This window comes from Gopherus flavomarginatus, chromosome 2 (assembly GCF_025201925.1).
Source record: "Gopherus flavomarginatus isolate rGopFla2 chromosome 2, rGopFla2.mat.asm, whole genome shotgun sequence".
Lineage (NCBI taxonomy): Eukaryota > Metazoa > Chordata > Testudines > Testudinidae > Gopherus > Gopherus flavomarginatus.
Window position 1 is genome coordinate 251,884,338 of NC_066618.1, and position 72,089 is coordinate 251,956,426.

General features: G+C 42.0%; 1 protein-coding gene and 1 long non-coding RNA gene across 2 annotated transcripts; one reads left to right on the plus strand and one right to left on the minus strand.

Moving 5' to 3' along the window:
• The first annotated feature begins 19,410 nt into the window (after positions 1-19,410).
• Positions 19,411-36,612, plus strand: ATP6V0D2 (ATPase H+ transporting V0 subunit d2). Its single transcript, XM_050941157.1, has 8 exons — positions 19,411-19,666; positions 26,029-26,200; positions 27,704-27,882; positions 29,183-29,262; positions 29,571-29,648; positions 33,430-33,606; positions 35,568-35,645; positions 36,185-36,612. Exons 1-8 carry the CDS (start codon positions 19,537-19,539, stop codon positions 36,344-36,346), a joined length of 1,056 nt encoding a protein of 351 aa, XP_050797114.1. The 5' UTR covers positions 19,411-19,536; the 3' UTR covers positions 36,347-36,612.
• Positions 26,816-32,881, minus strand: LOC127045447 (uncharacterized). Its single transcript, XR_007772719.1, has 3 exons — positions 32,573-32,881; positions 27,473-27,595; positions 26,816-26,891 (listed from the first exon to the last, which is right to left on the minus strand). It is a non-coding gene; the product is annotated as an uncharacterized LOC127045447 (long non-coding RNA).
• Positions 36,613-72,089: the final 35,477 nt, after the last annotated feature.

A 72,089-nucleotide genomic window follows, 5' to 3' on the forward strand; every position in this document is an offset into this window, starting at 1 on the left:
AGCATTCATCCAGACCTTACTTACACATAGAGGTTCTAAGACTCAGTTCCCTATTTAACTACTAGATAATAACTAGCACATATAGTAGGCAGTACTTTTAAAACACCCTGAGTACCCATCAAATGTTCTTTTGAGACAGCAGTCTTATACTCAGTGCTGAAACACCAACAAATTATTTACCTATTATCACAAATGTGCATGCCATTTCAGCAGATGCAATGTGGCAAATGAATAACAAGACCCTGCCCCAAAATGCTGACAGACTCAGCACCAGGCAGATACAATACCAAATAAAACACAGTATCTGAAAGTGATATTGCCTATAGTATAAAACTCTGTCCTGCAAGTGGCAACATACCTGTCATGCTGGCCTTCACACTGTAATTTGTACAAATTGGTGGGTAAAGTTGACTGTCTGAAGGGTTTCCTGATCTACTTAAATAAAGCGAGATTGACCAGAGATGCCTAAAAAATCAATTAACAATGAATTATAACTTTCAAACCGCTGCCACTTCCTGTTTCTGTTTTTCTGTCCCATCTCCCAACCAAATTACATCAGCTAACAATAGTCATATATTTCTCACTTCCTGATTCTCCTTTTCTGCCCTCTTTCCTTCTGCATACTATCTTCCATGTAGGAACAATAATGGTTAGCCAATAGTAACAATGGACACAACGCGCAGTGGACCATGTGCTACCTTCTGCTATAAGGTGTAGAGCACAGTAGCAAACTGTGACAAAATGGGTAAAATGTAGCTCTCCTCACCCTCTTGGCAGCTTTGGTGCATAGGTGCTCATAGAAGCCCTTCTCCAGCATTAAGCTTCACAGCTTTGGTGGGAAAAGGTCAGTAAGAAAGCTGGGGAGAGGTAACTCTCTGTGGTAGACTCTCCAATATGGAAATATGCCCAGAAGTTACTGCTGTTGACAACACTGTGCAGCTTCAAAGCCTTTATATGGGGACTACACGGCAGCCATGGAAAAGACTATGCATCAATTGTAAGCACCTAGAGGACAATTAAGTGGGTTATAAGGAATAGCCAGAATGGACTTGCCAAGAACAAATAACGTCAAACCAACCTAATTTCCTTCTTTGACAGGGTTTCTGGCTTACTGGATAGGGGCAAAGAAGTAGTCATGATATATCTTGATTTTAATAAGGCTCTTGACCCAGTTCCACATGACAGTCCGATAAGCAAACTAGAGAAATGTGATCTAGATGAAATTACTATAAACGGGCACATAGCTGGTTGAAAGGCCGTACTAAAAGAGTAGTTACCAAGGGTTCATTGTCAAATTGGGTGGGAGTACTTAGTGGGGTTCTGCAGGGAACAGTCCTGGGTCTGATACTATTCAATGTTTTTATCAATAAATAGCATAATGGAATGGGGAGTACACATATAAAATCTGAGGATGACACTAAGCTGGGAGGGGTTGCAAGCACTTTGGAGAACAGAAGTAGAATTTAAAAAGTTCTTGACCAATTACAGAATTGGTCTGAAATCAACAAAATGAAATTAAACAACAAGTACTACACTTAGGAAGAAAAAAAATAAAATGCACAATTACAAAACAGGAATAGCTGGCTAGGTGATGCTGAGACCTGGGTCACTGTCCTCTGTAGATGACCCATGATTCATACAGCTCTCAAGTCCTCTGAAGGTGTAGGGAGGTTGAACTGCTGCATCTTCAGGGATGATTGTAAAATCAACAGCAGAGTGTTTGTCACAGAAAGGGGGAATGGCAGTTACAAGCTGAGATAAGTAGGAGATTAAACCTGGGACTGGGAACTCCTGGGTGGTGTAAATTGTCATAGCTGCACTGAAGTCAATGGAGCCATAACAATTTAGACCAGCTGACCATCTACTCCCTGCTCTCTAATCCCAGCTCTACCAGTGATTCACTGTGTGATCGTGGCTAAATTATTTAGCTCTTTACCACTTACTATCTCTGGATGTCAAATGGGAATGCTAATAATCAATTGCCTCAAAGTGGTGTTGTGAAAGCTAATTAGTTAATGCCTGTACAGCATTTTGCAAAAGTAAAGAGTCATATAAGCACTTTATAAACCTCAGCCCTTCAGACAGCAGTGAGATGAATGCTAACTATATAGTTTACAGGCAAACTGGTCTCACTGTACAGCACATCTGTCATCTAACCATAAGGATCACAGCAAAGGAATAATTCAATTTTTCAGCTTGAGTTAATACATAACAATGTGCCAAGCTTACCTCAAAGGAGGACTCAGTAGGCAAGTTACAACAAGCAATACTGCCAAGATTGTGGAAACAGATGGTTCATTCAAAAAGTCTTACATCAGACAAAAAATAATTTTACCTGAACAGTCAAAACCAATTAAAGCAACAAAAACTAAAACATTTTAAAGTAATATTGTTTTCTATATTATACAGCAGTGCATTGTTCAGAATGTGGCCAGGAATCATGACTGAAATTATCTGAAGAGAGTGAAGGAGACAGACTAATCTGAAATCCATTATTTTAAAACCTTTGGAAACAGAAAGATGGCTTTTCAGAATGTTATTTTTATTCTGTCTAGAACTGTAATTGCCATACTGGATCAGACTCATGACCCATCTAACCAGTATCTTCTCTCTAACAGTGGCCAGTGTCATACGCATCAGAGGAAGATAAAAATTCTATAACAGATCATTATGGAATAATCTGCCCATAAGGAAAGTGTGTTCCTAAACCCAGGCAGTTGATGGTTGGCTTGTATTCTGAAACCTGATGTTTCATCAGCCATAATGTATATATATAGCCTATCTAATGTATCTAATTTCCCTGTTATTTTATTCTATGAATAGCACACAGACATAAAATTCCTGATGCTATTGCTTATACTGCTGGACTACAGAAATCTTTAGAATCAACCCAGTTCTCTCAGTTAGAAAGAACAAGGGAGACACAAGCACCATCTTCTAAAAGCCATATGGTCATCGTATTTTCCTTTGTTCTCTTATCTAGGACTACTGTACATGCTACTCTCAACCAACAAAAAAATAACAATCCAGAGTGTGACATGACTGACAGATCTGACAACTCCTAGACATCTGCCTTGAAGAGTCTATTCCTACAATTGAATGATTTGAGGTATAGAACTCAAAGTAACTGACTGCAGTTCATAGTCCCCACTGCTGGCATATGGCATACCAGAATTGTGTCTCAAAACAATAATGAACAAAGTACATCCATAGTCAAACATATCCATCCAGTAGCTGTTATGTGTTGTGAGATGAGTCCAAAGCTAAGGATCTTCAGCCCCTTAAATATGCATGCACCTCACTGCAGTTTTCTACTATGACGTGCGTTATTACACTTAGGATTATTTAAAAATATATAAACACAAAAGTATATCTTTTCACGTGACCTTATTAAGCATATAATAAAAAAATCAATTTTAAAAGAACTTTAATGTTGCAAAGTCAAGCACTCCAAAGTTAGGAAATGCCAGAATTAAGGTTATCTGTGCAAGCTTAATTTGGCCTCCTGTGCATATGCATTAGGATTCAATCTTTAGTTACATGATCACATATTATTTTTCCCCCCATAGAACTCCTGCTCATTCAGGACACAGTGACATAGAATAGCCTAGAGGTAGAGATCTTATAGAAATGTTCTTTTAACATAGCTTTGTGTGCTGAATTGTTGTTGTTGTTGTTGTTGTTCTTTAAATGCAGGAAAACAGAATTTCTGATTTTTCAATCAAGTGGCAATATATTGACATCCACATGGGTCATAAGCAGGATGCTTTATATTCACCACACAAACTTCTGCCACTTGAGCAAATGGAGTAACTGACAGGAGTAGTACATTGTTATCCTCTATTTGCATCAGCATTACAGGGCAATGAGACACATTATTTGTCAGTGGGTTTCACAGATATTTGCTGACAGTTGAGGAATCTTGAGACTAAGTGTCAAGGTTTTTCCCCCACTTTGAACTTTAGAGTTCAAGAAGTGGGGACCTGCATGATCACTTTTAAGCTTAATTCCTAGCTTAGATCTGGTATGCTGCCACCAGCCAGAAGTCTGTGTCTGGCACACTTTCTGTTCCCCCAAAACCTTCCCCGGCGAACCCAAGACCCAAACCCCTTGGGTCTTAAAACAAGGAGAGATAAACCATCCCCCTCCTTTCCCCCCAACAATCCCTGGTGAGTTTAGACTCAATCCCTTGGATTCCAAAACAAGGAAAAAAATCAATCAGGTTCTTAAAAAGAAAGCTTTTAATTAAAGAAAGAAAAGGTAAAAATTATCTCTGTAAAATCAGGATGGAAAATGCTTTACAGGGTACTCAGATTCATATAGACCAGAGGGTTTCCTCCCCGGCTTAGCCTTGGGTTCAAAGTTACAGCAAACAGAGGTAAAATCCTTCCAGCAAAAAGACCCATTTACAAGTTAAGAAAACAAACATAAGACTAATCCGCCTTGCCTAGCTATTACTTACTATTTTGAAACATGAAAGACTGATTCAGAAAGATTGGGAAAGCCTGGGTGTACGTCTGGTCCCTCTTAGCCCCAAGAGTGAACAACCACCAAACAAACAGCACAAACAAAGACTTCCCTCCACCAAGATTTGAAAGTATCTTGTCCCCCTATTGGTCCTCTGGTCAGGTGTCAGCCAGGTTTACTGAGCTTCTTAACCCTTTACAGGTAAAAGAGACATTAACCTTTAACTATCTGTTTATGACACCAAGGAATCTTGAATTTCATTCTATGATCTGGAGGGGAGTGTGCTCCAGTGTAAACTATCTATTTCACAGTACTTTGTAAAATTAGTAGCAATTATCTGCAAGCTTTTCATAGCGGTGCCTTCCTTCATAGTCCTATGTGTATTAAAGCCCTCCAGAGAGCACCAGTTTGTGAGTGGTACATATAAGTACTGTAGGCCATATCCTTATTTGGTGTAAATTAGTATGGCTCCATTAACTTCAGTGGAGTTATACTGATTTGCAACAGCTGAGGATCTGGAGCAATATATTTAAAAGCAGTTTTCACTGTGGCCAACTTACTGGAGTCTTTTGGTCAGTAAATTATCTGCAATATAGTTAAGAGAAATTTTCTTATCTAAATGTTTGTCCACTACTGTACCAAGCATATTGAAAAGGCTTTATTTACCGTACCAGCTTAAAATGTCAATATGTTCTTTGCTTTTGATTATATTATGAAAAACTACAATAGGAGCTGGTAAAGAACTGCTACAATTTGTTTAAGATAAAAATATAAAATAGATGTAGATCTGTGAATTAGTTAGGGACTGCATGAAAACATACTCTTAGCTTAGTCTTTCATAACTGTTTTGCATAAAAGTAATGAGTTTTGCTGTAAGCATTACTAACATGAATTTGATTTTTTTTTGAAACAGGAACTGCTTCTTGATTATTAATATTTTGTCTAATAGCTATGTATTACTGACAGCATGTTGGGGACTTGCTTATAAGTTTGTGTGTTTTATTGTATATTGCCTTGACAATTTAAGGCACAAGCTAGTCAATTATTTTCTGCTCTCACATCATGAAATTATGATATAAAATAAAACTAAAAAAAAAAAAGAACAGTAATTAGGTGCCTTACAGGTTAATACTTGATTTCCTTGTACAACAACAAATCAATTCTCATGTTGTCCCATCTACTGACCCTCCCCAAAAGACTGTAAAACATTTGTATCCATGTGCTCCATGCCACCTCTGTTATGGCTTCTGTTGTGCCGTCACTACTTCTTTCCATCTCCAAAGCATCATATAACACCTTTTAGTCTCACTAAGCCAGACCTTAGATATTTTGGCATAGTTCCTCACTGCAGCTCCAACTATTTTGCTCCAGTCCCTTTGCACTATTCCACCCTGCAGGAGTGCAAACTTAACAGCTTTGGCCAACTGGAAATTTCCCAGATGGTGTAGAACTGGCATAGAAACCCAAAACTATTCTTTCTCCCAGCCCCATGGGCTAAATGGGATAGCTTTGAGAGGCACAGGTCTACAGAACTTCTCTATACTCTGGCTAGTCTTGGTTGCCAGAATAGCCCCTTGGGGCCGTAGGAAGCCATGTTTATACCATTTAAGCCAAACCAGCTTCTAACTGGCTCAAGAAATAGGGTCCCAGAAAAGGTGATGTAAATCAACTTAGTTCCTCGTCTCTCAGATCCTGCACTGAGCACAAAAAAACTGGCCCTGGAATTCAAGAGGTTTAGATGGTTTTATGGCACCATCATGACAAAAGAGGTGGGGTTGCTCCAAACTATTTATTGTGTTATAATATTATGCCTTCTAGTTCTAATACAGTAGAACCTCAGAGTTACGAACTGTCCAGCCAACCACACACCTCACTTGGAACCGGAAGTATGCAATCAGGCAGCAGCAGAGACCAAAAAAAAAGGGGTGGAGGAGGGAAGAGGGCAAATTCAGTACTGTATTGTGTTAAATGTAAACTACTAAAAAACTAAAAAGAAAGCAGTATTTTTCTTCCACATAGTAAAGTTTCAAAGTTGTATTAAGTCAATGTTCAGTTGTAAACTTTTGAAAGAACAACCTGTGATGGGGCAAGGCCAGATGGCTACAGTAAAGTACTGAGAAACAGGTATGTTAGCCCCAGGTGGAGTAGAGGGCAGGCCTGGGTTCCTCCCCAAACATCCCAACTCCTGATCAGTCACAGGAGGAGCTGACCCAGACTGCAGGTTCCACAAGAGGGGAAGATCACAGAGGTGAGCAAATCTGCCAATAAGCCCAGGACCTACCAAGGTAGAGGAGGAACTTTGTCACAAACCCTAACATTTTGTTCATAGTTATGAACATTTCAGAACTGCAAACAACCTCCATTACTGAGGTGTTCATAATTCTGAGGTTCTACTGTATTACTCTTAAACATTTGTCAGTATCCCCATTGATGTGTATGGCTCTCTACCAAGAAAAAATACAGCATTCCAGTCATGAAATGACCTAGTGTGATTTTTGCTTCTATTTCTATTCAAAGAATAATGTGGTATTCAAAACTTGTACCCTGAGTGGTATTTGCACTCTTACTTGTATTTGAGTTCTCTTATGACTGTGAGCTCTGGCACGTCAATCACCCCTTATTCTGCAGAATTGCTGATACTCATCAACAGTTGGAATTTTAGCATAAGGGATGGGATAAAAGGAAAACAATTAAACTCTGGGTATAGTCTTCCAAAACTACAATGTGAATATTGAAAAACAAATGTCTGCAATTTGCTCAAGGGAGGCCTGCTTCAAGTTTAATTCAGCAGCTGTGAATGGTCTATTCCTGACATAATGGAATCTAGCAACAAAGTATTTATACATTTAGTAAAGCACTTAGGAAAAAAACATGGAAGTGTAGCATCTTTCCTATGAGTAGAGCCCTGAAAATCTGTGGATATTCACTTTATATCCATGGACCATTTTTGTGGATAGCAGATCAGATGCAGATACAAGTTTTTTATTGGCACAGGGCTCTAAATAGAGGATCTCAAAAGTGGGGAAGCAGCTGTCTGAAGCTCAGCCTATGAGGCTGCTTCCCTGTCTTCCATAGTTTATATTCCTCCTTTTCTACCCTATACAGAGAAAGCAGAGGTGATAGATCAAGACAGGCAGCAAAATCCCCCATGCACCTATCGCCACAGTTTAAGCATAAAAGTAACTTAGGAAACCTCTTCTGACTTCATTGCTGTATCATGAAGCAATACTAACTTACTTTGCAGAAGCAGTTGCCTCCCTCTCCAACTGATCTGATATGGCAGAAATTAAACACTGGCTGGGCAACTGAAGCACACCTTCCCCCCTTCTGTACCCTTAACCCCAGCATCCCACTCCAGCACCCCTAACCCTTGCACCCCCCTCCTGTGCCTCTCACCCCTGCACTGTACCCCTTGACCCTAACACTTGCACCCCCCTCCTGTGCCCACGTGGGGAAACTGACCTGGAGTCACAGAGCACCTTGCTCCCCTCTCTCAGCCCCTCTAGGAGGATGACCTGCCAAGTCAAGAGGTCCCAGGGCTTGTCTCCTTTTAAGCATGGCAGCCCTACGATACTATTCCCCTTGAATGCTTCCACAGGGAGAACAGTGGATGCTACAAAGAAACAGGGAATGCTGAGCTAAGTGTGATGACTCTATAAATCACAAGATAAATAGGCAACAGACTTTCTTATTTTATAGTTTAGTTTGTGATTGAGCATTACTGACTTAAGACATTTGTTTTATTATTTTTAATGTAAAAGGCTATTTGTTCTGATGCCTGTTGTATAATAAGATTGATGTTTAAAACAAACAACAATAATCGCATGCACATTTATTAAGCCATATAGCTTTATTATACAATATACATGCACACACTCAGACGTTCCTCATGAAAGGCACTATGAGTTAGCATGCTGCTGCGGATAAAGATGAAAGACGGAGTGCAGACTGTGAGTTGGATACAAGTTGATTCTTTCAGATGTGGATCCATGTTTTTGTATTCACACAGGGCTCTGCTTATGAGGTTTCTTTTTAAACTCACGACAATATCACACAATCATTTCAGTTCAGCACCACTTACACTTTTTTTCAGAAGAAGTCTATAATTACTCGCTTTATACACTACTCACCACTCAGAAAATTGAACACCGTCAATATACATCTGTTTTAATCCTGCTACAATGGAAGCAACTAAGCAAACCAAAATTATACCTAATTAAACGCTTGCTTTCATCCACACCAACATCCTATACAATTTTATTATTTTACTTTTTATAATTTCATTTTTGTGACCAATATAGTCTTGACATAAAAAATATCTGGAACAAAGACTGAAAAGCAATACTGCCATTGCATAAGTCAATAAAGTGACAAGCACACTCCTAAATACTACAGTTAGGCCTGATTTGGCTACTACTGAAGTCAAAGGGAGTAGGATCACATTCTCTATGATCTACAGACACCAAGAATAAATCCAGTTGCAAGCTCAAGCATAAAAATTAAGTAAGTAACAAATGGAATATTTTACAACTTAGAATGATTTTGATCAGGCTGTTTCCTGTATAATTACTAAGTTGTCTCACCAATTCAGTAAGTTGCCAACATGTACAGTAGTATCTTATAGCTCCATCTAGTGAAGAAATCTTAACACATTAGATTTAAAGCCAAAGGTGTAAAAAGTTGATTCATTTTTATGGTATATTAGATTCATATAATTGCAGACATTACATTTATATTTTAACTAAAGTATGAACAAATTAGCAAATATACCCATGGTTTTAATACTTCACTCGCAGATGAGTGAGGTAGATGAGTCACATGTGGACAACAGAACAGTAGCTAGTGAGGCAAAGGTACTTTGAAGGTGCTCCTCAACCCCTGAGTGGTCTCTAAAGCCCCTTTTCATGACTCGGTCTCTTCTCCATATTCATTTTTCCTCTCTCTCTCAATGGCATTTGGCACTGTCAGTCACCCACTGCCACATAGCCTTTATCTATCAGGGAATGAGAGAATCAAAAAGGATGAACAGATAGAGAGTTGGACATTTGGTGCAGCTGGAATGAGCACCCAGAAGTCTGGACTACTTTTGTGATCATTAACCAAAACTATCCAACCATCTTTGGACTGCAAAACGGAACTAGAAATCTCATGACTCTTCTGTGAGGTTTTATTAATTATTATTATTCCTTCCTGTTTCCAGGTCAGGCCAGAAATTCTTTCAGAATAGCTTTTCCTGTGGTATTTTGGCAGATTAATTCTAATTCCAGCTTGACTTAGGAAGTCCAAAGATTGGCAAAAATAAATAATACTGACAGTAAAAAAAGGTTGACCAAACTTCCTGCAAAACAAGTTGAGCAAATTTTTCCCCAAAAAATCAAGTTCTGTTTAAAGAATGAGTGGAAGTTGCAGGTATTGTTTTAGCCCAACTGGTCCACCCATCCTTAGTGCAAGCTCAAGGTAGCCTATGGTACAGCATCTGACCACCATAAAATAGTTTTAATGTCAGAGCAGCAATAGTTTTATAGGGAGTGTGAACATGTTTCTATTTGATTTTCTTCATGGATGCTAGACACCTCAAAAGACAGAAGAATGTTAGAATATGGATTAATATAATAGAAGTTTAATCTATCTTAGAGATAGCAATATCCTTTTATCAAAGGAAGCATTCATTTGGGACATTGACTATAAGATATCTGCCATAAATAGGCAGGGAATCCATCTCTGGATTTTATATGCTGTATCATTGCCTCTCTCATTGCTACTGAAGGTTCTGGTCCTAATTCTCCAACTGACTTGCACCTTGAGTATTTGTTTATATTTGTGCAAAACGCTATCAAATCAGGATGGTAGCATTCTACATTGCTTTTGTAAAGAATAAATGACCTTACAAGGGGCAAGGCAGTGGGAAAAAATCAGGCACTCTGTGTGACAGAATGGACTCCTGTATTCAAACTCCCCACACTATTGTAATAATCTTTGTACAAGATATGCTTTGAGGTACCATTTGAAAACTCATAACTTATCAGTAAGTAATATGGTAAAATGTGTGTAGCAGTATTATGTGTAAAGTGACAAATTTCACCCTGTATGATGTTAAAAATACATGGTCAGACTCGCCTAGCACCAAACTGGTCAAATAGACCTGTGTTGAATAAAGGAGTGTATGTTTATTTTAATTCACATTTAAGCAGAAAGTGGGGAGGGAGAAAAAGGAAGCTCTCCCAGGTGAAAAAAATCCAGCAGAAAATATCCTTCCACATAGACTTTGAAAAGCATTTCCAGCTGAGAACCAGGGGACAAAGGGAGACAAACTATAAAAAGGACGGGAAAACACCCCAAGGGATCTCTCCTTTCTCTCCCTGTCCATATCAATCTTTACAGCTGAGAAGACAAAAGAAGCAGCCAATGGACTCCAGGGAGAGGTCCTGACCTGAGATTTTGGTCAGTAATACTCACATGCTCCCAACAGCAAGAGCTTTACCTTGAATGACGTTTAATCTGTCAAGTTTAGCGTGAGAAAGCATTTTATCTTTATTTTTCTTGCAACCATTTCTGACTGCATTACCTCTGCTTACTCACTTAAAATTTACCTCTGTGTAGTTAATAAACTTGTTTTATAGTTTTAGCTAATCCCATGTGTTTAAACTGAAGTCTCTGGATAACTCCATTTAAGGTGGCAAGTTGTATATTATTCCCTTAAATGAATAATGGCCTTAAATATATTTGACCTGTCCAGGTGAGGGGTATGCAGTACAAGACATACATTTCTGGGGTAAAATCTGAGACTAGGAGTCTGTTGGGGTCACCTTGCAGCATAACCAAGGCTAGTGAAAGCCAGAGTGTGATGGCAGGTGGCTCTTACACAGACACTTCTGGGAGGGACCTGGCAAGCTGTTTGTGAGCAGTCCAGTTTGGGAGCTACAAAAGTAAGGCATTGCTAGGCACTCCAGTTGCAGGGTGGGGATGACAGTCTCCCACTGGTCTGGATTGCATCCTGCTATGTCACAGTGTTACTCCTATTTCTGAATGCTTTCATTCTGGCTCTGAGCACACAATGGGTTTAATAGTTCCTGGGGGAGGGGGATTAAACCAAGTCACCATAAGGTTCTAGCTATATCTCAAGATTGCAAGTCTATTTTTCCCCTTTCCTGGAATCTTTCCATAGGCACAAGAGCCTATCCTGATGATAATGGCACCCGTCAGGAAGGCTAAGGTCAATTTATAACAAGGATGAGAGCGTAGCTAAGTATTAAGTGAAATACCTTACATCAGCCTTTAAGAAATCTAAAAATGTTCAGAGGAGCTAGAAGGTCAGTAGGAAGGCATCAAGAGTTCCCCATGCACTTAATATTTAACCTGAATTAATCTCATGGCATCAGCCAGTCTATCAAAGGTGTGGAGAGCAGGGAGCACACAAATCCTATTTGCATAGTATCTAAAAAGATTACATTTTTGCAATGTAGTCTGTTAAAGGAACTGCCACTTTATATTACTGCAATATCTTTTTTTCCATACTATCTCAGACCTCCAATGGACTTTGTAACTATCTGCTGTCTGGAGCCAGCTATCAGTCTTCTAGACCAGTACATAGGGAGGCTGGGTGTATACTTGTGCCTTTCTATCGGCTAAACAATGTTCAACATTTATCCAGTAAAAACCAAAGATCTCTGAGGGATCTATAATTACAGCAAAATACAGATCAAGTAAGATTATGGCATAATGTTATGCTTGCCTGACTTTTGAAGTAGACAATTGATGGACAGCTAGAAAGAAAGTACGGCTATTTGGCCTATAAGCAACAAAACACTAACCATTCTTATTCATGTTAAATTGTTGTGGGGCTAAGAAAGTAGTAAGCGGAACAATCCCCAGGATAGGCTAGCAAAGTTCTAATACTTAGGGAAAGCAGTGGGTGAGGTTCACTCAATATGAAATTCTTACTACAAATGTATTTTATTCAAAAGCTGTGGCACCTTTCCTCTGCTTCCCAAATGTATCATGGATTACAGCTTCAAGACTGCTTGAAGAAGTTTGAACATGATGACAGGATTATGTGGCTGCTCCACCTTGTTAAAAAGTGTACTGGGTAAGAGAGAATGTAGGATCCATATATATGAGGACATATGGAAAAAGGTCTAGAGATGAAAGTGGGAGAAAGACATAATGTTTTGGGGAGCAAGGGGATAAGCAAGAAGGAGAAAGCAGTACAGAGGTAGCTATACAGGGCCTTAAAGTTCAAGATAAGGAGCTTAAATTGGGAGCAGAAATAAAAAGAATACAGTGAAGGGATCTGAAGGAGGGCTGAACAAAGTCCAAATGGCATGCAAGTTAGATTATTTCTGTGGCCATGAGAAACAGTCAGGGCCTGAACAAAGTTTGGCAATGGAGACGGAGAAATGAGTGGATCCTGGAGATGTTGTTAAACAATCATTAGTAAGATTTTTTTCAACAAAATATGTGTGAAATGAGAAGAAGAATTGACACTGAAGTTGGGAGCCTGAAGGGCAGGAAAGAGTGGCATTCTCAGCTGTGACCAGGAAGAGGAGGATTTGGAAGTAGAGAAGAGTTCAGTCTTTATCATGTTAGTTTGAATCAGCATTGAGACATCCAGGAAGACATCACAGAGGCAGCTGGAAACTGAATGATGTAGAAGAAGACAAGTAGAGAGGTCAGTCTGCAAGTCATCAAGGTAGATTTGCTAGCTGAAGCCATCCTGTGACCAGATGAAGACACATAGTGATAAGATGCAAAAAGAGAGAGGCCAATGCAATGCCTAGAGGACAGTGAAACTGTAAAAAGAAAGGAGTGACCAGGTAGAAAATGCTGTACCAGACAGCAAAACATGCTTCCTCTAATGTAGTAGTAAGCTATTTAAATCATTAGATTAGGAATTGGAAAGCCACAAAATAATCAGGCCATGACACTGCACTGTTATAGGATAATGGTCAACCACCACCTGCAATCACTTCATATTTATGCAGTCAAGATAAAATGATAGTGCATCATCTGCTCAAACCCATTCGTTCCAACAGCTGAGGAAGGGAAATTTGCTTTTTCAGTGGTAAGATCCATTCTTACCTATGATAGAATCCCAGCAATTTTGTTCCTGCTGCCCCCACCCTCATGTGAGAGGAGAACCTCAACAGCATGCTGCAATGCCAATTCGTTTGCTCACTACTACCTGCCCTTCTGAAAGTATTGATCAAAATCCTAAAAAGCAAGAACTGTACAAAATACCATAAAGTTTTTTTTTGTGGTTTTTTGAGCCACCTGCTAAGAATCACTGCTCTAGATTGTCATATGTGCTGAGCATCTGCAGCTCCCAGTAAATTCAAGTGGGGTAGTAAGTGCTCAGCACTTCTGAAAGAGACCACTGACCTGTTGCCAGACATTCTTGCAACCAGAATTCTTCTACCAATATTTCAGTGAATGAGGCATTCCAACCGTTAGTGTTTAAGAGACTCCTAGGGAGGATCACATACTTTCTTCAGATGTTTATAGCAAGATAAATACATCTTAAATTTGGGATATAGCCAAAGCTATGCTTAGCATGTAATTAAAGGACTTTGGTGTAATTGGTTTTCAAAGCCATCACAAGCACGTGTCAGCAGAATATTAGAAACATTGCATTCCAAATTCTCTCTAGATGAGTTAATGTTATGAAATTAAGATGAATATAATGTGGTTTAGTGCATAACTTCCCAACTAAACTGCCCAGCTTGCTTCAAACAAAATCCACTTCACTTTTCTTGGGCTAAGCAGCAGCAAGGTAACACTACCATGAAGAAAAGTCAGAGACCAGAGAGAGGATTATGCTCTTTACATCACAGACAGAGACTGAGTAGATAATGGAGGTGATATTGCCTTATTGGCAGAGCAGGAGGGGTAGTGTCAGCCATAGGTCAGAAAAAATTCCCATACAGAACTGTACTGTACTTTAGAAAAAGCTATGTATCCTACACATTAGAAAACAACTGTATATCATGACATTAGTGAGACTCTGACATGCACAATGTTAGCCACATGTCTAAGTGCTTGCAGGAACAGGGCTTTTGTGAATTTTCATTTCTGGTTTAGCAAAGTACAAGTTAGACAGAATTTTGCCTGAATAAAGAGTGATAAATAGAGCTCTGTAAAAATTGTATCTTTAATTAATTATTTTCATCTAAATAAAATGTTTTGAATTCATATACTTTAAGATCAGTTTAAATGAAAGAGAACCAATTACTCAGTGCTCCTTATCAGCTGATTCTTTGTCATCTGTTATTCAGGCTTTGTAATACTAGCTCTTACAGACATTGTAACGAGAGGAAAATATTTAAAGGAAGACTAATATGCATGTAAAAGGAAAATAGAACTGTTTACTTGAGTAGATATACAGTATCGAACTCATATTTTCATTTTTCACTTTAGTTCAGTTAGTTTTTTAAAAAAAAGAAAAAAAATTGTCTTCCCTTTGTGCATTTATTTCTGGCTGTGGAAGTTGGTAGACTGGAATAAAAGGTAGTTTATTGCAATGTTATGATGACCCCTTGTGGTAAAAACTAAATATGCTGTTTCATAAAGAGTTACTATGACCCTTTTTATGTCAAAGGCTAAATTCTGACCTTAGATCTGCACTATCTTTTCATGTTAATTCTGTTTGGCCTAAACTAACTTACCCTCATAAACATGATCTACATGCTATCTGTATTTGTTTTACCACTAGGAAGCTGTCTGGCTATAAGTTCTTTTGAAAAATCTCAACCTTTACCCCCAACAAAGTTAATAGGTGACAGTGTCATTTTCTCTCATGGAAACTTGTTAATGCTGAATGACTTCTGTGTATAAACATCCAGAGTACACACTCAGACTTTTACATATACTTCCAGTCAGCTACAAAATATAAGAGAAATGTACTGTTCTAGCCACTATTACCCAGAAGTTGCAACAGTAGGTATTGAGCAAGGCCATTTTTTGGGGTGTACGAGACCAACAAGAGGTTTCTATAAAAAGACAAATTAACCAAAATGAGGGAACAATCAAGTCACTGTTTTAGCTGACTGCTGCAGTGTTTTGGCAACTTTCATTTAATTAGAAAAAAGTCTTCGATTTTATAAAGGGCATACTAAAAATGTTTAATTAGCTAAATTGTGATATAAATCCATTCTGAGCCATTGCCAAGGCAGTCTCTTTTTAAAAATTTTCCTTGTACCAAAAATCAGTCAAGTCTTTTGCTGAATGTAATCCATCTACATGTATTGTAGGGTCCAACTCAAGATCCTAGCCCTTATCTTTTAAGGCTATTTCGAGCCAATATGGGCCCATATATCGCTCAAGAGACCACTTCTCTCTACACCACAACAACATCCAAGATCAGTGAGGACACTTTGGCTGATAGTCCCCCCCCAGTAGAACTTGTGAGGATAAGGGGTAGAAGTTTTTCAGTGGAGGATCCTTGATTGTGGAATTTGCTTCAGTCAAACATCCATATGAGCCAAAACCTTTCTACTGTAAGGACATATTGCAAGAGCCATTTCTGCACAGGCTTTCCCCTAATAGAGTTTTGAAAGATCCTCAGCAATATAACTTTGTATGGCCACAAGCTAGATTTGTTCCCTGTTCAAGTACTAATGTGGCTGTGACTGGGGTAGACCAGAGTTTACCTGCTCTGAGGTATTACTTGTTGATATAATGCATACCTTAGAGAGAGATGTAATAAAAATACTTGCTTTTGGTGAAAGCAATGGTAGAATCTCATGTTTGTATTTTTTGTCTAAAAAATAGCAGGTTTAAGTTAAAATGGGGGTGGGGTGGCTGTGTGTGTCTTTTAGCAGTAGGGTGGCATCTCAAGGCAATGATTATGTGGATACCAAGAGTACAAGTTCTTTTTTCCTTAACTTATTATGTTCTACGCTGTGAATCCCTTAATCATAGTTACAAGATAGACAGACTCATCTATTTCAAAAAGTGCTACACTTGGAAATAACTAGTCAACAGCAGGAGTAAGGAGTTCACAGCGTGGCCCTATAGAAGCACCAGAAGTGTTAGCATTTTACACTGCAGGAATGAGGATGCCTCGAGGAATTTATTAAAAGGCCAAATCCTGCTCATTTACTCACACCGATAGATCCCTTGGATATAAACCAGTAAGTGTTGTCACATAAGTGACCCTTCAACACTGATAATACGATAATATATTTGCACAGCACTATCACATACATAAGCATACATAATAGAAAGCCAAGCCTTCATGAAGTTTGAGAGTTTTTTATTTTGTTTTCTGGGGTTAGTATTGAAAGATTTGCCAAGTGATTTCCCACTCCTTTAGACATATAATGATGTTCAACCTAAAGGAAATTTAGGACAGAGTGAAAAAAGACTGACCAAAAGTTACATGCTGTTTCCAGAGACACTAAAGTGATTTGCATCTGTACAGACATTGCCTACAATGAAAGGCAGCCTGTCCTGTAGTAAGTATTAGAAACTCATTGTATTTGCCTAGGTGAAGAGTTATGTTTAGACAGCCACGCAATACCTGTAAGTGATTAGCTACAGTGGTAAGAGTACTACAGAACATCCTGCAATAGATAGGTAGCATCTGAGTTACCCTGCATATCACATTGCACCTACAAGCAGCTTTTCTATGACAGCTCTCCTACAAAAGGTCAAATTTAAAGTGCTGTAAGGATGATACCAGGAAGGAGAAGTATGTTCTCTCAGTGACATATCCACTTTTCTCAATTTGCCTGTGGGTGGCTGTTTTTTTAATATGCATAAGACAGAATAGAATCCATCTCACTGTTCCATAGTTGGATGAGCTCTGCTAACAAACATGACTCAAAACACATTTTGGAGTTTCAAGAAACAATCTCCAGTTTCCCAGGAACAATTCAGCACTCCCGGTTAGCTGCAGGGCAAATGATTGTATTTACATCTCTACCTACCTAGTATGATTGATGTTTAAATGGTGTGTCATTTCACGTGCAATTGGTTGTAGACACAAAACTGGAGATCAGATCGATGCCCTTTAGCATCTGGCTCACAGGGAAGAGGTGCTGATCGAGAGACAAAGTGGGTATTCACCCACAAAAGCTCATGCTCCAATATGTCTGTTAGTCTATAAGGTGCCAGAGGACTCTTTGCTGTTTTTACAGATTGAGACTAACACGGCTTCCCCTCTGATACTTGACACCATCTTAGATAGTGGCTGTAGTCAGAAAGGTAACATTTCTATGTAATTGATCACAGCCTATGTTCAATTCATATACTACACTAAAGCCATTCAAAGCTCTGAAAATGAAGCTGAGTGTTTAAATGCAGAGGACAAACAGCTGTTGTAGTTTTTGCTGCTGGCTTAACCCTCTCCTTGGCACCACAAGGTAGGTGCTATGCACTTGATCTCAATGTTGCTCAGCACTAATCAAGCATACACACAAGTATCACCTTATAGGCAGTAAAGTTCTTTTCCTCCCTTTTTAAGCTAAAGGTCAAATGTGCAGCCACTTCTGATCCAAGAGATTAATCTGATGATAGTTAACACATACATACTTTAATTTTAGAAAATGACTTTCAACAGCAGCTGTGAAACACCACAGGAAATGACTAAGTCAGACAGTCATTCTTATCATTCCTTTAAAATACGGATCTTACAAGAACAATGATCTTTTTAGGCTTCTCCCTTTTAATTTGGACTCAAAATAAAATTTCAGATTTTGTTAACTCAAGTTAAAATAAAATTTCAAATTTTGAGTCCAAATCAAAAGGGAGAAGCCTAAAAAGACCATTGAATTTACATCAATGAGATTGTTCTTGTAAGATCCATATTTGACATTTGAATGACCAGAGCTCGAGTATCCTTACACATCTTGGGGAAGTCATAGCTTGGAGGTGACCTCTAGATGTCCACTCCAAGGCCTATGAAGGTCAGGCACTTCACTGAGGATCCATTCTTGGTTGGAATGTTTGGGCCTGATCCAATGCCCATTGAAATCAATGGAAAGATTCTCACTCTAGTCAATGTGTTCTGGATTAGGCCTGGCACAAAGAGGGATGAGGTGCTGACTCCATCTCTTAGTACACACCAGAAGTATTCAGTATTTGTCTCAATTTTTGTATTCTGTTCTTCTGGACTGTGACAGAATCAGCCAGAGGGAAGGACTGATGGGGTTAAAAATCAAGAAGTATCGTGAGGTAGGTCACTCCTGGTATCTGGACAAATCACTTACCAAGGCATTGGACAGACAGAGTTTATCTGGCTGTCACAGTCTTACCACACATGAACAAGCCAGGCTCAGGTAAAAGACAATAATCTCATGCCAGGCCTTACTTCCTTTAGGGAGCCTCTGGAAGGCAGCTGAGTTGTAGTCTTCCCTTTAAACTACTCTGTCCAAGCCTGACACCTATGGCAGGTGTAGCAGGCCAGGGCTGATCAAGCCCAAAGGAGGTCATTAACCCTTTCCTCATCAGTGCAGGCTTTGTATACCCCATCACACCTCAGGATGAGATAGGAAATCAGGATAGTAATCTTGCATTTTTTACACATTGCTCTCTACACTGGAGTGCAAAAGACAATTCTTTCTTTTGTAAAGACAGACATTTACAAATTATATGAGTTTCTTGAATGGCAGCATCTGCATTCAGGCAATTTAGTGCAATCATTGTTCAATATGTGATCAGAGATTACCTAAAAAAATCTGGCCCTAATATATTCAAGAAGCATGAAAATCCAATTCAAGTTTGATTGTACATTCTAAGTCCAGCTCCAAATCACTTTATGTAAAAAGTGGTTAAATCCTTTGCCCCCTCTTCTGTCTCTCCTTAGCCCTTGGTAGATCCTAGTTCTGATTCTGACAGGAAGGAGTTTGATTTGTTGTCTAGCTGATTAGCTGGTGTTTTGTAAGCATCACGCAAAGTGCAGCCAACTACACTGGGAACAATAAACAGGAAGAAACAAGTCAGAAAAACCCAACCACGAGCTGACTGCAAATTAGTGACTATTGGTCATCACCTTCAAAAGAGAAGCACAAGACTTAGTACTCAAGGCTTTCACATCCACAAAACAGCACGGCGATTAAGCCCTTTATCTCCATGACGGGGTACTCGGAGTTTTACTTCAATGTGGATCATGGCTACCTGGAGGGGCTGGTCCGAGGTTTTAAAGCTGGGATCTTGACGAATGCAGACTACATCAACTTAGTGCAATGTGAAACACTGGAAGGTGAGTCTGTTTTCCTTATCGAGAGACAAATACTGTTGGCTAGATCACTGATGAAAGTTAAAAAAGAGACAGGTCAGAGAATTTAATAGGAGTGAAGTCAATATGGTTCTATAGAATGTACTCAATAAATCTATAGGATGAGATTTTCAAAGAAATTGATACCCTACTTATAAAATTTTCACCATACTATACAGAATTATATAACTGTATAGGATTGTTTACAAAACCTGGAAAAAGCTTATAATTTGGTACTAAATCCATAGGATTTTTCCATAGGGTTTAGGACTGTGTTACTGCATGGTTTTTAGATCATTAAGAGACTATCCACTTTAAAGGAGAAAAACTGGGTTTTAGGGAGATAAAATTGCATTACTCTTAAACGAAGAAAGGCTTCTGTGAAGGTGACTTTGTTGCAGAGGAGAAGGGAACATGCAGTTGTTTCCAAAGCAGCTTTTCTGTGGGTCAGACTGGCCACAGACTAGATCATGCAGATTTGTGAGAATAGATAAGGAGATGATCTCTCTCTCTAGGCATTTCTGAAAAAACAACTTACAAGCAGGAAACTTCTTTTGCAAATAAATGAACACAGGCTTTCTTCTATATCTGAGAGTAATAATTGCAATTATTTAACCAAAATCTTTTACATTTAAGAATTCTATTAGGTCAAACTATCAGCATAATGACTACAAATGCAAGTTCATTGTGTCTGGAAAATTAGCAGCTTTGCTTCTCCTACCGATTCTGTTACCATCACTGTAGAAGAGAGGAAGCTGAAACTTGCCCACAACAATGCTCATCCCTCCCCTCCTTACACAAAGCTGGGCTAGTGGATCTTATAATAGCTTGGAAGGGTGACCAGTTCCTGTAACCTCTTTGTACGAGTAAATATGGCCTAAGGAACTTACCAATTCTACAGATATATTCCTGCTACAGCAGGTAATTTCCATGAGACAAATATCTCCTGCTCAATGAATGTACAAGCTCTACTTCAAAATGCTGAAAGAAATAACTGACAAAACTGACTGAGTTATTAAACCCAGAGCTCTTTCTTCATTTATCTTCTGTGCTCTCCAGGAGACAAACAGGTGATGTTCTCTGAGTTTCCTCAGAGTATAAATTAGCTCCATAGTTGTTTTCTCAGAGTGAAGAAATTCCTCCCTTTGAGAAAAATCTTATTTTTCAAACATTTAAAAAAATACCCAATCTTTTCAAAAAGTGATCGTTCAAGAAAATACTTAATGGGATTCTGGAAAAACAGAAACAACACTATAGAAATTCTAGTTCATTTAAAAATTAAGATATTGTTAAACAGAAAACAATTATTAAAAATGTATCTGCCTTTCAAAATTGCTGTATGTGTTCATGATGTTTTACAGACGGATAAGTATAAAAAGCCAAGATCCTTCTCTAAATGAGCTTTGCAGTATAAATTAATTCTAATTTAATTTTAAAAAAAAATCTCACTTCCTAATCTTAACTTTACTTTAGAATCCACACACATTAGAGCAGCAGCCTGTAGCAATCCCCCTTCTGTCATGGGCTTTTGTATAATTGTATTCTCCCCAATTAAGTGTTCAGTGTTTTCTTCCTTTGCAGCTTTTGGCAATTAAAAAAAATAGTAGAATCCCTCATATAACCCAAATTTAACAGTGACAATCAAAACCAGAGTGTCAGAATTACCGATATTACTATTTACATTAGGGGTGGGCAATAATTTTTGCAGGAGGGCCACTACACAAATTTTGGTAAGTCTTCACAGGCTGCACATTTCTACTGTATTAATGGAGGAGGTGCAGAGTCTGGGAGAGAGTTTGGATGCAGGAGGGAGCTCCAGGCTGGTGCAGAGTGTTGGGGTGCAGGAGCGGGTAAGGGATGTGGGCTCTGGGATGGAGTTTGGGTACAGGAGGTGGATCTGGGCTGGGGCAGAGGATTGGGGTGCAGGAGGGAGTACGATGTACAGGTTCTGGCCGGGAGATGCTTACCACAGGCGGCTCCTGGCCAGTGGTGCAGCAGGGCTCAGACAGACAACTTGCCTGCCTGCCATGGCCCATCCTGGAAGCGGCTACAGCCGGCTGCTGCTGGCATGTCTTTGTGCGCCCCTTGGGGGGAGGGGAGCTGTGGGTCTCCATGTGCTGCCTGCACCTGTAAACACTGCCCCCGCAGCTCCCATTCACCAGTTTCTAGCCAATGGGAGCTGTGAGGACAGTGCTGGGGGCAGAAGCAGTGCACGGAGCTGCCTCTCCCACCCCACCAGGGGCACGCAGAGACATGCCAGCAGTAGCCGGCCGCTTCTGGGAGTGGCATGGGGCCACAGCAGGCAGGCAGCCTGCCTGAGCGCCCCCCTATACCACGGCACTTTTAGCAGCCCAGAGATCGCAAGGGGGCAGCCAAAGAACCTGGCAGGCCAGATAGAAATGTTAGATGGGCTGGATCTGGCCCACGGGCCACATTTTACCCACCCCAGATTTACATGCACTATATCCTAATAATAATAACTACAAGACTGTAGGTTAGAACTTTGCACTTCCTTGAAAACCTTAGGATGAGTCAAGTGTGGCAGTGAGTACTCAGCCCAGAGGAAGAAGGGGCTAATGAGGGGATCATGGGCTACTCCAAGGGCAGGAGAGGCCCTCTGTCTGAGTTACTGCAATGTCTATGGGGCTGCCACACAGCCAGGAATCTCTGCATCAGTGTACTGCTTCCCTGCCCACAACACAGTCCCTACATCAGGGCTTGTGATTGGGTCATTGGAAGCCTTATCATTGTCTTCACAGTACCTGTGCTGAGGGAAACCTTTTCCAGCCTCAACTGGGGCTTTTAGGGTCCCCTTATGCCATTCAGGTCCTTTTACCCAAAGTATAGGAGCTGGCACATTGGCGATGGTCTCACCCTCAATATTTTACCCTCAAAACAACTATGTGCAAAGAGGATAGCAATAGTTTCTTATTTCATAGATAGGTAGCTAAGTCACAGAAGGATTAGGGGCCCAATTCTGCTCCCATTAACATCAATGAGAGTAGGCCCTCTAAGTAATTTACCCTGTCCAAATATAGGTTGTGACTCTAGCAGCAGAAAGTCCAACCAGAGCTAGATGATGTCCATAAGGCATGATGCAGAGACAAGTCACTGGGAGATACGGTAGAGAGTGAAGGGTGTTTCAGTGGTTAGATTGCTATCCTAGGATTTAGGAGACCTGGTTCGATTCCTTGCTCCACCACAGACTTCCTGTGAGACCTTGAGCATATTACTCAGTATGTACCTCAGTTCCTCATCTGTAAAATGAGCATAATAGCACTTTCTGATCTCACAGGGGAGTTGGAACAACAAACACATTCAAGAGTGTGAGGTACAGTAATGGGGACAATATAAACTATGAAAGATAGACAGATGTGCTGATTCAGTGCTTTTTTGGGGCAGTTTCCAGGGAATCCACTTCAGTGGAGTCCCAGCAGCAGCTTAAGGTAGACCTCCATAGGAAGGACATGCTATTTCTTTTTGCCTCCCTACCAATCTTAGAGTTTTATGCTGTCAATCAGCACCATACCATATGAGCACCTTCAGCATAAAAATCAATAGCGATAGCAAAGTCCCTGGTAGACTTCATGGAGTCTGACAATTCTTTCTTTACAGGGTCAGAACTTTGCTTGAGGCACAGGTTTTTTGGGGGAGGTGGGAAGTTGCAAGAGGTATGAGAATAAAAACAGGTTTGAATTGTGAGCATCACTTATAGCGGAAACGTAAGGACATGGCATCTTCCTCTCTCTCCCCCAATGGTTTCGTGTAGATATTGAAAGGAATAAATGGTGTGGGTTCCTATGGGACCCTGCAGATGAGGGGTTTTAGAGTGAAGGAGCAGTTACTCATCACCACTCTCTGAGTTCTGCTGGAGAGGAATGATTGGAGTCTCCGTAGGGCCATATACTCGTTATATCATGTGGGTGTATTAGTAATACTTTGGGTCCACTGTGTCGAACCTGAAGGGATATAGGTCCCTGTATGTAATGTCCAGCAGTATGGGCACTGAGATCTTACCCTGTGTCCATGGCCATGAGGAGAGAGTCTTTTGATGCTGGGACAGCAGTCTCCTTGCTCTCCCCTGGTCTGAACATTGATTGTGAGGCAACAAAAATGTTGGCCAATGTCACATGTTGTTGGAGCTGACAAACAGAGGCTAGGGACACCATTCCTTACCCATCCTGCCTAATAGCCATTAATGGACTTAACCTCCATGAATGTATCCAGTTCTCTTTTAAATCACCAGCAGAAGTTGGTCCAATAAAAGATATTACCTCCCACACCTTGTCTCTTTAATATCCTAAGACTTACATGGCTACAACAACACTGCATACAATACATATTCCAATAATCTTATCAGTGAAGTATGTTAATAGCTCTTTGCAGAGCTTGATACATGAGAGTCGTGTCTGGGTTATGTAGTAGGGGTTGACTATCCACCTCACCCAGAGAGGAAGGTCTCTTAAGAGTGGCTGTATCCCAAGGTGCTAGAAATGCATTTGTGAGGAGTAAATCAAGGCAAATGAGTCAGTGGCAAAGTTGGAAATAGATCACTGGAAGCTTGATTCCTATTCCACTCTGACACAGTAATGTACTCTAGCCCCTACATATTTGTTTGATACATTTAAAAAAAACGATAAATTATCACTTTTCATCTTCATAGGAAATGTAGGTATGTGATACAAAAATGGGTGAATACAAAAAGATTTTAAATATATTTAGACTTGATTTTAAGCATAATTATACTTATGTTGGATTGTTTTATCATGCTTATATTTTTCCTCGATCTAGAGATTAATCTAGAGATTAAGCTGAGTATTTTTTCAGTTAGAAAAGAAACCTGTACTGCAGCACTCTGAATACTTCCAGTTATCTCACTTCATTGTCTATGTGCTTGAAAGGACATAACCTTTACAAATATTTTGTCAACAGAAGCTTGTGTTTAACTCTGTAAAGACTTGTTTAACATGATTTCCTTCATAAGGAATTAGTTTATACTGGCAGCATTCAGACTGGTGCAGGAAGACCTAGAGAAACACTGGCAGATGCACAGGTACTGACTGGACTGCGTTAGTTTGACAAAAGGAGTGTGTTGAATGTGATCACTATAATGAACCCAGTCTGGTGGTTACTCTGTGTATGGCACTCTTATTGAGCTCAACAGAAAATGTGTACAGTATTCAGAAAGGCTATGTTATCAGGTACTATAGCAAGTCTACTACCTTTTGCTAACCACCACTTCAGAATTCATTTGTAAATGTAATAATTGTGAAATCACAAAAAACACATTATCACAAACTCTATCACTTAAAGCATATGAAGCTATTATTTTAGAATATGCCAGTGGCTTTTTTAAGGGAATGGATGCTGAACAGGTCTGAATACTAAAAATATATCCAAATCACTTGTTCTGCCACCGGTAGTGGAAAATGGTCATAAAGCCAGGGGACAATAGTTAAAGGAACTCACTTTGGGAATCCTTTGATGGCACAGGGTTGCTGTAGAGACTTCTGCAGACCCTCCCAGTGCAGGAAGCATGGACAGGATTTTCCTATGTCCATGACCCAGCTTTCAGAATAGCTCTTTTGAGCTGCAGAAGTTAGAAAAGTCCAAAGATCAGGGTCCAAATGTCAGAAGAGCATAAGAGTGACTTCTCTTGAGCTGTGCTGTACAGAACTTGGCTGGAGCCTGTTTCTGGGCTAAGCAGTACCATTACCAGTATACATCTGAGTGTTGATATATCTTCACATATGTAAGAACATAGTCCTCCTTGAGATGTAAATAATCCATCTGAACAACGGAAGAATTCTCCAAAAAAGTAATAGGGCCAGATTCACTCCTAGTTTATCTCAGCTTCTACCCACATAAACCAGGAGCTCTGCAGACAGAAAGTCAACTGGAGGCAGGTTTCAGTGATACAACAGCATGCTCAGGAAGACAGCACAGCCAAAATAGTGAATAAAGTTGACTGGAGAAGGAGTGAGGTAGAGCAGGTGGGAAAATGTGCTGTTTCAACCCATCACCACTGCAGCATCACTGGTGGGACTCTATGGAGATTATGGCAGCCCTGCCCTAATACAACCTCTGAGGAGTGACATATGATTTGTCATCTCCTATGGTATGTAAAAAAGCCTGGTTAGGAAAGGGAGGTGCAAATTTGTGCTAGCCCTGCACTTGCTCTAAATGAAGATAATGACAAAATTCCCTTTGACTTCACTGGAAGATAATAAAGTCTTAATATGGAAACAGAGGGTTAAAGCACTGAAACATGTAAAGTTATTCAAGTTGGTTCCATTTCTAGTGTTGTGACAATTTATCCTCATAATTTCTTCTGAATCTATTTGTAGACTTGAAGTTACATCTACAGACCACAGACTATGGCAACTTCTTGGCCAATGAAACTGGTCCTCTCACTGTTTCCACCATTGATGACAAACTGAAAGCCAAATTACTCACAGAATTTCAATACTTTAGAAACCACGCTTTTGAGCCACTTGCCACGTTTCTGAACTTTATCACGTAAGTTAAGTTACCTGTTCATTTCAATTGCCACAGTTATTCAAAGCAAGTCAGGGTAAATTTCTTGTTAATGCAATTTACACACAGCTGGCCAATGAGTGAAATTTATTTAATACTGTACCATTTTAAAGAAGTATAACTCAGTGTTTAGAAACCTAAATAAAAATCTATTCTTATTTGTTACATCATGGACTAACAGTTTCAAAGGTGTATTACTTGTTTGGGGTGGAGGAGGTGAGATGGGGAGGAGAGATTTAAATTTTTCAAAATATAATTGTTTTTAAATTAGGGTTTGGATTTTTTGGCAAGATGAAGAAACTCATGATATAGAGGATGGAGTTCTAATGCAGAGTACATACTCTTTATTTCCATACAGATAGCAAACTCTGCATTCTGTTTCAAGGTGGCAATCTAAATATGAATTTCTGTGATCTTTAGTGAGATGTTTAGATCCTAGTAGCTTTATTTTTGAAAGATCTAAGTGCTGTCTGATCTGCTCTTGACTTTAACAACATATTACTGACAGAACACAGACCTGATTTATGTTGGTTTGGATGCTTTAGCAAAATCTCCTCTTCTCTGTAGTAAGCACTTCAGTACACATTCTTATCTTACCTTTTAATACTTGGTGGCTGTGACAAACTTGCCAGACTTTACTTCCCCGCTTAGTTTGGGGTAGTCATATTTTTTCCTGACACAAAAGTAAAGTATCATTAATTTTTTCCTCATTATCATAAAGGTGGCTGAGTTAATTTTGTGCATGGACTAACAAACATGGTGATTCTGCAAGACCTCACTAGGACAGTTATGCACTTAGAACTGTGCAAAATTCACAATTCTTGTTTCACAGAATTTCATTCAAAAATTATTGCTGTCTTCATTTCAGTTTTGCATGCACACATTCCCCTCCCCTCTCACCATACACTGTGGTGTTTTGCAGTAGGGATAGTACTTAGAGGATCCCTATAGCCAGGGGCCTGGTCTCAAGGATCCTGGGGGATCTGCAGGAGGCCAGGGTCATCCACCCAAGCTCTGTAGTTATAGTGTCCACAAGTCATGATAGCTCACTTAAAAGAACACCACCACCAGAGGTGGTTCCAGAGGAACTTTGAATACAGGCACATTAGATATTTGTAGTTATCCTAATGTTCCTCCTGGGAAACAGCAGTATCCCCAAACAGCAACAACTTCTAGTTCATTAGATGTACTTTTGATGCAATGTATTAGATCTTAAATCAAAATCACATCCTAATGCTGCATAAGAAGACTTACCTTACATTCATGCTTAGTCCCTTCTTCAGAACAAGTTCAAAAGCACTTATATGTCAAAGCAACACCAGCATTCAAAATTAATGTTATATAGCAGTCATTTTTCTGTCTGTGAGATGTTGATATCTGAATAGATGAAAACAGAGCAAGTATTTTGGTGGTTTAGGTCCGTACAGTTTCTTTTATATTTAAGAAATAAATCAAGTTGTTTTGTAACTTTTTTTTTAAACTCAGGTACAGCTATATGATTGACAACGTGATTCTGTTGATAACTGGTACACTGCATCAGCGACCCATAGCTGAACTTGTTCCTAAGTGCCACCCTTTGGGCAGTTTTGAGCAAATGGAAGCAGTCAGCATTGCCCCAAACCCTGCAGAGCTATTCAATGCAATTTTGGTTGACACACCATTAGGTATGAAAATTTAAAGATTTGTCTACAGATGCTCCTCTTCACATATTCCTGATAATTTCATTTCACATCACACCAGCAGATGTTTCACCAGAGATTATATGATTTGATAATTTAACCTATGAGTAATTGGCAACTGCACTGCAGGACAAGATGCAGTTTTGAAGTGTTATTTTGTGCATTTCACAAAACAACTTTAAAATAAGACAGTTATTTAACCTGGATAGCAGTCACATACAGAAAACATGCTACACTAGGTCAGACTTTTATAGCTTACTTTCAGAAATATTAATTGACTCTGATAATGGTTGAATTGTTATTTCAAGGTTTACTGTAAACATATGCCAACAGCTGTTTCCATAAGTGAATCATTTAGGACAAAATCCTGCCCATGCCTCTTTAGGCACCAAGGTCCCTGGTAATGGCACCAGTTGTTATTATTGAATATTTATTTTATGGCAGTGTCCGAAAGCCTCAGTCGGTTGTGGGCACCCACTGTGCTGGGCACAGTACAAACACAGAAAGAGCCAATCCCTGCCTTGAATGGTTTACAATCAAAAGATAAAACAGACCAAGGGATGAGGTTGTGGATACAATATACAAGCAAAGGAATATGGTGAACAATTGGCAAAGCTTTGTTAGTTACACTTATTGTAATTTTAAGTTATTCAACTGCACAAAGTGGGATAGGATTTTGTATGCACCTTATGCACTGTGTTGAGTCCAACTCTGTAGGCATTCCCTGTGTAAAGGAGCTAGAGCAGGGATGGACTGGGGAAGATTGGGGCTGGAGGATCCTTTGTTATCTGGAGCTTCTGGTCCTTCCCCATATACAAAAACACACACAGGAGTATGGCTAGGGAAGGGAGGCTACACTACCAATTGGGCTTGAGTACCCTCTGTAGAGCAGCTCCATGATCTGGAGAGGAAGATTCTTCTCTTCACTCTCCTCTGGAAATCTCCCCAAAGCCCAGCCCAACTACTTGTGCTAAATGCTAGGGAGTAGGTTAGGGCCTTAAAATAATTACTCTGTTAGCCATTCCCATCTGATGCTCTCTGGAGATTTGAGCACTGACAGCTAGATTTATTCCCCTTGCAGCAGAATCCTAGTATAAAGAGAAAAATTAAGAGGATTTCACATATTTACCTTCCTGTTTCTCCTCCCACTTCTCCCTCAAATTACCCTTTCTTGAAACCACAATTCCTTGATAAATACCACAAAATTGGTAGATTGCTACTGGTCAGGGATGCTCACATATCTCCATCTGAATTTATTCTGTAAGTTAACATACTCTGCTTTCAGCTCCTTTCTTTCAAGACTGCTTGTCTGAAAATGACTTGGATGAAATGAACATTGAAATAATGCGAAACAAACTGTACAAGGTAAGTGCTTCTTAGAATACTATACTACGAACTTCCTATAAAAGTAAAAAAAATCACAAGAAAATGATAGAACATCTAGAATTTGAGAACTATCATCATGTTCTATTTTTTAAAATCTCACTAGTGAAAATGAAAATGCCGTGGGTATAAGTTAGTGTCTTAATTAGGGTGACTAGATGTCCCGATTTTAAGTATGTAAGTAGTCCCATCAATTTCAGCTGGGGTACCCATATGCTTATGTGCTTTGCTGCACTGGGGCCTTAATGAAGTTCTATATAAAATGTATCTTTTTCTCCCCCCTTGTTTAGTCTTATCTCGAGGCTTTTTATAAGTTCTGTGAAAAACAAGGAGGCACCACAGCAGAAATAATGTGCCCTGTTCTTGAGGTAAGACAAGCACAGACCTTACGCATCTAAGTATTCCATGAGGATTTTCTAGCTCAATTATTTAATGCTTTTCCTGCTCCTTCCTTCTTTCCCCAATTTGTGAAACTGACATTCAACTTTTTTCCGCGTGACAATTGGTTTACTAGGATCTGATGAAAACATTTGTTTCAGGTCCAAATTCAACCATTACTTATAGAAGTAGCCATTCTATTTCAAGAGAGGAGTCAGCCTCAGTTAGTAATTTTCTATAATTGCCACATTAGGAGAGTTACCAACGTGTGCAATAGTATCAGAGATCGCTTACATTTGCTAATACACTTGGTATAAGGAAGGAAGAAAGCAGATTTAGATTTTTCTAACACCTATTCCCCTGAAATTAGGTTCTTGATATTGAAGGTCTCAAATCACTGATTTTTAAGGGGTATTAACTGGAAGAAATACAGTGTCGCAGGAGTTTGATTTTCAAAAGTGCTTATTGTTGGTCTAATTCTGTTCCCCTTGAACTTAACGCTTCAAGTCAGAGCTGAGTGACTTTTGAAATTTCCATTCTGCAGGAAATCCAGACATTTCAACACATTTGTTTTCACCCCAGATTGGTACACAAAGTAGAACTTGGAATGTTTCTGTCGAACAGAAATTCCAAAATAACTGATTCAGAAATTGTCATAAACAAACAGTAAAGGGTTAAGAAGTTCACCTAGCCTAGCTGACACCTGAACAGAGGAACCAATAAATGGACAAAATGTTTCAAGAGGAAGGAGAGAAGTTTTCCTTTGTTCAGTTCATTAAGTTCTGTGCTGGAGTAAAAAGATCCAGGAATCAACCAACCAGGGTAGTGAGTATTAGAAAAGGAATGAATTAGCTTATGTTTATTTCCTTTTGTGACTTTGTCTTTTTGTATTAGAGGGATAATCAAACTGGATCTTCTTTTGTGTAACTAAGGTTTTGCCCAGGGGAACATCCTCCGTGTTTTGAATCTGTTGTCTGTGAGAGTAGCTTGTATGCTAATCTCTCAGAGGTATTTCTTTTACACCTTTTCCTTAATTAAAAGTCTTCTTTTTAAAAATTTGATTGATTTTTTTCCTTGTTTTAAGATCCAAGGGGTTTGGATCAGTGTTCACCAGGAAACTAGTGGAGAAGTCTCTCAAGGTTACCCAGGGAAGGGTTATAGTACTCGAGAGGGAAAGATTTTTTGGGGGAAGACAAAGTTTCCCAAATAACTCATGAACAGCTGTTTTAAACGATTTGGGTGGTGACAGCAACCAGATCTAAGCTGGTAAGTCATCTTAAGGGTTCTCATGCAGGTCCCCACATCTGTATCCTAAAGTTCAGAGTGGGGGTAAAACCTATGACAGAAATGTTGAAATGTTTTGTTTTGACAGTTTTCAAATAAAATACTTAGACATTTACAAAACTGAAATGTTTCATTTTCATTTGTTGAAATGAAGCAAAGTCGTTTGTTTAAAATCATTTTCAACTGCATTTCCCATTATACTACATTACAACTCCAATAAGGCAGCTCAGAAGGTTGATGCCCCCATTTTCATGTATGGTAGGCCAGACAGGGAAACTGGCCTACATCTCCCATGATGTGCCATACAGAGCTTGGTTAGAGTGAAATCTTTTTTGCATTATGGGAGATGTAGTCCTCCAGAGAGCTCAGAGTATAGGAGAAAATGGAGACCTATGCATGAATATGGAAATGCAATTTAATATTTTTTTTGAACTGATTCAGAATGAAACAACAAAACAAAAACCAGGATATTCCTATTTGGGTTAGTCTGATCTAAAATAAAATATTTTATTTCCATTTTCTGCACAAATTGAGATTTTCCTATGGAAAGTTTCCATTTTGCAGAAATAGCATTTTCCATTAGAAAATAATTCAGATACAAAATTCCGAACCAACTCTAGTTGAAGTAAATGGGAGTTTTAGCAGTAACTTCAATGGGAACAAGAGTATGTCAATGCTAAGCATTTTTGAGTACATCAGTGTAGAGTTCTTTATAGAAGCATTTCCTTCCCGCCCCACCCCATAATACCAAACTGATCTAAGGACGTGTTGAAAGACAGCTGTTTACAAAGACAGCTAATAAAGAAGTTTAATTATATGGACAAAGAAGTTGTTGCCATTTATGTCGTACTTTCATATATATGCTCACGTCTCATCTTGCAAACCTTACCCAAGCATGCAGCCATCCTGCAGTCAATGGGACTATTCCCATAAGAAAGGGTTGCATGATCATTCCCAAAACTAAAAAAGTTACTATATTCAAATATAATTAAAATGTGTGTTGTCCTCAAAATACTATAGATATAACAGCTAAAAGTCACCCTATATAGACATTATAGGTCAAATCCTTCTGCTCTCTCTATTTATGAAAGTAGACCCACTGGAATTGATGTGCCTACTCATATTAGTAAGGCAAGTAGGATTTGTCTCTATTACTTATTAACCAGAAATCTTTTCATGCACACTTATATTCTAATCACTTCCCCATTGTTTATTCTCTTTCCCTATGCTGAAGCCAGTGCCAGAGTGCAATCAGGTGACTGTTACAACTTGTTCTAGTCCATACACTCAGGAACTAGGAATGTGAATCTGTTCTTAAATTTGCAAAACAGTGTTGCAACTGCTAAAATGTAAACAAATTATATTGCTCAATAGAAAACTGTAATTCTCTGCTCACCAAAGCATTTTGAAAGTTCACATACTCAGAAGCACTTCACACTCTGCCTAAATTTTGCTCATGCTGTATTTTGATCTGGATAATTCTGAAACAAGTCCCAGTAATTAGCTGATCCACAACTTTTTTTTAGAAAAGGTACTTTGCTTTAAAAACAGAAAAAAGAAAAAAAGCTATTTTGGTCCCAAGTCAGTAAAAGAATTGGTAAACTTAAAGACAATTTAAACTTCCACTTACCTTTAAAATATGAATTAAATCCCTCAGGGTGGTAAGTGAAATTTTCTCCTGTGCAGAGGAACAAAACAAGGCCTATACATTGGCATGAATTTTACTGTTTTTCCTGCAGCAGTAGACATAACTGACATATAAAGCTGTCAGAAGAAATATAGCCCTCTGCTTTAGGTGTTAGTAATCATTTAGTGCAGAGAAAACACACAAACCTGAAGGTCTGAACTTGGCAGGCAAAATGTCTCAGTTCACCTCTGCCAGGTCCTTATCCGTTGTTTTAAGTTGTCCACACATGTAGCAATTATTTTTAAACTTTTCCATTTCACCTTTAATCTCAATAGCAGCTCTCCAGAGATCTGAAGTTACTGAAATAAATGTGGTCTACTTTTGATCTTTTCCTTTTTAATGTTTTGAGCAATGTTATTTAAATTCAGAAGGGGGGAGGGAGGAGATTTCTCAGCAGTCTGCAGAACTAAGTGTTTTGAGAAACAAGAAGTAGGGAAATGGTGGGGTGGGGATGAGACATCAGTGCCAGAGTCATAGAATAAAAGCTTAACTTTCTTAATTTCTCTTTAGAGAGACAAGGGGGGTCAGGTAATATCTTTTATTGGATGAATTTCTGTTGTGAAAAGAGACAAGCTTTTGAGATGACATAGAACAGTCGTCCAATATGTAGTATCAAAAAATCACAGAGTCTGCTCCTTGCCAACACTTTCTACCAAGTGTAGCACTTACTAATTTGAGTAGTCCTGTTAGACTTTAATGGGACTACTCATGGCATTAAACACTAGCACTCATTATTATGGTGTTTTTCAGAACCAGGCCATCTAATTAAGTCAGTTGCCTGTTTTGTTTTATGAATTAAGTTTGAAGCAGACAGACGTGCTTTTATCATCACTATTAATTCATTTGGCACGGAGCTGAGTAAAGATGACAGAGAGAAACTATATCCAACTTGTGGAAAACTTTATCCAGAAGGCTTACATCTGCTGGCCAACGCAGAGGACTACGAGCAAGTGAAGTGTGTGGCAGATTACTATGCAGTATGTAAGATGTTTCAAATGTCTTTCAATATTCCAGGATGTGGGTTCCAAGAAAAGCCCTGCAGTACAAGATTAAAACATTTTTAAAAAAGTCAATTATCCAACATAAGAATCAAATTTAAAGGATCCAAAACAAAAGAGCATTGCATCAAAGGCTTTCAGTACAAGAAATTGTGAACATTGAAGTTATTACATTAGTATAGTACAAGGTGCCCATCACAGAGACATGAAAGTAGGGCCAAATCATACCTTCCTACAAGCAAAACTGCTCCCATACCACAAAGGTCCCAAGAAACACAGGTTCATTTTCTGGCAGTGAAGTCAAGTCTGACATTTCTTGGCAGATTATGGTCCCTCCTCATCCCAAAGTAGTTCTGGTCCCCACTTATCCACCCCCATCCTATAGGGACCCTGGGTCTCCCTCAGCCAGAGAGTTTTCCCTCTCTTTTACCTGCACAGTGCATAAGTCAGTACCGTCAGCAGTCGATTTTCCCAGTGGATTCTCCTGCACTCTGCCATACAGAAACAAGCTCCCCATGTGCTGTCTGCAACATCATTTAGCCTAGTCACCCCTCTGTTTTAGACAGAACAGTGGTGGGGACACATTTCATTGGTGTTGTGACCACGCAGCTGGAGTGATGCTCTAGGCTGCTCCAGCAGCAGCCATACTGATTTAGCACAGGACCACTGCTTAAAAGTGATTGAACTATCCCTCTCCAGTTCCACAGCCTATAGTACTTTGAGTAAGTGCAAAAACCTTGGGGTGTGGGACTGCCTCCACATCTGCAGCCCTCCCCTAATGGGCACCACTGTTTCTCAGTTGTAACCTCAGAAGAGGAATTTAGGCAGCCATGTAAGTGCAGGCTGCAGCCTTCCAAACCTACAAATCTAGGGATTTATAGAAAAGTGGTCCAAACCCACATAGGACCTCCCTGTTCACTGGTAGCTCGTACACAAGTTGCACTGCCACTGGGGAGGCATGTCACCCATGTAAACACAAATGTTCTCTGTAAGGAGGGTGAAGCAACAGAGACTAAGTGAATGCTACTTGCAGCAGTCTTGACCAGTGTCTGCACTGTGCTGTGTCAGCAAGAGACGCTCTCCCAGCAATGTAATGCATCTTATCCAGACGTGCTCAATTGGTGCCACTGCACTGATGCAGCAGTGCTGATTTAGCGTAGTAGTGAAGGCAAGCCCTTCTTGAGTACAGATTTCTCATCACTGCCAGAGGTGAGAATGTGGAGAACACATGTACAGAGAAGAGCATGGCTGTTCCCATTCTCATGCTGAACCCTAGCACCACGAAGCTGCAGTAGGAGAGTTTCCACATGGTCTGAATCTAGAAGGGAAAACTATGTCACAGAGCTTGCATTTGCTCCTTTTTCCTCCCCACTGTCATCCCACATGAGAGCCATTTGATCAGCATCCCCCTTCCTCTCACACACACAATATTTTTCCCCTTTTCTATCAGATCTTTATAGTGAATTTTGTGGTTCAGCCTCCCTTTTGCAACACAAGTTGCATCACAAATTAATACACACAGATTGCACCCATACTTTGCATCTGCTAAATGAACTGTGAATGCAAGCACGATTTTTGTCCTTCTAGCTGCTTGACCTGCATTCATAATATGGAGGCTGTCTTTCTGAAAATGTGTTTTTTAAGTCACTGAAGAAGTCCTGAAGTAAATGGGGTAGTTGTACTCATGCAATAGCAAACCCCTTACAGTTCTCTCATTTAAATTGTGAAGTTTGGAGAGAAAGAGGGAGGAAAAACATGGGCAAATGTCAGTATTTTTCTTTCAGTGCATATTTGTATGGTCCATGCATTCCAGACAACCAAGTACAATCTGCATGGGTTCCTATTTACAGAAAGGTTACTTAATACAGAGAAAGTTTGTTTGATTTTGATAAATAGGATGAATGAACATATTTCCCATTGGTGATGGTTTGTGCTTCTAGGAATACAAGGCTATGTTTGAAGGGGTAGGAAGTGGTACTGGAGAAAAGACACTGGAAGATGCATTTTTTGAACATGAGGTAAGACATTCCACCTCTAAATGTATTACTAGCAAAACAATTTTACTCATCTGTGACAAGAAGTGGTGGTGGTCATTCAGTAGATAGCGCTATTTATACTCAGTCTGTACTGACCCAATAACTAAACATTGTGTTAGGACACATTGCACTGCTATAGTTGGCATACTTGAAGGAGACAAAACAGAGGGCTTCACTTTCTAAGTAAAACAAATGCCAGGGCACCCTTTGAAAGTGTGCATATGCAGGTGTAAAGCATCACGGTCTGGCCAAATTCTATCTCAAGCAGTTATAAACCATTTACTGAAATTTCTTCTGCAATATCCATAGGAGAAGGTATTCATTTCCTCCCCTAAACTCTTGGATGATGTTTCTGTGGTCTGTTAAAGAGTTGCCACAATTAAACCAGACATGGCTGCATTTTGATCATGCTTTCAGTGGGCAGATCCCTAGTTACAGTTATGTTTGTAAAGTGCTCTAGAATCCTATTCTTCTTTAATGCATTATTTTAAAGATAGCTCTGATTTAATGTTTTTCCTCAGGTAAAAATGAATGTGCTTGCCTTCAATAATCAGTTCCATTTTGGAGTGTTCTACGCTTATGTCAAGCTGAAGGAACAAGAAAGCAGAAATATTGTCTGGATTGCTGAGTGCATTTCCCAGAGACATAGAACCAAAATTAACAACTACATTCCTATTTTCTAATTCAGAGAATCTATAGTTCTAGAGTGCACAAACAGATATAATTTGTGAATATTAAAGAAAAAAATTTTTTAAAGTTTCTCAGATTTTACAAAATGTATTAATGGTCACCTTTATACATAGCACAATGGAAGCAAAACAAAAACTAAGATCATAGATACAAGTATTTTCCCCCTTTCTCTGATAATAGACTGAATCTTAATTTTAGCTGTTCCCTCCCCCATGTGCTCATTTTAATTTAGTTGGTCAATAAAAATTGCCAACAGGTTCCTGTTTGTTTATTCTTTACTTCCCATGCCAATACAAGTGTCACATCTGTGTTTTACACTAGTGGTTTTTGGAAATCTCATCAGAAGGTTTAATTTGAAACCAACAGTTTTCTCAAAGGACATGGTTCAATACATGCCAGTAGAACCACCATTTCAATCCTAGAAGATCATAGTTAATTGAAAATTAAGGGTTTCTTAATACTGCTGTTACAAAGGATATGAAGGACTAGCTGCGGGAATAGCGAGACACACAAAACTTGTGCCAGTCCCCTTGCAACTCTTCCACCTAGGTAGGGTTGCCAACTTTCTAATGGCACAAAACCGAACAAACTTGCCCTGCCCCTTCTCTGAGGCCTCACCCCCACTCACTCCAGCCCCCCTCCCTCCATTGCTTGCTCTCCCCCGCCCAACTCACTTTCACTGGACTGGGGCAGGGGGTTGCAGGCTCCACGGTAGGGCAAGAAATGAGGGGTTCAGGGTGCAGGAGCGGGCTCAGGGCTGGGGCAGGGGGCTGGGGTGCAGGCTCCAGCTGGGCTCTGGAGTGGGTCTGTGGATGAGGGGTTTGGGGTACAGGAGGAGCCTCAGGGCTGGGACAGGGGTTCTGGGTGTGGGAGGGGGTGCAGGCTTCAGAAGGGGGCTCAGGGCTGGGATAGAGGATTGGGGTGCCGGAAGGGATGTGGGATTTGGGTGAGGGTGGGGGTTATGACTGGGGCAGAGGGTTGGGGTGCAGGGTCTGGAAGGCAGTTTGGGTGCAGCAGGGGGCTCCGACCTAGGGCAGAGGGTTCGGGATATGGGCTCTGGCTGGGCTTGCCTCAGGCAGCTCCTGATCAGCGCCGTAGTGGGGCTAAGGCAGACTCCCTGCCTGCCCTGGCTCCGTGCTGCTCCTGGAAGTGGCCGGCATGTCTGGCCCCTAGGTGTAGGCATGACCAGGTGGCTCTGTGCGGTACGTACTGCTCGTGAAAGCATGTGCTGCCCCTGCAGCTCCCATTGATCGCGGTTCCTGGCCAATGGGAGCTGTGGAGCTGACACTTGGGGCACGGGGAAGTGTGCGGAGCTTCCCTGATTGCCCCTGAACCTACGGGCCGCAGGGACATGCTGGCCACTTCTGGGAGCTGCGCGGGGCCAGAGCAAGCATGGAGCCTGCCTTAGCCCTACTGCGCTGCCAACCGGACCTTTAACGGACTGGTCAGCAGTGCTGACCGGAGTCGCGAGGGTCCCTTTTTGACCAGATGTTACGGTCAAAAACCAGACGCCTGGCAACTCTACACCTAGGATGTGTGCACTAAACTTTACCAAATCCCACAGCTGTGGTGGCAGTGGTGTACAGGTCAAGAGACTGTAACCATGGGAGGCACCCAGATACCATGTGTTAAGTACCATAGAAAAATCAAGATGATTATATAAATTCAAACTTCAGAAAAAAGAAAAATTCCTTGGAAAGCCATAACTTAGATAAACACCTCTTAAATTCCAGATATAAATGATGAGTTAAATACCAGAACTTCCCATGCTGTTTTGGATACTTATGAATCGTATGGAAAACCAGAGATGTTAATATACTGCATGAATCATAGTACAGAAGAATACTAGTGCTTTAAATTATTTTGTAATAACCTGAGTTGACAATTTTCTTTGGGAACATATTACAGTAGTAGGAATTTTTTAAAAAGCTTGTGATTAATGAGGAAATATAGTGAATTTCTTTTAAGCAGTGACTTATAAGTCTATTTGGTAGCTCTGAACTACCTTATCTGGTAACCCTACATTATCAGGAAACAAATTAGTACTATAAAAAGACAATATACTGACACATTACGGTTTTGTAGAATTATTATTCTATTTTCGGTATATGTAATTGATTGCTTGCATTATTTTTACTATCTTGTTTTTCTAAATTTATATTTCCCACATTATGCTATGACCAAAACTTTCTAGTCTTACTAGTCTGCAGCTACATTACAAGTAATGTAGGCAAAAAGAAGACTAAAATGTCTCCTATTTATGCCTCTCAATACTCTTTTGGTAATGGGAATTAAGGAGTTTATTTACAGTCTTATAATAAAGGATAAAAATGCAGAGGACAAAATTAACAGGTTCATCACACTGGAACTAAAAGCAAATGAGTCTGCACTAACACTCAAATCATTCCTACTTGTATAAACTGAGTGAATAGGCTTTGTGCCGAGGTTTCTCTGAGGAGGTTGGAGAGGAAAGAATCTCCTCTCTACTTGAAGCCATTGGGTGCCAATGGAGGCAGTACTTTGCTGCTAGAGCAGTCTGTGGATAGATGCAGGTGTGTTAACTCATTTTTTTTAATTTTAGGGTTGGGTGGAGGCTAGAGTTAAAATAATAATAGCTATTGAATATTGCTTCCATAAGTAGTTTTGTACCTGGACTAAATTTGTCCACTTTTAATTGAGCTTAAACCACCTTCTGTTCCAAACTCAGCCTTTCTCTCTCTCTCTTTTTTAATGCAATCTCTAAATGCAAAGCAGGACTGATCCTTATGGAAAGCATATAGACTAACCTATGACTATACTTAAAACTGAAAGGATATTTGCCACTGGACTATTACAGTTGTAAGATAGCCTATTTAAGACAGGTAATTCTGCCGAATCTGTCAGTCTCAGAATGCCCAACTTCAAGACCCAAGACACAGAGAAGTTTGCTGAGCTAGCAAATCCATGTTGTTTGAATGGAGGTAGTAACTTGCCACCCATTTGACCTCACAGAAGAATCATGAAGCCTCCAACACTAAAAGTTAGATTCTTCTGCTATGAATTCAGAAGCAAGAGCAGCTGAGATCAAGCACAAGCCAATACCATCCTGCATCACCAGTTCTTCATCTTCAGCAAAAGAGTGGGAAGAAACTGGGTAAAAGTAAATCAGAAAAAAAATAGAGGTCAATAATACTTACAGGAAGCTTGGATCAGGCGACATGACATTGGAACAAACTAATTTCAGAGATAGAAATAGTCATTCAGTAAGATAGAATGAACATTGTCCGATAGTAAGAAGAAAAATCACACCACAGAACCACAGGAAAAGTAAGAAAAGCCTCAAAGAAACCAGCTAAAATTTTTTAATTGAGAGTACACTTTGAGAAATACTCATGACAAATATTATGGGGTTTCATGTGTATTGTGACTTTCAGATCAAATTTGCTCAGTTTACAAATAAAAATATTTGTTACTATGAGCCACAGAAATTCAAACTGTTCTGTCAGGTTAGAACATATCAAATAACAATGATGTATTTGGAACTTAATTGATGATTCTCTTGATAGGTGTGTAAGCCACAACATAATCCATGTTACTCTCACATAGTTATAGGAATTCTGCAGAGCTAACAGGGTTAAAAAGAAGCAAAACTAACTGCCATTTAAGGTAAGCAGTGAGGAATTATAATAAATACAAGGCAAAGACCTGATTAGGAAAATGCCATTTGTATAGTGTCACTAAAAGATTCTTACTCCTGGGGGAATTCTATGCCACTGCATATGTGCAGACTTTATGTCCCTTGCAGCGTTCTTTGCTTCCCTGCAGAAAAATGGACTTGCTGATGGAGTAGCAAAGGGAAGCCACAAGAGCCGTCATGAGACCCTCCCCAGCAGTATGTTTCACAGTATGGTGCCCAGGGCAGCTAGCAAAGAGGTAAATCACTGTGGGGCAGGAGGTGGAACTGGGGAAGACCTGGCTGGTGGCGCCTACCCTGTACCGGGCTCAGCTGCTAGTCCCAGCTGGACTGGGGAGGATAGGACTTCTTCCCCTGCATGGCATCTGGAGCTGGCTCAGACCTACCCTAGATTTCTCCCCTGGCTGCAGGAAGCGCTGCAAAGTCTGTCCCCTGGCTTCCTGCACCCATTGCTCCTCAGCTGCATGGGGAGGGATCCCTGTACAGGGAGCTACACCCCCATCTGCCCAACCCCCATGCATCTAGACCCCCTTATACCCAAGCCCTCCCTCTGAGCCTTACCTCCCTGCACCTGGACCTCCTCAATGAGCCACCTGCCACGGGATCCCCATCCCACCAAGTCGCACCTGTAACCCCACCCCACTGAACCCCATTCCCCCAGCATCTGGACCCACCACTAAGCCCCCACATGCAGACCTCCCTGCCAAGCTCTATCCCCTACATACCCAGACCCCCCCACATAGCCCCAACCACCTTCACCTGGACCCCCCTGCAGACTCCCATTACCATTGCACCCAGATCCACCCCCCAACAAACCCCTGTGCATCCAGATTTCCCCCTGCACCCAAATTGCCCCACATAGAACCCTCTCAGCCCACACCTGGATCCCCCTCACATTAAGCCCCTCCAAACTTGGATCCTGTCTTGCTGTGACTGTCTGCCCACACAGAGGGGCAGGGCCCTGGGGTATTTCTGGGGCAGGCCAGGTCCTTGCGCTGTGTCAGAATTGAGTGTAGCCTCACCGCTTAGTTTGTGTCCTGGATGGGGGCCAGCTGCACAGTGATCTCCCACCTCTGTGCAGCCAGTGGCCTGCCATGCTGGAGCCCCCACATTTGTTTGACATATAAAATTTGCAGAATTTTAATATATTATGTGCAGAATTTTTATTTTTTTTGGTGCAGAATGCCCTCAGGAGAAAAAGATGTAGTTCTTTCAACTGAAACTCCAAGATGGTAGTCTACTTATTAACCTCCTAGTTAACAGGTAGAGCTTTCAAAAGGGAAGGCCTCCAAAAGTTCTGTTCACAAATTTCTTTGAGCCAAGGCATCGCATTCATATCTCTTGTCTACCATCAAATGGAAGTATCACTTTGGGACAAATTCATAAATGTTCTACAATATTTTTGCACTAAAAGACTTGCAAAGCAAAAATGTCTATTTGTAGCTAGTGCATCTCTATTTCTAGAAAAACAACTTGCCTTTTTTGAGATGCTTTGGAGATTAGAGGATATAGACTCAAGTATGTGGAAACAGATTCATGTTAATATCCTTGGCAAAACTAGGTACTACTAGAAAATGAAGGAATGACAATCCATCAATGGCCCATCTCAATATGGCTAATTTGGAGTACAATTTCACCTTGTTTAATAGAATGTCTGCTCTAGATGTTACCAAAATAGGTTTGTGCTTACTTGGCCCCTTTCAATATAAGGTGAGGTAACTTGGTGGGGGAACATGAAGATCTTCAGATATTTGTACAATACACTTATAATTGTACAGAGCTGAGAGGTTTTACCAATCTAGGATGTTACAACTAATTCTCAGAATTTTATGGAAAATCACAAAATAACAGTACTGCAAATTTTAAGTGAACTAAAGCCAACTTTATTTTATTATTTGACAAATACATTAAAAAGCCCTCAATTATTTGTATTATGATCAAAACTCTACTTATGATTTAGATTATAGACACCTTGGTGCAAAGCCCTCAGACAATACTCTGTTAAAGGCCTGATCCAACTCCTACTGAAGGAAAAGATTCCAGTGGAGTGATTTCATAGATTTATAAGGGCAAAAGGCATCGTTGTAATAATCTAGTCTGACCTCCTGTATAGAACTTCGCTGGATTAATTCTTGTTTGAACTAGAGCATGCATTTTATTTAAAAACATCCAAATTCAGAGACCATTGGACTGGGCCTTACATAAGCAAAACTCAAACTATCTGAGTGCAATTAAACAAAAAATATTCAAATACAATAGAACTTCACTCAAAACTTTTAGTCAGACAGACCAAGTAAAAGAAACATGATGGGCAACACGTTCTCCTTCCTGTGGATAATGTCAGGTGTAGGTTTATTTAAAATCTTCTCCCTGTATGCAGCTAATAACAGAGCTTAAAAGAAATTATTAAACAGATATAATATAAGAAACTAAGACAGGACTGAACCATTACAATTGCCACAAAACTAAAGGACTACTGGCGCACTTTATTACCTGTGGGGAAAATACCAAAATTGTTAAAATGATTCTGTAGGAGCCAAAATGAAACAGTTGAAGCAGTATATTTATGAAAAATATTATGACTTATGAAACTACATAAACATGAATAAAATCCAAATTGCTGTAAAATACCAGTCATAAAAATTGTAATATAGGATGAAACATAACAAATGCTTTAACGAAGCTCAATTAAGAACTATTCTAAATAAAATTCTACTCCTACTCCTGTTGAAGTAAAGGGCAGAACTCTTATTGGTTTCAGTGGGAGCAGGCCTTTGTGAGACCGATGCTGTGTTCCTGCAGGATGTACACAAGAGAGCTCTAAAAGCAGAACTGAACCTCGGGTAGGGCTGTGCAGCAAAGTGTTCTCCTATACATAGTCCAACAGAGTGAAATACATGGAAGGGAACTGATAGTAGCAGCTGGCAGGCCAGTGAGCTCACTGGACCCAGCATATATCATGAAACATTGAACGGCTAGCTAAGAGAGAGAATGTTTTCCTATAACCCTTAGACATATTAGTGTCAATGGCTGATGTTATCAATTTCTTCTAATGCAGCTCCTAACAACATTTCCGGTTGGCAAGAGGAGTAAATAAGAATGGCTGCTACCTAGTATTTTCGTTCAAGGGACTGCACTTAATCACCTATGTGCTGCCAGCAACCTTTATCACCGACTTGAAATTCGCTATTAGTCTCTAGTTACAAGTGTTCATTTTGGCATGGGTGTAGACATTTGCTCATACTGCTAAGCTACAAATGTTTCTGCAAGTACAAAGCAAATGCCATGTTGCTAGCACTTTGGTTTTCCACACTTCTTTCACCATCAGCCTATAGAATCAAGTCTCATTGACTCATAGACTTTAGGGTCAGAAGGGACCATTGTGATCATCTGACCTAGGGTAGTCAACCCTTCCAGTTTCACTGGGAGTCTCCTGTAATCAGCCCCTATCTCCCAGAGGCTACTGATGCCAAACCAGGAGATTTTAGGCGCTAAAAGTCTGGTGGCACAGTGGGGCTAAGGCAGGCTCCCTGTCTGCCTGCCCTGGCCCCAGACCCGTGCTACTCCCAGAAGCAGCTGGCATGTCTCTGTGACCACTGGGGGTGGGGGTGGGGGTGGGGTGGCTCCGCGTGACAACTCTGCAGCTCCCATTGGCCGGGAACTGCGGGCAATGGGAGTAGTGTGTGGGGAGCAGGCAGCATGCGGAGCCTTCCAGGCCGCTAAGGAGTGAGCTGGGCTGTGTCTGTCTGGACAGAGCTAGGGCTGCCCCTGCGCCAGAGGCCTTGGCATTCTCCATAGTAACTCAGAGCCCTCCCCATCTAGTATCTTATCTCCAGCTGTTGGGGAAGCTTAAGGCATAAGAAAGTACAACAGAGTAAGAAACTCATTTTTCATGATTTGATATCTAGGCCTTGTCTACAGAGTCTTTTTACTAATATAACTATGTCAGTTAGGGGTGTTACTTTTTAATGATGTATACCCAGTACATACCTTAGTGTGAGCAGCAGTATCAGTTAAGACAGGCTCTAGTTTTTTTGCTGCCCCAAGCAAAAAAAAAAATTTTGGCTGCCCCACCTCTTTTTTTTGCGGGGGGGGAGCTTTTACAGGTTAAAGCAAGCACCTCCTTGTTTGCTGGTGCCTAGAGCCTCCCCGGTACCAGTATTAATTTGCTTCCACTGGTATAGCCAGTGATGAGCTGCCAAAATATTAACAACCAGTTCCCTCCCCCTCACCCCACGAGGGGGTTGTGCCCCCCCCGCTCCGGGACCCCTGCCTCATCCAACCTCCCACTTTCCTTGACACCCCCCCAGGACCCCTGCCCAATCCACCCCCCTTCCCTGTCCCCTGACTGCCCCCTGCCGCACCATCAACTCCTCCTCTCATTCCTGTTAGACCCCCGAGACACCTGCCCCATCCAACCACCCCTTCTCTCTGTCCCCTGACTGCCCCTGGAATCCCTACCCCTGACTGCCCCCCACCACCCCATCCAACCCCTGCTCCTTCCTGACTGCCCCCCCAGGACCCTTGCCCCCATTCAATCCCCCTGTTCCCTGCCCTTTGACTGCACAGACACTAATCCACCTCCCCCAACTCCCCTGCCCTCTATCCAACACCCCCTCCCTGCTCCCTGCCCCCTTACCCTGCTGCCTGGAGGTGGGGGCCGGGCCAGGGCCACAGGCTGGAGCTGTTCGGCCGGGGCCGGGGCTGGGGCCACGGCTGGGGCTCCGCCGGAGCCGTGCTGCCTGGCTGGCTCCAGTCGGAGCCGGGGCTGGGGCCCGGGCCGGACAAGCGCCGGCTGGAGCCGGGGTCAGGCCCAGGCCGGAGCTGTGCCACCCAGGATAGGGGGCCAGGCAGGAGCTGTGCGGTGCCTGGAGCCCTCCTCACGCCCCCGCCCCCGCCCCCCTGCCCCAGCTCTCCTGCAGAAAGCTGCTGCTTCCTTCTCAGCCCTCCCAGGCTTCCCGCGCAAGCAGCTGATTCGCGGGAAGCCGGGGAGGGGGAGGAGGCAGAGGCAGAGTGAGGTGAGCGGGGGCCAGGGGAAGGGCAGGGATCTGCTGGAGCTTTTGTTAAATTAAAAAGCCCTTTTCGAACCGGTTGTCCCTCATGGGACAACCGGTTCTAAAAGGGCTTCTAAATTTAACAACCGGTTCCCGTGAACAGGTGGGAACCGGCTCTAGCTTACCACTGGGTATAGCTTATTCCCCTAGATATCAGATAATGAAAAATTGATTTCTTACCCAGTTGAACTTAATGGTGTGCCTTGAGCTCTCAGGACTTGATACTGTAGGTTAATGTTGAAGCCATATTTTGTGTTTATATAAGTAAATATATAAGTAAACAGGAGTAACCTATATACTGACCGATCAGAAAACTTTGCAGTCTGGCTTTCCAATCAGAGAGATTCTTGCTCATTTATACTTGGACTCAATGGTAATAAATGCCAAGTGCCCAGGGGTGAAAGTAACTTAAAGGACTTATCGGTGTGCCGGAGTCCTGAGCAGGAGGCAGGGCCTGAGCAGGAGGGGGTGGGGACTCAACCGGAAGAGTCGGGGGAAAATTTAAAGGGCCTGGGGCTCCGGCTGTGGTAGCGGGAGCTGTGAGCCCCAGGCTCTTTAAATCACGGCCAGAGTCCCATGGTAGTGGTAGCTGTGGAGGTGGCCGAGAGCCCCGGGGCTCAGGTGGCTATTTAAAGGGCCCGGGGCTCTGGCCACTGTCGAGAGCCCCGGGCCCTCTAAATCCCCACCCGAGCCCAGGGGCTCCTGGCCACTGCCGTTACCTTGGGGTTCCGGCAGTGGGGCTCTGGCAGCAATTTAAAGGGCCTAGGGCTCCGGCCACCATCAGGAGCCCCGGGCCCTTTAAATCACCAGCCTGTCAAAGCTGCCCCCTGCCAATACGGTCGACAGTGTACCAGCTCTTGTCAGTATGCCGGACTGGACTGGACTGGTTACTTTCACCTCTGCAAGCCTCACAAAAAACCCAGAATCAAGTATTTTACTGAAAATAGGTGGACACTGGAAGAGCTCTCTCTCTTTACCTGCTAGGTCTTATCCTTGTTGTAGGCAGCTCCCCTATTACTGAACCCAGCTCAGAGAAAACTAGTTCTTAAAGTTGGTTGGAACCAGCACACAAATAGCTTTGAATATTAACACCATGACCTAGAACTGGATCACAGAGGATGAGCGATATATTTTTTCCTTTCAGTATTGCTTAGTGGGAAAATTGCTGCACTGTGGAGCATTTTCAAGGATTGAATATGAATTTGCGGGTACGGGACACTGCTTCTGTGATATTCAGGCATAATTATTGCAGAGATTACCATGGTTAGGTATGTAGGTACAGACACAGCTGGCCAGTTGCAAGTGGAAGAAAGCCTTTACAGTGGATATTATTAATTGGATCTATGGTATTTACAAGTAGGCTACAAGCAAATTTGATGATCTGCAGGTGAACTCCCTCATGATGGGTATGGTATGGCGCTTGCTAATTCCTTAAATGCCCTCCCCTCATAACGAATCAATATGCTATCGAAGGTTATTATAGCAGTCACCATACAGGGTATGTCTACACTACGGGATTATTCTGATTTTACAGAAACCGATTTTTGGAAACAGACTGTATAAAGTCAAGGGCACGCAGCCACACTAAGCACATTAATTCAGCGGCGTGCGTCCATGTACCAAGGCTAGCGTTGACTTCCAGAGTGTTGCACTGTGGGTAGCTAGCCTATAGCTATCCCATAGTTCCCACAGTCTCCCCTGCCCATTAAAATTCTGGGTTGAGATCCTAATGCCTGATGGGGCCAAAAATTTGTCGCAGGTGATTATGGGTAAATGTCGTCAGTCAGTCCTCCCTCCGTGAAAGCAATGGCAGACAATCATTTTGCGCCCTTTTCCCTGGATTGCCCGGGCAGACACCATAGCACGGCAACCCCGGAGCCCATTCAGCCTTTTTTCACTGTCACCATATGTCTACTGGATGCTGCTGAAAGACGCGGTACTGCAGTGCTATACAGCAGCATCCCCTTGCCTTTGCAAGTTAGCAAAGACGGTTAGCAGTCATACTGTACCATTTGCTGCTGTCATGGGTGCTCCTGGCCGGCCTCAGTGAGGTCGGTCGGAGGCACCTGGACAAAAATGGGAATGACTCCCCAGGTCATTCTCTTCTTTTTTCTAGAATATCAGGCAAGCCTACTAAAGAACCAGAGAGGCAAACGGCCGCTTTGGGTCAGAGCCCCAGATATCCCACAGAAATGATGAGCTGCATGCCATTCTAAGGGGTGCCCCTGCAACAACCCCACCTGTTGCTTCCCTCCTCCCCCAGCCCTCCTGGGCTACCATGGCAGTTATCCCTCCCATTTGTGTGATGAAGTAATAAAGAATGCAGGAATAAGAAACATCACTGACTTTATTGCCTCTGCAAGCAGAGATCAAAGAGAGGAGGGGAGGGCGGTTGTCTCATAGCGAAGTAGAGTGAACCACCATTCTGTACTTGCTCAGCCTATAGCTTAAAATGGGAATCTGTGACTAGGATAGAAGCACAGGCAGGACTGAAATCTCCATTTGTGTGTGGGCCTTTGGTTGACACTGGGAAAATACAAAAATGTCCCAGGATATGTATGTTGGGGGACAGTTCTAAACGACAGCTTAATTTTTTTATTTGCAGCAAAATGTAGAGGTCTAAGTATCTGATTGTGATCCCTGGTAGCAAAGGGTAGGCGCGACCGCACGGTGCTGCTGACTGGGGAGAGCAGCCTGAGGCAGAAGCCTCCAGCTGGCATGGTATTCCAGGCAGGACTGAATCTCCGTTAGACAAAACTTAAAGAAGAGAATGACCTGGAGTCATTCCCATTTTTGCCCAGGTGCCACCAGACCACCTCACCGAGGCCAGCCAGGAGCATCCACGGGATGACAATGACAGATATCAGACATACTGTACTGTCTGCCGTCGGCAAGGCAAGGCAAGGCAAGGCAAGGGGATGCTGCTGTGTAGCGCTGCAGCACCATGTCTACCAGCAGCATCCAATAGACATACAGTCATTGACCTTGAGAAAAGGCGAGAAACGATTTTTTTCCCCTTAGCTTTCACAGAGGGAGGGAGGGGGAGGCCTGATGACATATACCCTGAACCATTCACGACAATGTTTTTGACCCTTCAGGCTTTGGGAGCTCAGCCAAGAATTCAAATGGTTTTTGGAGAGTTTGGGAACTGTGGGATAGCTACAGTCGTCAGTCGCCCCTCCCTCCGTGAGCATCCATTTGATTCTTTGGCTTTCTGGTATGCTTGTCTCAGCTCCTTAAGTTTCATGCAGCACTGTGTTGAGTCCCTGTTGTAGCCTCTGTCCATCATAGCCGTGGAGATTTTTTCAAATGTTTTGGCATTTCATCTATTGGAACGGAGTTCTGATAGAACAGATTCATCTCCCCATACAGAGATCAGATTCAGTATCTCCCGTATGGTCCATGCTGGAGCTCTTTTTTGATTCTGGGACTACATGGTCACCTGTGCTGATCAGCTCTCCACGCTGGGCAAACTGGAAATGAAATTCAAAAGTTTGTGGGGCTTTTCCTGTCTACCTGGCCAGTGCATCCGAGTTCAGATTGCTGTCCAGAGCGGTCACAATGGTGCACTGTGGGATAACTCCTGGAGGCCAATACCGTCGAAATGCAGCCACACTAACCCTAATTCGAAATGGCAATACGGATTTCTGTGCTACTCCCCTCATCGGGGAGGAGTACAGATATCGATATTAAGAGCCCTTTATATCGAAATAAAGGGCTCCGTTGTGTGGACAGGTGCAGGGTTAATTCGGTTTAACGCTGCTAAATTCGAGATAAACTCGTAGTGTAGACCAGGCCACAGAGAGCTAGGACTTCAACTCCATAAAAAATCTCTAACACTTGAGCTAAAGGAAAACTCCTTTAAATTGTTAGTAGTGTGTCCTTGTCCTTTCTGTGGGCCACCCATTAAAGGCATCATCACCTGTTCTCACACAAAGCTAGAACATTACATACTTCAGCCCCAAGTGGATAAAGCTTGCCCCAAACTTCTGAGGTTTCCGGACACCAGAATGTTCAGTGAACCTCATCTTATGAGAAGAAAGACACTTAAATTGTATAAAGACAGCTCAGTGTAATAGAGTCTCAGCTTGAGGTTATTGCCAGACAGCCCAGAAAATGTTCTAAACAAGAGATGTTCTCTGAGCTGTTGCTCCTGCTCTCAGTCCCACCTCGGGCTGCACATCTTAAGAAAGGTGGCCCCAGACGGAGGAGCAGGAATCTTAAAGTTACAGTATCCATAAAAAAACTGATTTACTACACCAGTGGTCACCAAACTGTGGGGTGCACTCCCCAAGGGAGGTGCAGAGGAATGTTCAGAGGAGGGTATGCAGCAGGGCCTAGCCCAAGCCCCGTGAGGGGCAGGGAGGGAGCTTCACCCAGCCCCGTTCCACCCCCAGTCCAGCTCCAGCCCCAGCTGCACTCGCCCCCAGGCCAACTCTGCTCTCATTCCCTCTCAGCCTCCAAGTCAGCTCTGCCTCTAGCTCCAGCTCCTCACCCATCTCCAGTTCTTTCCCCAGCTCTATCTTTAACCCATACTCCTCAGCTGGGCCCACTGGGTGCGGACAGATTCCATTACTGGTAAGGGGTGCACAATAGGAAAAGTTTTGGCACAACTGAACTACACACTTATCACGAGCACCCTGTCAATCTTGCTCAGTCCCATTTCAGTCTATTGCTCTTCATTCATGTGCTGATTTCACGCAGGTAATAGGATAATTGCAAGATGGTGTCTGGGGCCTGGTCTACATTACAGGGTTAGGTTGACAGCAGTCAGATTACGTCAACCTAACTGCATACGCCTTTACACTACAATGTTCTTCCTGTTGATTTAACTTGCCTGCTATGCCAACCTAATAACTCCACCTCCACAAGAGGCATAATGCTTAGGTCAATGTAGTTAGGTTGATGCAGTGTCTGTGTAGACACTGCATTGCTTACATCACCCATTGCTGGCTTTGACAGCCCGAGTCCTTGCACCTTGCAGGAGTTTGACAGCTTGACTGTCAGCCCCGGGGGGGTGGGGCTCAGCTGTCAGTGGCCCACAATGCCCCACTTAAGTTGCTGTAAGCCCTCCTGGTGAGGATGCATACCACCGACCGAAGGAGCATAATGTGGACAGGAAGAGCTTATTTAATTACTGTGGAGGCTGTAGGTCGGCATAATTTAAGTCAATTAAATTTTGTAGTGTATACAACGGGTGGGATGCTGAGAGAGGATGACGTTGGCTCAACTTTCCTCCCTCTAACTGATTTGAGCAACTGAAGTTTGTCTTTTTCTACTTTTGTGCCTCCCTCTCCCTCCTGGCACAAAATCCAAGGTGACAATATGGGCCCAATACTACAGACAAAACACCTACAAAGTGATACTTGATTAGAACTACAAGTGGTTAATGAGGAGATGTTTAAAATACACACACCTAGTAGGGATGTAAATATTGTTCAAAAGAAGTTAACTGTTTAAATGATTAAAATGATATACTTTAGTTGGCTAATCAATTAACGGGAAAGGGGCAGGGGCTTCTCCGTCTGGCTGGCCCAGGGCTGGGGTCGCTCTATCCGTTCGTCCGTGGGCCATCATGGGGCTGTTCCAGCCATGCCTGGAGCTGAGGGTTAATGGTTAAGGTGGGTTAACTAGTAAGACTGATGCTTACCGGTTAACCATTTGACCGTTTAATATTTTACATCCCTAACACACACACACACACACACACACACACACACACACACACACACCTGTGAAATCTCTTCTCTCTGTCTCTGCTTGCAAAATAGGAGAGGCAGATATAGCACAGTCTACTTATTCGTATTACAGTAGTATCAACAGCTCTTAACTGCGATCAGGGCCTACTGTGTAAGGTGATATGCATTCGCAAAGTAAGAGGTAATCTCTGCCCCCAAAGAGCTTACAGGCTCTAAATAAACAAGAAAGGGTGAGAGGAAGGAATTATAATATATATTTTACAGCTGGATAATCAAGGCATAGAGAGATCAAACGACATGCACAAGGTTACAGCAGAAAAAAAACAGAGCTAAGAACTGAACACAGATTTCTTTCAGTCCGATGACTTAATCACAAGACTATGCATCTAAGAAAACTATGAGAAATTTAGTCAAATCTCTCTTTCCAAAAGTTTGAATCCAGTGACATTACCCAATATATGACCAATAGTGCCTAGTTATCCATATTTTATCAAAGTATTAGGGGGAAAATGATTCTCATGTGTAAGAGGATGATGAAAAATGTTTAAAATCCTTTCAAATAAATCTGAATCTGCATCTACCAAGTACAGTGCATGAAAGTGGGGGGGAAACCTCTTTGAAGATTAAAGCTTCAAAAGAATACCAATTCATATTTCATATCCTTCTCTAAAAATCAATTAACAAAGCCTGTTGTACTAGTAAGATAGCATTTGGAGAGGCAAAAGCCTTAGAAAGAGCAAATCACTGACAAAACTGTTATTCTGGCAAAGTCAGATATTATTCAGAAAGGAGACAATGATCTCATACTATTGGAAGAAAACAGTCTGTCTGCATGGAATCAAAGAAAAGGTATATATACACAAATCCTGAAAGCTGTCATAAAGCCTGAAAAATTAAATGCCATAGAACTATTGCTACTCTGAGTATTCCTACTTAGAATTTTCCAACTTTTTATTTCTGTATGCTATCCTCTTTGTTTCAAATAAGTTGACCATTCAAAAAACAAAAAACAAACAAACAAACAAACAAACAAAAGAAACAAACCTCCTTATCAGCAGTTGCATACAAATATGCATAGGACAAGCACTAGCTAGAATAAAGACATTTTGACAAAGGTAATGGGAGTCTACAAACCTCATAATAAGCAGAGGCACAATGGAGAGGGGAGACTCTCCTGCCTATAGGCAAGCAGCCTGAGCTCATCCCCATGCAGCTGCCAATCGTGAAAGCAGACACCCTCAGCTGCAACCAAGAGGAGCAACAAGACCTGCTATAAAACGAGAGCACTGGGCGAAAGGAGGAAGAAGGCCTAGGACTGCAAAGGGGCAACGCCCCTGCACCAGGCTGTCTCCAGAAGCATGGCCCAAAGGGATTGAAACAGACCACCAGACCTAATTAGAGGCCAGGGACCATAAGATGCCCTGACTAGTGGCTAACCAAAGATTGTCAGTCAGTCAGGGAATGGTAGAAAGACAACCTCAAGAACTGGTGACAACGTGGTATTAAAAGTGGGCTTTGTGCTCTGGACTGTCCCTTGCAGAGAAGGGAAGAAAAATAATTTTTTTTAAATTCATTCTCTCATCTCCTGTATGCCAGATGGCTATGGAGATGAATCAGCTATTGGAGTGGCTGGCAGAGTCACAAACCCAACAACAACAACAACAGAGGCAACAACAGCTGTCTGAGCAGATGGCAGCCCATCAGCAACAGTCGTTACAAAGTTACCGGGCTAGGACCAGTTGCTACCCCTCAGAGTCCCGCCATTATGGGAAATGCATCACCATTAATCAGGGAAATGCTCCAGCCCTGATTATCTCTAAGATGACAACAATGACCCAGAATCGTTCCTGATTATCTTTGAGAGTGGGTGATCTGCCTTGCCACCCCATTCATCAAGGATGCCCAAACTGCATATCAGGAACTCGACAACACAGCAGCCCAAGATTACAACCAGGTGAAGGGAGCCACATTAGACAGGCTAGGCCTAGACAAAGAAGCCTACTGCCAGCAATGAGAGCTACCCCCCAAGGCACAACCTCGGACAGTCGCTCAAAGGCTTAAGGATTTCTATTGGCATTGCTTAAAACCAGAGACCCAAATGGGACCCCAGATAGGCGAACGTGCGGTCCTAAAACAATTCATACAGATCCTTCTGCCCGACGGCCGAGATTGGGCTTGTAGGCACCAGCCGGTAACCCTAGCTGAGGCCACTTGCCTCATGGAGGACCATATGGTTACTCAAGCCATTAGAGGACCTGCCATGGAGGAAGATTATAGCTCTAGATACACCAGGGAAGGAGATGGGCCAGGGATCCAAAAGTGGTGGTACCTCTTGGATAAATCCCAGGAAAGCCCAGGCAACTGGCTGGTCAACGAGTAGCATAAAATACAGGGGCGCACCTCAGGGTAAGATTTCCCTGTGACAAGAAACCCGTGCCCTTAAATATCCTGCCAACTCCTTGTACCATAGCTGTACAGGTGCAAGGACCCACCGAAACCCAGAAAGAAGGCAACAGAGCCACTAGAAAACAAGGGGCAGAAGAGATAACTTGTTGTTCCTGTGAACAACAGGGGCACCTATTTCCAGACTGCCCTACATGGAGTCTAACTTTGGGCAGGTCTGGACTGGCAAGAATAGGGCCTGCATGAAAAGTTCAGAGAAACTCACAATCCCAGTTGAAGCAGAGGGCCAACAGACTCCAGCTCTTGTAGACTTGGGGTGTTACCAGACATTCGTCTGAAACTGGATAGCTGAGGTGACAAGGAAACCTGAGATGCATAAAAAACACTATGAAATATATCCGTAGTGATGTTTTATGGTATCCCACTAGGACAGTAAAACTGACTGTTGATGGGCACCAAGACCAGATGAAGGTATGTGTATCTACAGACCTACCCCTACCCCATTATATTAGGTTGAGACTCGCCATATTTCCCCAAGCTCTTTCAGAATCTTCCCCTAGCCCTGGAACTTGAGGAAGACACCCCAGAAGAGGTTTTAAGCGTCCTATTCCCCTTTAAAGGATCCTGACCTTCTTACCTTCTAACCAAAGGAAAGAAAATCTCAGAAGGAAAAATGGGTAGTGAGGAGAGAGTAGAGGCCAGAAAAAGGCCATCCACATTGCCCCCACTGCAACTAGATTTGGAAAAGCTAACTGGATTCTTGGAGTTCCAGGTGGGACAAAGGAACTATGAGACCTTGTGCTGAACCTTCAAGCAGGTAGCCATTGTGATGCTATATGGAATATGTGAGACACTTTAGGATATTATTGATACCAATATAATAAAATTGCAATGAATCTTCCTAGTTATGCCATTTAAGGTATCAATGAAAATGTTACAATTTACCAAGTATGATAATCTTGTTTATATATTTGCATCATCTCTGTATTGCAAGTTATAAATATGTGTGGTATATTTGTATTTCAGACTTGTGCAGTGTTTCTGAGTGACACCACCAGACAGAAGGGTATCATCACTAAGCCTGCCTGATGGCCCATCAAGGGAAATCAGCTGTACAATGAACTCATTGAAAGAAGCCAGCGGCTACACCTTACGAGTCAGCAAGACATGTAGGGGCATGCCTGTGGACAGAGAACTCTAAGGCTTTTCCATGCCATGTGCTGTGAAGCTTGTGTTTGAGACAAAAGTAGTATATCACCTGACAAAGGATATAAAAAGGTAGCTGCATCATCTCCATTTTGTCTTCAATCTTGCTTCCTACCTCTGGATCAACTTCTCTATAAACTGAAGCATTGAAAAAAGGACAGAATGATCCATTCAAGCTGTGGATATGTTCCAGAGGGACTTTCAAGACAGTAAACTCACCAATGCTGCTAAGAATCTGATATACGGACTCTGAAGTCTGATGTATCTGATTGCTTTACCATTTAACAATTCTCTTCTTGTTCTTTTATAATAAACCTTTAGTTTTAGATACCAAAGGGTTGGTTGTCAGTATGGTATTTTGGGGAAGAGCCAAACAAATACTGATTTAGTAATCAGTATTTGGTCCTTTGAGATCAGAAGAACATTTTGTATAGTGAGCAGAGTTTTTAATAACTTATCACTTTACTGGACCCATGTGCTGATTGGGAGCCAGAGAACTGGAATGCAATAAAACGAGCCATGTGATTTTTTTTCAGCTTCCCGATAACCAGTGTAGGAAATCAGAAGCACAGTTTGTTACTGGTTCTGGTTGGTGAGTCTAAATTCAGTGTTAACCAACAGTTTTGGGAGAATCTGCTCTCCTTTTTGCATCCTGCCCTGCCCTTGGTATTTTCAGTGTGGGCTATTCCAGGTAACAGCCATAGAGGAAGAAGAAGATGTAGACCCCCTAAATGCCTAGCACTACCCACACTTTGCCCTCAGACTTATTATACCACATAGACCAAGACAAGCAGACACAAGAGATAAGGACGCAACTGCTAATACCTCTGATATAGCACTGAGAGTTGCTGCACCTGGCAGATGCGACCCCAGGCACAGAGCATCTAGGGAAAGAAAAGATGCAGTCTAGGATCCTGGCCTGATCCTTGAAGACTCCTGGCTAAAAGTAAGTTGAGAATTTCTGCAACTCCTGTCCTGAATGCCAACTGACATCCCCAAGGGAATCCCATGGGCCCCATTAGTACCTCTCCCCTTGGTGGAGACCTGCTTTGAAAGAGTGGGAATTGACCTTATAGGTCCTCTAGAAAAAAGCACCTTGGGGCATCAGCACATAATCATTATGGACTATGCAACCAGGTACACAGAGACCATACCATTACATTCTACGAATGGGAAGACTATCACCAATGAGCTGCTGAAAGTCTTTGCACAAGTCAGGTTTCCCAAAGAGGTCCGGACAGACTAGGGGATGAATTTCACATCCTGGCTGATGAAGGAAGTATGGGAACTATTACAAGTCAAGGCTCTGCACACATTCATGTACCACCCTCAGACGGATAACCTAGTAGAAAGATTCAACCAGACACTTAAGAGGATGCTCAAGAATTTCATTGCCCAGGACCTCAGATATTGGGACCAACTATTCCCAGCCTTACTTTTCAACCTCAGAGTTGCACCCCAACCTTCTACTGGCTTTTCACTCATCAAACTGCTGTAAGAATGACAACCGAGGGACATACTTGACCTGGTATGGGAAACCTGGAAAAGCCAACACACTGAGAGCAGAAAATGTGGTGCAGTATGTGTTAAAGCTGCATTGCAGACTGGAGTTTATGGAGGCATATGCTAGAGAAAAGCTGAAGGAAGCACTGGAACAACAACGACAGTATAACAAAGGGGCAAGGATATGTGTCTTTCAACCAAGTGACCGAGTCCTGTTGGTTCTTCCAAGCTTGGAATGAAAGCTAATGGCCAAATGGCAAGGCCTTTATGAAGTGATAAAGAAAGTGGGGACTGGACTACTACTGATCAGACAACTAGGAAAAAGGAATAACAACAACAAAAAAGACTACCACATAAATTTATTGAAGCCCTGAAAAGCCAGGGGAAGCCCTTTTTCACACCATACCCAGAGGGGAACCGGAACTAGGACCCCAAGGTAAAGACTGCCTAAAAGAAGGCTCAGTGATCCCTGAGAAGAACTTAAATGATAAGCACAGGCAATTCAGCTGGTGGCCACTTTCCCACAGGTATTCTCAGCCCTACCTCGGAAGACATTTCTAACACAACATTGTATTAATACATAAGGTGGTAAGGTAATAGGAGAAGAGTTCTGACCAATCCCCTACAAGTTCAGGGGAGCCATCGAGAAAGAGATCTGGACCATGTTGGAACTCGGGGTGACAGAGTTCCAGAGTGAATGGAGGAGTCCTATTGTGCTGGCCCCAAAGCTGAATTGCTCACTACATTTCTGCAGAGATTTCAGGAAGGTGAACACAATTTCTAAATTTGATGCAGATGCCATGCTCCAAGTGGATGAACTCGTAGACCAACTGGGAGAAGCCCAATATATCACCACTTCAGATTTGACAATGTGGTATTAGCCCTTTAACACCAGTTTCAGAAGAAGACAGCCTTTCCTACTATGCTCAGTCTATTCCATTTTAAGACCATGCCCTTTGGGTTGCACAGGGCAGCAGCCACCTTTGAACATTTGATGGACTGAGTGCTCCAACAACACAGCCAATATGCAGTGCCATACTTGGATGACATAATTATCTACAGCAAAGATTGGGGTTGCCATCTGGACAAGATATCTGCTATCCTAAGATCACTGAGAGAAGCTGGGTTAACAGAACACCCAACTAAATGTGCAATAGGGAAGGAACAAGCCGATTATGTGGGACACAGAGTTGGTGGAGGACAAGTCCGCCCCTTGGTGGACAAGGTTCATGCCTTACATGGATACAATACCACCATGACCAAAAGGGAAGTGTGTGCCTTCCTTGGCTTAGCTGGCTACTATCACAGATTCAGACCTCATTTTGCAACTGTAGCAGCCTCGTTAAAAGATTTGACTAAGGATGTTGTCTCAAGACGGGTGTTACGGACATCCACCTGTGAAAGGGCCTTCCAAGAACTCACGACCACACTCTGGAGGCACCCAGTGCTGTATAGGCCGAACTTTGAAAGAGTTTATATTATAAATGGAGCATCAGAGGTACAGCTAGGGGCAGTCCTCTCTCACGATATCAATGGAAAAGAACACCCAATAGTATACGTAATCCGGAAACTCTTTCCCTGGGAGAAAGTGTACTCTGTGATCGAGGAGTGGTTGCCTGCCAAATGGGCAATAGTACCATAGGTTCTCTATCTCCTAGGAAATAAGTTCACGCTAGTTACAGACCATGCACTCCTGGTCTGGCTAAATGTGATGAAGAAGAGAAACCCAAGGATCATGAGGTGGTACTTGTCACTACAGCCTTGTGCCTTTCAGATACAACACTGGTGGGCAGGAAGGTTGCACCATAACACCGATTTCCTGTCCAGAGAGATAGTATATGCCAGCCAAAGTGCGGCCTTGGCCTTGAGGATGTGGATACGTAATGGGGTCTACAAACAGCATACTGAGCAGAGAGAGGGGAGCTGTGCCACTCTTGCCTACAGGCAAGCAGCCTGACCACACCCCCATGCTGCTGCTACAACTCCCAATCATGAAGGCAGACACCCTCAGCTGCAACCAATAGGGGAAACAAGGCCTGCCATAAAATTAGAAAGCTCAGAGAAGGGAGGCAGAAAGGCCTGGAACAGTGAAGGGGCAATGCCTCTTCAGGCTGCCTCCGGAAACATGGCCCAAAGGGACTTGAACAGACCACTAGACCTAACTAGAGGCCAGGGCCAAGAGCTGTCCTGACCAGGGGCTAATAAAACTAAACAAAAAAGCAGCCAGTCAGGGGGCAGTAGAGGACCTTCCCGCCCCTGAAAGACCACCTCAAGGACCAGAACAACAAGGTAAGCAATGTGAACAAAGTCTTTTCTATCCAGTACATTTGCTTGGCTACAATTTTTCATTGTGCAACTGAAGGTCTAATGCTTAATTTGAGTGTGTTTCTCTAACATGCATCTGATCAATTACTTGTGTTGCTGCTTGCACGAGCACTGCCTGCCCCCCGGCGCGAAGCTAGGGCTGGCATCATGGCTAGCTCGAGGCCTGCCTCTTCGCCTCTGTGGGGCTGGCATTGCCACTCGCCTCCCCCTGCATGTTCCGCCGCATCCCACTTTTTTGACAAAAAAATTGGCATTTGTCCCACTTGCTCTTGCCAACTGATCAAGTGGCAGGAGCAAATGAGAGAAAAGCCCACTTTTGCCAAAAATAATTGGGACAGCCTTGAAAAAGGGAATGTCCCTGCCAAAACGGGATGTATGGTCACTCTATTTAGAAAGCTATAAACTCAAGATTCACCTCACTGTGGTATTATCATCCCAGTCCAACTAACATACAAGTCCTTTGGTAAAAACAGAACCTAATATTTCTATTATTAGAAGGCGGAACCTTCAAGCCAAGCTGCAGCTTTGGTACACGGAGATCTCCAAGAGAACTCAACCACCTCCTAAACTTCCACTGGGTCCCAGTCACAAGTTTGCAGATAACTACTACTGTACTCGTGATGGACGCAGGGAGTCCTATCCTCCAATTATTGTTATGTCTAATACTAAAGACAAGCAATAAATAAATAAATAAATCAAAAGAAGACCAAACACCATCTTTATACACTCTAACACAGCAATAAAAGGCACTTTAAAAAAACCCTTGTAGCTCACTTTTAAGTGTCAACATTTGTCATAGCGTCCAAAAGATGGGGTACCAGCATGAATTCCTCTAAGCTCTGTTACCAGCTTAGTACTTGTAGCGCTGCCACCAAGCATGAATTCCAGTGCCTGGTACACTCTGGTCCCCCCAAAACCTTGCCCAGGGACCCGCAAGATCCAGACTCTCTGGGATCTTAACACAAGGAAAGTAAACCCTTTCCCTCACCGTTGCCTCTCCCAGACTTCCCCTCCCTGGGTTACCCTGGAAGATCACTGTGATTCAAAGTCCTTGACACAGAGAGGAAAATTCACCTTCCCCCCTCTTTCTCTCTCCCCCTCCCAGACTCTCCCTGAGAGAGAAAGTAATCCTGACACAGAGAGAAAATTAACCTTTCTCTCCCTCTTCTCTCCTTTCTCCCCACCAATTCCCTGGTGAATCCAGACCCCGTCCCCTGGGATCTCACACCAGAATAAAAAACAATCAGGTTCTTAAACAAGAAAAGCTTTTAATTAAAGAAAGAAAAACCAGTAAAAATTACCTTTGTAAATTTAAGATGGAATATGTTACAAGGTCTTTCAGCTATAGACACTGGGAATACCCTCCCAGCCTAAGTATACAAGTACAAATTAAAATACTTCCAGCTAAATACACATTTGAACTCTTCCCAGCCAAATATACATTTGCAAATAAAGAAAACAAACATAAGCTTAACTCGCCTTATCTACCTAGAACTCACTATTCTGGACATATAAGAGACTGTATCAAAGAGATTGGAGAGAAACCTGGTTGCATGTCTGGTCACTCTGAGAACCCAGAGAGAACAACCATCAAAAACTAACAACACACACAAAAACTTCCCTCCCTCAAGATTTGAAAGTATCCTGTCCCCTGATTGGTCCTCTGGTCAGGTGACAGCTAGGCTCACTGATTTTGTTAACCCTTTACAGGCAAAAGAGATATAAAGTACTTCTGTTCTATTAACTCCTACTATCTGTTTATGACAACATTCCATTCCATTAACTACATTCAGAAAGAAATGTGCCACAGAGAAGCTAAGGCTTTGTTTTTGCCACATTTTGTCGTAGTTTCTTCATCACTTACTTTTCCCTCACTGAGGGACTGATCTAGTGCCCACTGAAGTCAATGGAAAGATTTCCCTACTATTATTTTCTCTGGTCCACTGCCTCATATCGCCGACCCTCTAATTAAAAGGTGATTTTCAAATGCTTGCTACAGTACTTGTTTTGTTTTTTGTATTTTAAATTTGGCATGTTGGCTCAGGATGCAAATGTTTGCAGAACTGGGGCACAACATAAAACATTTGGTGTACATTCAATATCTAGTTCAAGTTCTGTAAGAAGAATGAAATCTTATATGGCAGATTTAAACAGAAAGTGATCTTTTTCTATGCCAAATTAAACTATGCAGAACTGAAATTTGGGTAGATAGAGCTTTAACTCAAGCAACACAAAAGGCATGACTATGATTATAGAAATAATACTATCAACTTTAAAGCCAGAGGAGATTTTAATAATTTACAATCTTGGGACAAAGGGTCAAGTCCCCAAGTAATGATTACAAAATTAAATTAACTCTCTCAAAGAGCATTTGACCTGATCTGTGTGATGGAAACTATGTAATCTTGTCAACCTTTTTTTTGCTTTTACTAACAAAGTATGTCTTACAACAGAGCCTCTTTATCAATGAGTTCTTTGCATATGAATTTACTGATGAAAAGTGCTATAAGAAGTAGTAGGTGGTATTATTATTATTATTAATAAAAAGATGAAATTTAAAGTTTTAAAATCTTGCATTTTATAGAAAAGTTTTTAAAAAGTTTAGTGAGATGACTAGCTTTTTTTCATAAAATTTTACATGTGAATTGTCTATTTCTGTACTTCGCTTTCTCAGAGGGAAATTTAAAAACTAACAGTAAGACCCTAAATCTTTAATAGTGTAGCACTTCTGTTCATCTGTGCTTTACAATGGGCTGCATAACTATAATATTGTGGTTACTAATCCCTTTGAGAATACACTTTAGTTGAATTTAAAGTAATTGGGAGGGCAACATTAAAGGAGAACAGACTATTCTTGTGCATTACAGTGTTTTCTCATATAATATGTCTACTGTCATATACAGCAGAAACTTTTTCATCCAGATGTTCTAGGAGACGGCCTCTCATCCTTATTACAGAAAATTTCTAATTAACAGAAGATTCCATTTCAACAGTAAAGTTGTTGTTCAGGGACTGAGTTTGCTGCCTGTAGAGCCATAGGGGCAGCTAGGAGATCCCCAGCACAATTAGTTAATGAAAAAGGAGAAAAATAATACCCAGAAAACAGTGGTAAAGCAATGTGTTCACTTCCTGTATTCATCACGTTGTGGAACATGGAAGCTATATAACAAGGAATAGTACCACTGTGGCAGTGATTTTCAATCTATGGTCTGCAGGCTATGCCTTAAATTTCCAGAGGGGTTGGCACCTCCATTTGAAATGTTTTAGGGATTCGTAAATGAAAAAGATTGAAAACCACTGCACCATGGTATACAATAATTTAGGACAAGAAAAAAAGAAAGCCATATCAGATTATAACCAAAGGGGTAACTTAGTTGGACTAATTCCCCCACACTGATGTAGAATGTCATGGGATCTTTAAAGATCCCAAGTGGTCAGGTTCCTGGTTTTATAGTCCCTCCAGCCGCACAGTGCCCTATCATACGGTTGCAGGACTGACTCAAAGAAGAATATCACCCATTCCATCCATCAAACCACCACTTACTGCAGGCATTCTGGAAGGTTTCCCAACCAAATACTGACCTGTTTTTGACCTTGTTCAGTTTACAAAATCTGATGACTTCTCATCACATGGTGGTATGAACAAAAGCAGATATGTGACATCAGAAAAAGCTGAGGCTTTTTAAAGTGTACAGGAAATGGATGGCAGTGATTTAGTTTTTCTGACTTCAGCCTTTTTCCTTCACTTCTCTTTTGTTGATTACCACAGTTAACTTCTCTCTTTTTTTTAGCATAGTGTGCATTTTATTATAATATGTTAAGTCTAGTGAACAGAATCTTATACCTCAAGAGAGCAACAAAATTGGCCTATAATTTTCCAATTCTGAACACTGAAAAAATCAACATCTTGTTTTCAATAACCATGTGATAGATCTTGGAAAATGTTACCTAAAGTGAAGGATTTTTCCTTTTGTTAAATGCAAGTTAAAAAACCCCAAACCTAGTTTTCACTCAGCCATAGTCAAATATAATGTTGTTAGAAAGAGTAGTGTCACTAGTGAGCATGTCCACATTACAGACATGCAACACAAATTGGCACATTTCAGCATTTTCAGAATACGCTAAATTCACTTTCACTTATTGCAGTGGAAGCTGATGTCAAGAAAACAGGATTTCAGTGATGTTGGAGATTAATTTTCCAATAGCTGAGAAGAAAGCCAATGAAAGATGAAATATGAATTAGATCCAAGACCAAGTATTGTGAATGTCTAATAATGTGTTTCTGTAGAAATCTAGATTTTATTTTGAACAGGCATAGGTGCCATGGAGTGACTTCTGCAGGGCCAGCCAATTCCCTGCCTGTATAGTATTCAAGTAAGCAACTGGCTTCTGGAATGCCATGGCAGGGTAAATTGGATTTTTTTCCTCATTTGGAAGGGATTGGTGAAGAGGGAGTAGCATAGCACATTGATTTTGAGTTTCCTTTCTTTCATTCCTTCTCATAAAAGCCAACGTAAGTCTTGCCTCTAGATTCTAGAGAAAAATTGGAAAAAAAAATGTACACTACTCAGTTGTGCTTCCACCTCATGTCATTCCCATATGCTAAATGCTACTCCTCTTTCAAGAGCACCCTGAGCAAAGTATAACCGGAAAAAGACATGTGGAAAATGACTTTGCTGACTTCACTTGTGACCCCAGTGGTCTTTCCTTCTCTCTTTAACCTTTCCTACCTTATTTCTCATCTTCCCTCCCCAAATAAGGTGTACAGACCTATCCCTGAGGCTGTGTTCATAATCAAGTCCTTAGTACACACCACTCAGATCGGTAGTGGTGCAAACATAATTCATTTGTCACCGGTACACTGCACTCATGGGAGGGACTCAAAGGGGAGGCATGTGACCTCCCCACCCTGCCCCCAACCCGGGGCCTTCATGCTCTTCCTGTCCCCTTCCCATGATCCATATCATGTTACCTGCGGGTGGGGTCTGTCCTCCTGCTGTGCCGGAGACTTCTGAACCACAGGGCTTTCTAGAACCACAGCAACGAAAGGAGCAGAACATAGGGTTGCTGGGCGGCCCCACACTGGCAGCTCCTCCAGCGCAGCTGTACCGCCCTCAGCCTTTCCATGCAGCTGTGCCTGCTGAGTCCTGTCTGGGATCTGTACAGCAGCCCTGCCAGAGGACAGCACGCTGTCCTCCAGCAGGGCTTCTGTACAGACCCCAGGCAGGAGATGCAGCTGTGTGGAAGACCTGGGGGCGGTACAGCTGCGCCGGAGGAGCTGCCAGTGGCTACACATTCTGCTCCTCCTGTGTCTTTCCGGTACAAAATACTGGCTATAAATATCTTACTGCTATGGTGTACCGGACTGTACCACCGTACTTATACCACTGCAGCTCAGTGACTCACTCAATGCTTTGTGGAGAGCCAATGGAGAGGTTCCCAGAGGGCATGCATACACACTCACACACTCTGTGTGCATGACTAATCTCACTTTTAAAAAAACAACCCTATTCAAGATAATCTGCTATTTGTGTCCCTAAAATACATTTACATGTGGGGATTTAGTCTTGTGCAAGGTTTCTGAAAATTTGGCAAAGCCACTTGTCTAAAGTATCACATCAAGTCAGTGAAAGAACCATAGAGAAACTCATATTTTCTGACCACTAGTCATGGACTTTAACCTCCAGACAATATTCCCTCATTATGATCCAAATGGCAGACAGAAGAGCAGAGAGCTGATTTAATTGTGATGTCATCACCATACTAGTGAGGAAGGCACAACCCGAAGTGATATATAGTAGAAAAAGGGAGGAGACAGAAGAGCAGGTCTATTTCAAATGTTATGGCTCGTTTATATATGCACTGATTGTGAATCTTACATATTTTAAACTGAAAACAGTAATTTTGCAAGGACACCTTTAAATAGACGTAATGAATGTTCAAATATTGTTCCAAGTAAATCTGATTGAAAATATCATCACAATCTAGTAGAGACTACCCATACGATTGCATAGTTGAAGAAAAATGTATATGAGCAGTGCCTCTGTAGAAGTCATAGCAAGAAAGGTTTATTTTCACTATTAAAAATAACAAAACATTTTCCTAAGATTGTCTATTTTGCCTAATAAAATATTTTTAAAACTTTATATATGCTTTTGAAGTATATGTAAAGTTAACAGTGACTTTCATTAAAACATTTATAAGATATCTTCCCAAGATTACTAGTAAACATGACAAAATAATTAACAAGTCAAAAGTTGAACTCTGATTCCCGAGTCAAACATTCTCTAATCTCTTTTGGTATTAACAGCTTCAGATAACATAGCAAGATCTTTTCACTAAGATTACTATATATTTGCAAATAAGGGTATTAGTTAAACTTCTAAATTTTAAGAATTACATATATATTTAAATTATACATAAAAATGCATAATCCACACTTTGACAAAATGATATGACCTTATTCATATGTGATGAATAAGGCCGGTAATAGACTATTAAGATCTTGAAGGACCCTGCAGAGAGCTAAAGGTTTATCTTACTGGCTCATCTGGCAGCTACATTAAGTTGGTCTCATGAGCTCCATTTCAGAAGGAAAAGAAGTGAAGAGTTATTAATGCCAGAGAGGGGCTAGGGGTTAGGAAAGGAAGTCTTACAGGGAAAAAGCCCTGTCAATAGCCACCTCACAAGTAAGCTCACACTAAGATTTATACTTATTGTTCTTAAGCATAAAGGGAAATCCTGGTGTGAGTTTTGAACATTCATCTAGTGTGTATGTGTTCAGCATTCAAAGCAGGGCCTCAGCCTTTTTACAGTGACCTACCATTAGGATATTTAATACAAAATATGCATTACTGTAATGTTAAGGTAATTTTAAACCTTCAAAATACAAAAGTTAAGGGACCAGATCTTCTGTTCAGTACAGGACCATGAAAAGAAGAAGGCAAAAGTGACTTTGACCTTTTTGCAGCTCTCCAGTTGTGGGCTACTCTAATGTATACTCAGCAGCCTATAGACCCAAGGGGCCATTCCAGCCACCAGGATCACCAGAGAGGAGAAATGCTCTGACCTTTGCTCCCAGTAATATCCTCTGTGCTCAAGGAACAGAGGGCGAGAGGTAGCATAGAGTGACTGCCAACCTCCATGCCATCTGAGGAATGCTCCTGTACTGCAAGAATATTCACTGGTTAGATCTGCTGTGTTTTCAGCTGTGTTGCATTGCTGAAACAACTTAAAGCAGGTGAAAGGACAGGTAACCTAGCACAGAACAACAGGACTGTGATTCCCTGATTGGAGCCTTTGGTGGTTTTTTTTTTAATTGCAGTATCACCTAAAGTGCCATCAGTTTTATAATGGCGTTTTTCAGCTTACATTGACCACTTACTAAAGAGATGGACGCTCTTTGCTATGGCAATTTTACGTCCCAATAATCAGCGCTCCAATCAAAAAACACAGGGAGGCAGGGTGCGGATGAGAGGAGGGAAACAATGTGTGTCCTGGAATAACTGTTGTAAGTGTATTTATAGGAATCTCTTTGCCAGTGGAGAGAGGCTGACCAGGCTCACCAACAGCTGAGTACTCCTTACTAAGAGCAGAAGCAAAGGGAGAGCGAGAACTACATTAAGTAGCATCATCAAGAATTAGGACAGAAAATTAATGTACTAAGCTTTAAAGAATGTCTCACTGTCTACCTCACAGAGTTCCAAAGGAGAGCCGATCTATGCTACTTTAAGTGTTAAAACAAGTTATTGGAAGAAGATTCTGTTAGACTTTGTCTGCATTTCAAATACAGCCATGTAAAAGGACCTACCTGTTGAATTTAGAAAGGTCCTTGGACTACTGTATTTAAAAGTAATCAAATATGTTTGTACCATCTCACACTTTAATGAATATGGACTGGTTTGTGCATGATTTAGTTTGACAAAAACAAAGCGTTATCTCTACTGCTGCCAACAGATATCCTGTCAGCTCAAACTCCTGCCTCTAAAGCATAACCACAAGCTGTTTTCACATTGTTTCAGGATCTGGCACACAATCCCTCTAGCTTTACATGGGGAAAAAAAAACCAACTTGCAAATTCATTGCTGCTTCATTAGTACACCCACTGTGAACAGCAAATCTGAAATACTGCACCACTCAGTGGATTTGAATTTGGTGTATTCTCTAAGCATGACACCATTTGGGGGAAGAGATATTTGAGGAAAAGAGACCATAGATTTTATGTAAACATATGAATAAAATTCAATTCTCACTCACTTACCCACCCTCCACCCAAACATGTATCTTCCCAATTAACCAGGTTGGGGTTTTTAAGTGGGGGCTGGGAGAGAAGAAAAGGAGAGGAAGTATGTAAGGAAGCTGTTTCTCCTGTGGTTTCCAAGCTTCTAGCATGGGAAACAATTATCCCACAACAAATATAGCCAAACTCCTCCAGGCAAAACCAGATTAAGGCAATCTCATCGATTTCCATTGGGCACAATCATTATTTGTCACAGATGCATTTCTCCACAAAATGTAGTCATTGTTATGCACTTTGACTCACTAAGTCACAAATTCTCACTAGGTCACAATTAATATCAGAGAATACTCTTGGGCATTTACTATTGTCTATTATTTAAATTATATTGGTGCCTAGAAGCCCAAATCAGGAATTGAGGGCTTGCATAACAAAATCAGGGTCCCTGTTTGAAAAACCGTAATGTCCAACCATGGGATGATCCATACAGGTGGGTACACTAAACAGATGGCAGAGGGGAAACCCAAGGTAATAAACAATGAAACAGTAGGGATTAGTGTAATATGCAAAAGTCAGTACACCAGCTGACTAACCACTGTAAAACTAGTAAGATTTTACAATGGATCTGGTAGGAGGGGGATTGAGGGGGGACTCCACTTCATCTAACACAAAAAAATGCACACAACCAAAAAGTTACCATTTATTTCTAATGTAAGAAAGAAGACATTAGAAGATATTCTGATTTGTAATGCACTTGTATATACTTCTATAAGCCTGATTTCAGCTACAATAGTTGTTAAATCTGGAAGAGATAAATAGCAAGATAATGAAATTTATCAGGGTACGTCTACACTACGGGATAATTCCAATTTTACATAAACCGGTTTTATAAAACAGATTGTATAAAGTCGAGTGCACGCGGCCACACTAAGCACATTAATTCAGCGGTGTGCGTCCATGGTCCGAGGCTAGCATCGATTTCCAGAGCGTTGCATTGTGGGTAGCTATTCCATAGCTATCCCATAGTTCCCACTGTCTCCCCTGCCCCTTAGAATTCTGGGTTGAGAGCCAAGTGGCTGATGGGGCAAAAATCATTGTCGCGGGTGGTTCTGGGTAAATGTCGTCAGTCATTCCTTCCTCCGGGAAAGCAATGGCAGACAATCATTTTGCGCCCTTTTTCCCTGGATTGCCCTGGCAGATGCCATAGCACGGCAACCATGGATCCTGTTCAGCTTTTTTTTTTTACAGTCACCGTATGTGTACTGGATGCCGTGGACAGAGGCGATACTCCAGTGCTACACAGCAGCATTCATTTGCTTTTGCATGATAGCAGAGATGGTTACCAGTCGTTCTGTACCGTCTGCTGCCAGTGTAATTTGGCAATGAGATGACGGTTATCTGTCCTTCTGCGCTGTCTGCTGCTACCATGGGTGCCCCTGGCTGAGATCAGCTGGGGGCGCAAAAGCAAAACTCGGAATGACTCCCCGAGTCAATCCCTCCTTTATGATTTCTAAAAATAGTCAGTCCTGCCTAGAATATGGGGCAAATGTACTAGAGAAGCAGTGTATCAGACAGTACAGCTGCTCTGTGTCAGATCCCGCAGAAATGATGAGCTACATGCCATTCACGGGAGGTGCCCCTGCAACAACCCCACCCGTTGCTTCCCTTCTCCCCTAGCCTTCCTGGGCTACCGTGGCAGTGTCCCCTCCCATTTGTGTCATGAAGTAACAAAGTATGCAGGAATAAGAAACACTGAGTTTTTAGTGACATAAAATGAGGGGGAGGCAGCCTCCCGGTGCTATGATAGTCCAGGCAGGACATTAAGCAGTGTGGGGGAGAGGAGCCCAGCATCCCACTGCTGTGATAGTCCAGGCAGTACAGAATCTTTTCTTTTCACATGAAAGGGAGGGGGGCTGATTGAAGCTCAGCCCCCAGTTGCTATGATGAAGACGGTTACCAGCCGTTCTGTACCATCTACTGGGAATGACCGGGAGTCATTCCTATTTTCACCCAGGCGCCCCCGGCCAACCTCACCTGAAGCCAGCCAGGAGCACTCACAGGTTGATAAGAAGGATGGTTACCAGTCCTACTGCACTGTCTGCCACCGGGGAGGGGAGAGGAGAGGATACTTCTCTTCACTGCTGCAGCATCGCGTCTACCAGCAGCATTCAGTAGACATAGGGTGACATTGAAAGAAGTCAAGAAATTATTTATTTCCCTTTTCTTTCACGTGTGGGGGGGAGTAAATTGATGAGCTATTCCCTGAACCACGCCGGACAATGTGTTTGAACCTACAGGCATTGGGAGCTCAGCCAAGAATGCAAATACTTTTCGGAGACTGCTGGGGACTGTGGGATAGCTGGAGTCCTCAGTACCTCCTCCCTCCCTCCATGAGCATCCATTTGAGTCTCTGGCTTCCCGTTACGCTTGTCACGCAGCACTGTGTAGCCTGTAGATTTTTTTTCATACACTTTGGCATTTCGTCTTCTGCAACGGAGCTTTGATAGAACAGATTTGTTTCCCCATACAGCAATCAGATTCAGTATCTCCCATACGGTCCGTGCTGGAGCTCTTTTTGGATTTGGGACTGCATTGCCACCCGTGCTGATCAGAGCTCCACGCTGGGCAAACAGCAAATGAAAATCAAAATTTCGCAGGGCTTTTCCTGTTTACCTGGCCACTGCATCCGAGCTGAGATTGCTGTCCAGAGCGGTCACAGTGGTGCACTGTGGGATACTGCCTGGAGGCCAATACCGTCGATATGTGACCACACTAATCTTAATCTGATATGGTAATACCAATTTTAGCACTACTCCTCTCGTCGGGGAGGAGTACAGAAACCGATTTAAAGAGCCTTTTATATCGATATAAAGGGCCTCGTAGTGTGGACAGGTACAGCGTTAAATCGGTTTAACGCTGCTGAAATCGGTTTAAACGTGTAGTGTACACCAGGCCTCAGATACAACACTGAAAGGTGTTAAAATCAACAGTGAAGATGGGGGAAAAATACAAGAGCTCTACTGAGAGGGAGGTTAGAGCTATAGCCAAAAACCAACAACTATCCTGCATTTTTCCAGGAAAATGTATAATATGTCTGAGGAAGAATTATGTGAAGCACAGATTTTCAATGGGAGGGAGCTATTTAGAAAAGTGTAAAGTGCAAAAAGGCCCAAGTGGCAATACTGCACAAAAGAAATCGGATGAGTCTGCAGTGTGATGAGGTGGTGGAAAAGCAATGAATAGAGAAAATGACTGAACTGGGTGTTGTATCTTTAATATTCTGTGAGCTCTGAGTAACAAGCCTCTGCTGGAAATGAACCTTTATAGAAGTTCATTGGAGAAATCTTCACTTTAACTTGGTTAAACACTGCTCTTTATAAGTAAATTTCACACAACTGGAAAAAGAGGTAAGCATGATATATCAAACAGATAGTAGCACTTAAAACTTAATTATACTGGATCCCAAACCCCAACCAAAAAACAAACATAACACATACTTGTCTTTATCTGGCAATCCTCAAATCAGGTGAAATGTATTACCTTGCATTTTGTTTGATTAAAGACTGAAAGATTTCACCTGCTGATATATTAACAGCACACAATAGAAAAGTTCAGCAGTCATGCTTCCCCTCTTCTTTCTGGAAGAGTCCTACAGAATTGGGTAGATGAAATCCCTTGTATAGAATTTTTGAAACATCCTATAGAATGAGAAGATTATAGCTTTACCACAGTATTATATGGGATGGTTCAAAAATTCAAGAAACTGGATTTTATTCTTTATTAAATTCTACAGGTTTCTACAGTAATTTCTGTATTCTCTATTACATTCTAGAAGACATTTCCATAACAGAGTTTCTGATCAATAGCACAATCTGAGCTAAAAGAATGTGATCGCTCCCTCATCCTGGTGTTTACCGCATGCAGAGAATTGAGTTGTTCACTGAAATGAAAAGGAGCGGTTCTGTTCCAAGCAACAGTCACGCAATGCCCATTCTAGAGACATTTCAAAATTGCCTCGGGGCATGGGCACCGACTCCATGCAGAGCACCCATGGAAAAAAACTGGTGGCTGTAGAGCACCCACTGGCATCTCCCTGTGGCCTCACCCCCCTGCTCCAACTCACCTCCACCTCTGCCATGAGCGTGCCGCCACAGCCTGCTTCTCCTCCCTCCCAGCCCTTGCACTGTAACACAGGTAATTCGCGGAGCAGGGAGGAGGGGGAACGCCGCATGCTGGGGGAAGAGGCGGGGCTGGAGCAGGGATTTGGGGAAAGGATCCAGTAGGGGCAGGGAGGGGGCGGAGTTAGCATGGGGACTTTGGGGATGGGGTTAGAATGGGGGCAGGACCAGGGGTGGGGATGGGGTGGAGTCAGGGCAGGGCCAGGGGCGGCAAAAGGGGCGGGTGGTGCAGGCACCCATCAGCGCTGGAGAAAGTTGGTGCTACCGCCTGCGGGGAAGGAATATCAATTTCTTTGCTGATCAGAAAGAGGGCCAGGACCATGGACTTCTGGGTGGTCATTTCAACGTGGTAATCTCGCTTCTCCTCTCTGTGTTCTTGATATGTTATCGTGGAGTGTGAAAACAGAATGTTATTATAGTTTTTTGGAAGGCGATAGAAAAATGTTCATGTGATGGGTTAGGTACATAGACCCCCTTGGGACTGTCACCTAATGTGCTGAGACTACCTCTGAACCCATTTTCCCAGCAGCTTGGGACTTTAGTACCCTGTCTTGTTGAGCCAGACACACTAGCCTCCTGCAAACACAGACCCAGGTCTGAACTATGTCCCTCAAAAGCTGCAGACTTAACTGAAAACAGATTAAGAAATGCTCCTGTCTATAGCACCCAGACACCCAGCTCTCAATAGGATCCAAACCCCAAATAAATCCATTTTACTCTGTAGAAAGCTTATACAGGGTAAACTCATAAATTGTCCACCCCAGGACCGGCGCCAGTGTTTCTAGCGCCCTAGGCGCATGGCCATTTCGCTGCCCTGCGTACTGGTCCCGCGGCTCCGGTGGACCTGCTGCAGTCGTGCCTGCGGAGAGGGTCTGCTGGTCCGCGGCTCTGGTGGAGCTGCCGCAGCCGTGCCTGCAGGAGGTCCACCGGAGCCGCGGGAGCAGCGGACCGTCCGCAGGAATGCCTGCGGCAGCTCCACTGGAGCCGTGGGACCAGGGGACCCTCCGCAGGCACCACTGCGGCAGGTCCACCGGAGTCGCCTGCCACCCCCCCCCGGCAAAATGCCACCCCCTAATAATCTTGGCGCCCTAGGCGATTGCCTAGGCTGCCTAAATGGAAGCGCCGGCCCTGGTCCACCCTCTATAACACTAATAGAGAGATATGCACAGCTGTTTGCTCCCCCAGCTATTAATAAACTGTGGGTTAATTAATAAACAAAAAAGTGATTTTATTAAGTATAACAAATAGGATTTAAGTGGTTCCAAGTAATAACAGACAGAACAAAGTAAGTTACCAAGCAAAGTAAAACAAAAACATGCAAGTCTAGGCCTAATACATTAAGAAACTGATTATAGATGAAATATCACCTGCAGAGATATTCCAATAAGCTTCTTTAACAGACTGGAAACCTTCATAGTCTGGGCCCAATCTTCTACCCTGGTACAATCCGTGTTCCAGC

Bases quoted from the DNA above. Each gene is read 5' to 3' on its own strand.
- ATP6V0D2 (XM_050941157.1), top strand. From the start codon at position 19,537: ATGACGGGGTACTCGGAGTTTTACTTCAATGTGGATCATGGCTACCTG. The intron at 19,667-26,028 runs GTGAGTCTGTTT...ATCTATTTGTAG, and splicing joins GCAATGTGAAACACTGGAAG to ACTTGAAGTTACATCTACAG. The intron at 33,607-35,567 runs GTATGTAAGATG...TTGTGCTTCTAG, and splicing joins GTGTGGCAGATTACTATGCA to GAATACAAGGCTATGTTTGA.